The sequence below is a fragment of the Musa acuminata genome, chromosome BXJ3-7 (assembly GCF_036884655.1).
Source record: "Musa acuminata AAA Group cultivar baxijiao chromosome BXJ3-7, Cavendish_Baxijiao_AAA, whole genome shotgun sequence".
Taxonomy (NCBI): domain Eukaryota; kingdom Viridiplantae; phylum Streptophyta; class Magnoliopsida; order Zingiberales; family Musaceae; genus Musa; species Musa acuminata.
The window spans coordinates 27698130-27770218 of NC_088355.1; the positions used below are offsets into that span (position 1 = coordinate 27698130).

At 40.0% G+C, this 72089-nt stretch overlaps 1 protein-coding gene and 2 long non-coding RNA genes across 4 annotated transcripts; 2 read left to right on the forward strand and 1 right to left on the reverse strand.

Annotated features, from left to right (window-relative positions):
• Positions 1-18525: 18525 nt before the first annotated feature.
• On the forward strand, positions 18526-23997 carry LOC135643197 (uncharacterized). Its single transcript, XR_010498170.1, has 3 exons — positions 18526-18829; positions 20095-20188; positions 23531-23997. It is a non-coding gene; the product is annotated as an uncharacterized LOC135643197 (long non-coding RNA).
• An 8493-nt stretch (positions 23998-32490) lies between these two features.
• On the reverse strand, positions 32491-35620 carry LOC135642383 (auxin efflux carrier component 3a-like). 2 transcript variants are annotated; one of them, XM_065158506.1, is made up of 6 exons: positions 33953-35620; positions 33576-33876; positions 33407-33492; positions 33181-33338; positions 32918-32994; positions 32491-32837 (listed from the first exon to the last, which is right to left on the reverse strand). In XM_065158506.1, exons 1-6 carry the CDS (start codon positions 35163-35165, stop codon positions 32771-32773), a joined length of 1902 nt encoding a protein of 633 aa, XP_065014578.1. In that variant the 5' UTR covers positions 35166-35620; the 3' UTR covers positions 32491-32770. The 2 variants fall into 2 exon arrangements, with proteins under 2 accessions (XP_065014578.1, XP_065014577.1); XM_065158505.1 differs by having other exon boundaries at positions 33576-33879; positions 33953-35618.
• LOC135642384 (uncharacterized) lies at positions 35598-37446 on the forward strand. Its single transcript, XR_010497958.1, has 2 exons — positions 35598-35731; positions 35851-37446. It is a non-coding gene; the product is annotated as an uncharacterized LOC135642384 (long non-coding RNA).
• The last annotated feature ends 34643 nt before the right edge of the window (positions 37447-72089 follow it).

Below are 72089 nucleotides of genomic sequence, written 5' to 3' on the forward strand. Positions count from 1 at the left end.
ACCTACTAGATAAGTATATATATTTACATGCAATGTAAATATATATTAAATATATATATACACGTCATGTCATATTAGGAGACTAAATCAAAATCTCCTCCTATAAAAATATTAAGTCAGTAAGCATGAGGCAATTAGATTGACCCATATAACCTTCCATCATTATAGGAAGAAATCGAATCTCAATGTAGGTCGAGTTGGTCGAGTCCCTTGAGGCTCACCTATATCGTGATTCGAGATCTTGCCTATGATATAGAAATATCATTGGTGACCTGAGGGCATTATATACTTGGTCGAGTCCCTCGAGGGCATATTATCGAATCAGACTCATCTTATAATGATGGTGATGACTTAACTAGATATCATGATTGGTTGAGTCCCTTAAGACCATGATGGTTCGGAAGCCAAACAGAACGGAAATCATAAGGAGTTATGATTAGCAAGAGTTGCCTACCATTTAGACTTAGTTTATTTGGTCGAGTCCCTCGAGGCTACACTAAGACACGTGTTGAGGGTGTCACGTGACTCGCTAGAAAAATAGTGGGAGCATGTCAAGATAGAAGTCTATATCTTGATTGTTTATATTTCTGCAAAATCTACATGTTATTCATTTATGCTACATCTCCTACTTGTCAGAAATATGTTGTCATCAGATCCTCTACGTGGCATACTTGATGCCAACCACTTCACTAGTTTGAACTATATGGATTTGCTCTATAACCTAAGAATAAATCTCATAGAGGAAAAAATCACATATGTCTTGGATATGGTCATACCAGAACTTGAGGCAAGAGCACATCAGGAAGAGTTTGACCGATATCAGTCCCAACCAGATTCCTTTTCCTAGTTCATTATGAATTTTAACATAAACAAACTTGAGGTGACTCTCCTTGAGCTCCTCAATATATTGAGAGAGGTAGAGAGTACCATCAAGAAAGAGAAACTAGTTCTCTATGTTGATGAGACCAAAAGGAAAAGGAAGGTTCAGAAGTCTCTTGGGAAGGGCAAGGGTAATGGCAAATGAGGTAAGGCAACTGTTGCCAAGATTAACCAAGCAAAGGATAAAGGCTAGTGCTTCCACTATGGGCAAAGACAGGCATTGAAAGAGGAATTGCAAGAAGCACCTTAAATAAAAGGCAAAATGGATGTTTGGAGAAGCTTCATGTACTATCATGAATGTGAGAATGTCCGAGAGGTAGCGAGATGAGATGAACAATGCATACCTTATAGGGTCTTTGATGACCTATGAAATGACATACAATGTACATGAACAACTCGAGAACAACCTTCCAATGAACATGAAGTATTTTGCACTTATAACAAAAAATGACCACTTGAGCAAAAGCTCAAGTGATGATGAACTTGAACTTCTCATAATAAAGCTTAAAAAGTTTTTAAAACAAAAATCAAAAAATAAAAATAAACTTAAAAAGAATGTAACTATTTGCTATGAACGCAAGAAGAAGGAAGCACTTTGGGATGAATCAAGTTCATCCGATGATGAGAAGCAAACCGATACAGATGAAATGAAGAACTTCACCTTAATGGCTCTCGACGATAAGGTAAATGACTCACCCAAAACCCCCTTAATTTATTTTGAAATTACTTGATGCATTTCATATATTATTTTTAAATTAGTATATAAAATATAATAAATAAATAATTTTGAAAATGATAATGAAAATTGTATGTTTTATGATAAAGGAACAAAATGATAGATTTAAATCAAATGATTAATCCAATGTATATTTTTAAGAAAAAATAATGTGTATCTAAATTGATGATTTTCGATTTTGATTGAAAATGCTTTATGAAATCATGTTTGATGATATCATGCTTATTGAGTTTATAGTTTGAAATTATGCATGTTATACCTTGAAAACTTGAAACCATGTTTTGATGTCATGCCCAAAGTAGTGACGTATAATAATCATGCTTAATAAGTTTATATTTTGAAATTATGTATGATGATTTTTGTGATTCATAGCTTATTGATCTTTGTCGCAATGAAAGTTGCTTTTTCGGTTTTAAACAAGATGGATGGTTTTCATATGAAAAACTTGAGCATATTTATATGAAATCAATCACATAAAATGAAACACATAAAAAAGAAAATGTATTGTCACTGGAATTAAATTGATAAATCAAATCTCTTGTTTAAAGAAGCTATATGTTTAATGTGTCATATTTCTTGGACATGATGATGAAATTTGTTTTTCAGTCTTAAACCATGATGCATGTTTTTACTTGGCATAAAAAGGACAAAGGCATGATTTTATGAAACAAACAACTTAAAATGTAACATCTCTATCTTATTGACTTTTCGATAAAAGATTTATGAATCTATGTATATTATTCTTTTATGAATCTCTTAAAAATGATTTTGATTTGATGATTTGAATGTGAATGAGATTTATCTTGATTTTTTGAGATTTATCACTTGAAATTTCTTATGCATGAATCAAAATATTATATCATTTGATCTCCTAAGATTTTGTTTTCATTATTTAAAAGGAAATTTGTTAAAATAAATCATGTCTTTTGGTATTCACATGATTATATCTTTCATGCCATGATTTATTTATGATACTCCCTTGTATTCATTTAGTGTATATCTCATCACCCAATTAATTTTTCTTGATATTCTTCATGTGATGAAATGAATGTGATGATTTGAAATTATGCATGAAATACTCATGATATTATGTTAATGCATACAAATGAGAAGTTATGATCATGCATGGTAGGATGCATTGTAATTTGACACTTTGATACCATCATGATTTGAAATACTTATGATTTAGAATGATGCATGCAATACTATAATTTTTTTTATGAAATGATGTGAAAGTCAACAATTATCTGAAATGAAACCATATTGCAATTCAGAATGATACTTTATCTTTGTCATGATTTAGAAATTGATATAAACGGAAAAGAATTACAAAATTGTATTCTTCCCTTCTTTTTGAAAATGACAAAGGGGGAGAAAAGTTGCTAGTTTGCGCAAAGTCAAGAAAATACAAAAGCATGTTAGCTTATTCATCTCAAAAGAGAAGCAAAGATTGCTAACTTGCATTTTTCAAGAAGCAAAAGTTACTTTCTTGAACATCTCAAAATTGCTAGCTTGCATGTTCTAAAATAGTATAAAATTCACTAGCTTACATGATAGAACTTGCTATCTTGAACATCACCAAGAATTGCTATCTTGCAATCTTAAGAGAAGCAAAAGTGCTATCTTGCTAATCTCAAGAAGCAAAACTTGCAACTTGCACGTTGTAAAAGAAAGCAAAAATTGCTAGCTTGCACACTTCAACAAGAGGAAAAAAATGCTATCTTGCATTCTTTTTCTAAAACTTGCTAGCTTAAACATTGCAAAGAAAAGCAAGCATGCTAAACTCTGCATATCTCAAAAACTTGCTAGCTTGCATAATGATAAAACTTGAGATTATGTTTATAATGCAATGATTTGAAACTTGTTCAATGTACTTCTCTTTTGTGTTGATGACAAAGGGGGAGAAGTTATGATAATGATCATGCATGGAATGATGTATTGAATGATTTGATTATTTATATTTTTATGATGATGTGTTGTAAATATTCTTGATTAAATTTGATTTCACTTGAATTTAATTTGAATTCAAGAGTTCTATCAATATGGTATATTGATAGGGGGAGTTAAGATTAACTTCATTATCAATTGGTTGTCATAATCAAAAAGAGGAAGATTGTTGAATCTCAAATTTTGATGATAAAACTAATTGATTATGTTTATAATTTGATATGTGTTTTGAGTGATGTAGGAAGCTTCGATTAGGGAAAGACAATTAAAGCAAGAAGAATCATGTTGGGTCGGAGTGAAACATATTAGAAGATTGGACATAGAGTCGGAGGATCGGTCGATGTATCGATAGAAGGCTTCGGGCCATGGGTTCGGGCATCGAGCTAAGTAGAACAGAAATTGCACTAAGGAAATCAGAGTTGCAGAGGTCAACTGGCTGATTGGGCAATAGGCCGCAAGAGATGTTGATGCGCCGAAGAATCGAATGAAGCATAGATAAACCAATGACATGTCGGACAACACTTGATTCAAGCTTTGAAATAATTATCTAGATCGAAGTAGGTTTTAATTGTGCAGGATTAACTATGATAGCGATCAAGGCATAAAGCAAAATGAAGTCCTGGAGTCAAGAACGAGATTTCGTTGGGAGTTCGAGAGTTCATCGGAAGTTCAGATGTTCGTCAAAAGTTCTACCAGAATTGATCGAGAAGTCCAGGAGCTTGCCAAAGAAGCTCATCAGAACTCGCCAAGAAGATCGTCATAAAGTCCAAGAGCTTGCCGGGAGTCTGTTGGAATATTGTCGAGAGATCATCGGAAGTTCACAAGAAGAATGCTGGAAGCTCGTTGGAAGAAACCTAGACTTACAGACTTATGTAGCTTAGTAAATGTCTTAAAATTCGTAGTTAACACATAATTAGATTGGAATTGGGCCAACTCAATTAGGGGTCAATTGGACTCAAATTTGGGTAGTGTTGGACTAAGTGAAAGGCCCAAATGGTGACTAAACAGGTGAAACTATCATGGCACAATCTCCGAGATTGTGTTAGGCGATGGTACTACCAGTCTGGACAGTGGTACCTACCTAGACACAATCTCCAAGAGACTATCAAGTGGTGGTACCTCCTAGTGTCAGTGTTAGTGTCAGAGTGGCAGGCGGTGGTACCGCCAGTACCCCAAAGACTCAAGATGATACATTTTTAGGCTCTAAGTTTGAATTAACTTGAGGCCTATAAATATTCCTCTTATCCTTAGTTAACATACACAAGAATTGAGAGTGAAAAAGAAAGAAAATATTGTTGTAATCTTGTGTGAACTCCTCTCAAACTCTAAGTGTTAGTGAATATTTAAAAGAGGAGGTTGTAGGGGTTGTAAAGGTTCTCTCCTAAACCTGTCAAAAGGAGAAGCGAGTTGTAAGAGTAGTTGATCTTCGCCCATTGAAGGTATTGGGAAATCTTGGGGGTGACATCACATGCGTAGTGGAAGAATAGAAAAATAAAATCTCTAATTTTTCAAAAAGATGTTCATCGTCGTGTGAAGATTGGTGTGTAAAAATTCGTGAAACATAAAACTATGTATATAATAGATTATGTTGCTTAGGGAGATCATATATCCCTGAATCCCTACAGATCTCTAAGAGAGGGTGAAGGAGGTCAAGTACCCTCCTCTCTAGTGGTGATCCAAATAGTAGGGCTACGACGATGCTCCTCAAAACTCTAGGCATGCTTTGAGGTGGAGAGGGAGAGGAGAATATGATGTTAGGATCGAGAGCACTAAGAGGGGGGGGGGGGGAATTAGTGCAGCGGAAATCTTACAATGATTAAAAACCAAAAGCTGCGTTCGTTCAAAAACTGTTATGATGCAAAAGCAAATTCTCAGTTTGTATCTAAGTGCAGTTTGCGTCTAAGCGCAGATTGCGTCTAAGCGTAGTTTTGCGTCTAAGCGCAGTTTACGTCTAAACTCAGATTTACGTCTAAACGCAGATTTACGTCCAAACGCAGATTTACGTCTAAACTCAGATTTACGTCTAAACGATGTTTTACGTCTAAACGCAGATTTACGTCTAAACACAGATTTACGTCTAAACGCAGATTTGCGTCTAAACGCAGATTTACATCTAAACGCAGTTTTACGTCTAAACGCATATTTACGTCTAAACTCAAAAACTTGTTTGTATACTTGCAGAAGGCAGTATGCAGTTGGAATCAAGATGTAAATGTGAACTGAGATCTGATGATTGAGCGAAGAAAGCCGATTTACGTCTGAATGCAGTTTTACGTCTAAATGCTGAAAATCGTTCGTAAAATCGTAGAGGACAGATTGCAGTTATCAATAGGATTAAAGTGTAAGTGTAAACTGCAAAGAAGCTCGTTCGTAAAAGCACGAAAAACAGTTCTGCAGAATCAAACGTAAACGTAAACTGTAATGTATGAAAATACGAATTTACGTCTGAATGCAGATTCGGAAGAACAACACTTGGAACTTGTTCGTGAAAGCGCAGAGAGCAGTAGTAATGAGGGAGGTTTGCAGTAATGATAAAGTGCTCGAAAATAAACGCAAACCAGAGATTTAGAGTGGTTCGGTCAGCCTTGACCTACTCCACTTTTGGCTTCCTCCACCGATGAGGTTGCCGACGTCAACTAGGTGCCTTCCTTCAATGGGCGAAGGCCAAACTTCCCTTTTACAATTTCTCTCCTTTTGACAGGCTCAGGAGACAACCTTTACAGACCTTTCTCTCCTCACTTTACAACTGAAAACTTGAAGAATAGAAGGAGGAGACTTAAAGGCTTTACAACACTTTTGAGCTTCTTAGAATCACAGAAAAGATCAAGATTTCGATGTAGGTCTGTATCTTTTCAGTGCTGAATGGGTGGGGTATTTATAGGCCCCAACCCAATTCAAAATTCGAGCTCAAAACGATCAAATCGATCAAATCCCAGAATTCTGGGATCAGGCGGTTGCACCTCTTGACTGGAGAGGTGGCACCGCCTGGCAGAGCTCGAAGACTGAGCTCAGGAGATTGCTTCTCTCTGCCAGAGCTCGAAGACTGAGCTCGATGGTTGCATCACCTAGCAGAGCTCGAAGACTGAGCTTGGTGATTGCATCACCTGGCAGAGCTCGAAACTGAGCTCGGTGGTTGCATCACCTGGCAGAGCTCCAAGCTGAGCTCAGGCTGATGCACCTCTCTGCCAGAGCTCGAAGACTGAGCTCGGTGAATGCATCACCTGGCAGAGCTCGAGACTGAGCTCAGGCTGATGCACCTCTCTGCCAGAGCTCGAAGACTGAGCTCGGTGGTTGCATCGCCTGGCAAAGCTCGAAACTTGAGCTCTGGCGGTGCTACCTCTTGGCAGAGGAGGTTGCACCGCCCAGTCTAGCTCGAAGACTGAGCTCTGGGCGGTTGCACCTCTCGGCTGGGGCGGTTGCACCTCCCAGCCTCGCAGCCCTGGCGGTTGCACCTCCTGGCTGGGGCGGTTGCACCTCCCAACCCAACAGCCCAGGCGGTTGCACCTCCTGGCTGGGGCGGTTGCACCTCCTGGTGCAATCAGGGTCCGAATGGTTCACTCCATTCGGCCCACTTTGAATCTTTTCAGGGGCCCAATTGCCCCAAGATTAAGCTAATGGGATCACCTCCCATTTTCATGCTTAATCATCATGCTAACTACGATTAACTCTAAGACAACTTCTGCAGCTTTGCTCCGATGCGTCAATCGCTTCTTCCGGCGAGTTTCCGGCCAACTTCCGTCGATCAACCGATAACCCTCGGTGATCCTTCTGCGGACATCCCGCATACTCCTGGACTTGCGACGATCCACTTGGCGAGTTCCGACGAGCTTCGCTTGGCAAGCTTCTGGACTTCTCGGATCTGTTCACGCTGAACCTCCGACGACCGTCCGAACTTCCGTCGAACTCTCGAACTCCCAACGTGATCCTGATCTTGACTCCGGCGCAACACCTGCTGCTTTTCTTACTCTTATCGTAGTTAATCCTGCACACTTATCTCAACACATAGATTAGATAACAAATGACAATTGACTTCATCATCAAAACCCGAGATTCAACATATGAGAGGCAAGCAAAGGCTCTAGCCTATGAACCACTAAATCCCTCCTATTTATAGAGGTCTCCTATCAACTTAACTTTAATGGATCCTCCCCTATTGGGTATTGGATCTTCATCCAACTACCCAAACCCTTTATATTAGTGGATCTTTATCCAACTCATGAGCTCTTATTAGATCTCGTCCATGGGATCCAATAATTCAGGGGCTTATTGGATATCCAATAAGATAGGAGCTCCGACGAATATCTCATATTTGAACCTCTACTCATTGCAATGCCTACCATATATGTGTGACCCTCTAGGCCCAATATCGAGCTAGCCGTGAGTCATACCTATCAGAACTCTTTCTAACTCAATGAATTATTATCTTTATAATAATTCACTCGACTCATCGATTGTGGACGTACTAGGCTACTACGCCGTAGTCCCCAAATGATATAGGAAAATCTAATCTATTGGACCTATCTGTCTTTAGTTACCATGTACCTATAATCCCTCATCTATCTAATATTCCAGAGACTATATACCGGGCATGGTGCTGTCAGACACATATGGTTTCTACTCGAGTCTTGTTCTATTCAGATTCTCTCGAAGAACTCTTTCTCTCTCAATCTGAATGACCTTGGCCAGAGAGAAGCATGTCTTATCGCTATCGTAGTTAATCCTACCATTTATCTCAACATATAGATTAAATCAAACAATTTACCAATTGATTTCATCATCAAAATTCAAGATTCAACATGAGGAGTTAGTCATAGGTGCCCAGCAAGCCAATCACGTGAGTGATGGCACATGTGACTTGATACAGAATCTTTTTGCTTATTATATTTTGGCGTATATCACTTTATAACTATTGCATAAATGCATACATATATTGTGATGTCCTTGGTTTGTGCAATGGGAATCGGATCGTGATGAGATCACGATAATGAGATCGATTCACCTTTAAACACATATCCTAAATAATCCCAGTCATAGGTTACTCAAGAGGGACATCGTGATAACCGGATAGACCGATGTGCTGTATACCCGTCCATATGATGGATGCAGCTGGTCTCATAGCTGCTCGTGTAGGGACACTAGGGATACAGTACAGGTGCTCATTGGAGAATGAGTTCACTGATTGATCCGCTTACGGAATGCTGGATGGTTGATGATGCCTTATTGTCAGATAGCGATTCCGTAGTCTTAGTGGGGTATCTGGTCCTTAGACTTGAGACACCAAGGATGTCCTGTATGAGTGCTCCACTCTTTGATACCAGACTTATAGGTTTGGCTGTCCCAGATCTAGTACAGTTGGTCATTGGGAGTGGTAGTCGACCTTACGAGGGCTATTAAGTGTCGATAGAGGATCATCCACTCTCGGCGTCATGAGAGGAATATCCCATGTGTTCTTGCTCAGACAAATCGCTGGCCAGGGTCATTCGGGTTGAGAGAGAAAGAGTTCTCCAGGAGAATCCGATTAGAGCGAGACTTGAGTAGAAACCGTATGGGTCTGACAGCTCCATGCTCGATATACGGTCTCTGGGATATTAGATGGATGAGGGACTATAGGTACATGGTAACTGAGGACAGACAGGTCCAATGGATTGGATTCCCCTGTATCGTCTGGGGACTACGGCGTAATGGCCTAGTACGTCCGTAGTCGATGAGTCGAGTGAATTATTACAGAGATAATAATTCACTGAGTTAGAAGGAGTTCTGATAGGTATGACTCACGGCCAGCTCGATATTGGGCCTAGAGAGTCACACACATATGGTAGGCATTGCGATGAGTAGAGGTTCGGATATGAGATATCCGACGGAGCCCTTGTCTTATTGGATGCAGATCCAATACCCACTAGGGAAGGACCCATTAGGGTTTGACACGGGATCTCTATAAATAGGAGGGATTCACAGCCTCATAGGCTAGAGTCTTTGCTTGCCTTTCCTATTCTCCTCTCCCTCTCCACCTTAGAGTAGGCCTGGAGTTTTGAGGAGCGTCATCGCAACCCTGCTGTGTGGATCACCGCTAGAGAGGAGGACGCTTGACCTCCTTCACCCTCTCCTAAGGATCTGCAAGGAAATAGGGATATACGATCTCCCTAGGTAACACAATCTCTATACGCAGTTTTGTGTTTTGCGGAATTTTGCGCACCAATCTTCGCACGACGACGAACATCTTTTTGGGAATCAGGGATTTTTGTTTTCTTATTCTTCCGCTGCGTATATGCTGTCGCCCCCCATGATTTCCCAACAGTGGTATCAGAGCCAGGTTGTTCGTGCGAATGATTGGTTTTGAACTGCGTGTGTTGTGTTTAGGAAGAATTTTGACGTCAAAATCGTTGACGTAAAAGCGAGAAAGGGTAGCAATAGTTGTTGCCCTCGACCTGCGTGCGTGAAGCGCAGCCGAAGGCGGGCAGCACAGGGGCTGCGTCTGCAGTAGCCGGCCGGCGGCCTGCTTGCAGCAACCTTGCTGCCGGCGGGGCTGGCAGCCCACGGGCAGAGGCGCCGTAGGGCAGCGGCGCCTGCCGCCTGTAGGCGAGGGTAGTGCCCTCGCCCCGCCGCACAGGCCGCCGCCAGCAGGGTGGCAGCGGCGGCGGCAACAGCAAAGGATAGTAGGGCATTAGGGTTTTCTGGGAAAAAGATAGTTTTACCCCTCGGAATTTAAGAAATTCTAGTTTATGTCTTTTGTCCAAATTATGAAAATACCCCTATAAATTCAGAAATTCCCTACATGTCCCTAATGTCAGAAAATATTAATTAATTAAAAGGTTTAGTTGATTATTATTTTTATTATTATCTAGTAGTCCTACATGATGATGATTATTTATACTTGTGATGTATGATGTGTGGACGGATGATCATGGACCGTGTGATGTGTGTACTTGTGATTATTATTATTGAGGTCTGCGAGCCTCCATTATATTTCTCGTTTATTGTCGGGCCTGCGTGCCTATGATTAAGTTGTAATCATGAGGAGGCGCAGCGGGAGCGTAGATGCGATAGCGGGACCCACGAGACGGACGATTGTGATGCATGGAGATGCATCAAGATATCGACGGAATCGACGAGGACGAGATGGACGATCACAGGGCATGGAGATGCACCGTTGCATACATAGATCTTGATGTGAGTGATTAGGCCTATTGGCTCGGGCCTAATCATATTAGGTTGTGGTCCATGATCATCTAGTGTGATTGCTTATACACATACTAGATAAGTATATATATTTGCATGCGATATAGATATATATTAAATATGTATATGTGTGACACGTCATATTAGGAGACCAAATCTTAGAAACATCTTTCGATAATATTAAGTCGGTAAACGTGAGGCAATTAGATTGACCCACGTGGCCTTCCATCGTTATAAGTAGGAACCAATTCCCGGTGTAGGTTGAGTTGGTCGAGTCCCTCGAGACTCACCTATATCGCGATTCGCTATCTTGCTTACGACATAGAGATGTCATCGGTGACCTGAGGGCATGATATACTTGGTCGAGTCCCTCGAGGGTATATCATCAAATCAGACTCATCTTGTAACGAAGGTGTTGACTTAACCGAGCATCATGGTTGGTCGAGTCCCTCGAGGCCATGGTGATTTGGAGGTCGAACAGGACGGGAATCACAAGGAGTTGTGATCGGCAAGAGTTGCCTACCTTTTAGGCTTAGTGTGATTGGTCGAGTCCCTCGAGGTTACACTAAGACGCTGATTGGATCCTGATCCCCACTAGAAGTCTACCGGAGACTTCCGTTTCACGTGCTGAGGGTGTCGCGTGACTCGTTAGTAAAATAGTAGGAGCATATTAAGATAGAAGTTCATATCATGATAGTTTATTTCTTGCAAAATCTGCATGTTATTCATTTCTGCTGCATCTTTATTTTCAGAAAATGTCGCTTTTAAATCCCTTACGTGGCATACTTGATGTCAACCGCCTCACTGGTCCAAATTATACGGATTGGCTCTGTAATTTGAGAATTGTTCTCACAGTGGAGAAAATCGTGTATGTCCTTGATATAGTGATGCCTACGCCCGAAGAAGGGGCAAGCGAGGATGAGATCACTCGCTACGTGAAGTACATTAATGACTTCAATCTTGCTCTGTGCTATATGTTGGGCTCTATGACTCCTGAGTTACAGAGACAACATGAAAAGATGGATGCCAGATCCATTCTCCTACATGTCCGTAAATTGTTTGAGGAATAGGAAAGGACTCAGTGATATGAGATATCCAAGAGCCTCTTCCGCGTTAGGATGACTGAGGGGACACCGGTTCAGAACCATGTCCTAAAGATGGTTGAGTGGATAGAGAAACTCACAGGTCTAGGAATGGTCCTAAAGGATAACTTGTGTGTGGACATTGTACTTCAGTCCCTATCATATTCCTTTTCATAGTTCATAATGGATTTTAATATGAACAAGCTTGAGGTGACTCTCCCAGAGCTCCTCAATATGTTGAGGGAGGCAGAGAGTACTATTAAGAAAGAGAAGCCAGTTCTCTATACTGGTGAGACCAGAAAGAAAAGGAAAGCAGAAAGGTCCCTTAAGAAGGGAAAGGGCAAGGGCAGACCAGGTAAAGCAAAGGTTGCTAAGAAAGACCCAGCAAAGGACAAAGGCCAGTGCTTCTACTGTGGTAAAGATGGGCACTAGAAGAGGAACTACAAAGAGTACCTTGCAGAAAGGGCGAAACAAGAAGCTTGGTGAAGCTTCAAGTACATTCATGATCAATCTCCAATTGTTAATTTTTTGTGATAGTGCATTGGTATTGGATACCAATATTGCTTATCACATCTACAATTTATTGTAAATTCTAGCAAAGCTAAGGGGAGATTGATGAGAGGAATATTGCATAAAGGTTTGTTTATGCAAGACACTACTCCACATATCATGAATGTAAGTGTCGAAGAGGAAACGAGATGAGGTGAATAGTGCATACCTATGGCATTGTAGGCTAGGTCACATCCATGAAAGAAGGATTCAAAAGTTGCTAAATGATGGATATCTAGATCCATTCGACTATGTGTCATATGCAACTTGTGAACCTTTCATTCGTGGAAAATTGACCAACTCTCCATTTAGTGGAACTGGAGAGAGAGCCACTGAGTTGTTGGAACTCATACATAGTGATGTATGTAGACCCATGTCAACTCATGTCATTGGAGGTTACTCCTACTTCATTACATTTACTGATGATTTCTCAAGGTATGGATATGTGTACTTAATAAAGTACAAGTCCGATGCCTTTGAGAAATTCAGAGAGTATAGGAATGAGGTGGAGAACCAAACTGGAAAGAGTATCAAAACTTTTCGATCAGATCGAGGAGGTGAGTACTTAAGTACAGAGTTTACTCAGTTCCTCAAGGACCATGGGATACTATCCCAATGGACACCTCCTTATACACCCCAGCTCAATGGTGTCTTTGGAAGGAGAAATTGTACGTTATTAGATATGGTACGGTCCATGATGAGTTTCGCTGACCTACCCATCTCATTCTGGGGATATGCCCTAGAAACCGCAGCTTACCTTCTAAACAGAGTTCCAACTAAGTCGGTAGTGTCTACACCATATGAGATATGGAAAGGGAAGAAGCATGATCTTAAGGTTGTTAAGATTTGGGGCTGCCCTACCCATGTTAAAAGACACAACCCCGATAAGTTAGAATCAAGGACAGAGCGATGCAAATTTGTGGGATACCCCAAGGAAACTTATGGGTATTATTTCTATCATCTCGAGGACCAAAAGGTCTTTGTAGCTAAGAAAGCAGTGTTCCTTGAGAAGGAACACATTCTTGGCGGAGACAGTGGGAGAATGATAGAGTTGAGTGAGGTTGGAGAACCAAGCTCAAGCACCACTCTACAGCCCAAGTTTGTTCAGGTACCTAATACACAAGTTTCAACTTTACATAGGTCTGATAGAGTATCCCATCCTCCTGAAGGATATGTGGGACATATTAGAGGAGAGGATGTTGAGGATATTGATCCTCAAACCTACGAGGAGGCTATTATGAGTATAGACTCCGGGAAGTGGCAAGAAGCCATGAATTCTGAGATGGATTCTATGTACTCTAATAAGGTTTGGAACCTAGTTGATGCGCCCGAAGGTATTGTACCCATCGGTTGCAAGTGGATCTTTAAGAAAAGGATTGGAGTAGATGGAAAGGTAGAGAGACCTATAAAGCAAGGCTAGTGGCTAAGGGGTATCGTCAAAGGCAAGGTGTTGACTACGACGAAACCTTCTCACCCGTAGCAATGATAAAATCCATCAGAATTCTATTGGCTATTGAAACACACTATGATTATGAGATTTGGCATATGGATGTGAAAACTGCATTCCTCAATGGGAACCTCGAGGAGGAGGTGTATATGATGCAACCTGAGGGATTCGTGTCCAAGAACTGCCCAAATAAGGTGTGTAGGTTGCTTAGATCCATTTATGGACTAAAGCAAGCTTCCCGAAGTTGGAACATAAGATTTGATGAGGCAATCAGATCTTATGACTTCGTTAAGAACGAAGATGAGCCTTGTGTGTACAGGAAGGTAAGTGGGAGTGCTATCACCTTTTTGGTGTTATATGTGGATGACATCCTCATCATTGGGAATGACGTAGGAATGCTATCCACAGTAAAGACTTTGTTATCTAGACACTTCTCCATGAAGGACTTAGGGGAAGCATCCTATATCTTGGGGATTAGAATCTATAGAGATAGATCCAAAAGGATGCTTGGCTTGTCCCAGTCCAGGTACATAGAAACCATTGTCAAAAGGTTTGGCATGGAAAATTCCAAGAGAGGTCTCATACCGATGAGACATGGGATATCGCTTTCTACGAGTATGTCCCCAAAGACTCCAAAAGAAAGGGCAAACATGAATATGATATCTTATGCCTCAGCAATATGGTCTATCATGTATGCCATGCTATGTACTAGGCCTGATATAGCACATGCTCTGAGTGTCACGAGCAGGTATCAAGCGGATCCAGGCTTGGAGCACTAGAAAGCAGTAAAGTGTATCCTTATGTACTTGAGAAGGACTAAGGATCTTTTACTAGTATATGGAGGTAATAGCCTTAAGGTTGAAGGCTACACTGACTAAAGTTTTCAGTCTGATGTCGATGATAGCAAGTCGAATTCAAGGTATATGTACACCTTAAATGGAGGAGCAGTGTGCTGGAAGAGTTCCAAGCAAGATACCACTGCTGACTCGACCACAGAGGCGGAGTACATTACTGCATCAGATGCAGCAAAGGAGGGAGTCTGGGTGAAGAAGTTCATCACAGATTTGGGAGTCGTTCCGGGTAGCGAGGAGCCGATCTCCTTATATTGCGACAACAACGGGGCGATTACTCAAATAAGGGAACCCGAGTCTCATCAGAAGTGTTCTGAGGTGGTTCCAACTTATCAGAGAGATCGTAACCCGAGGATATGTAGCAGTGGAAAGAGTTCCATCCGAAGATAACAATGCAGATCCACTGACAAAGTCGTTGTCTCATTTTGTCTTTGAGCGTCATAGGGGTCTGATGGGGATCAGACACATAGGTGATTGGCTTTAGGTCAAGTGGGAGATTGTTAGTCATAGGTGCCCAGCAAGCCAATCACGTGAGTGATGGCACATGTGACTTGATACAGAATCTTTTTGCTTATTATATTTTGGCGTATATCACTTTATAACTATTGCATAAATGCATACATATATTGTGATGTCCTTGGATTTGTGCAATGGGAATTGGATCGTGATAAGATCACGATAATGAGATCGATTCACCTTTAAACACATATCCTAAATAATCCCGGTCATAGGTTACTCAAGAGTGACATCGTGATAACCGGATAGACTGGTGTGCTGTATACCCATCCATATGATGGATGCAGCTGGTCTCATAGCTGCTCGTGTAGGGACACTAGAGATACAGTACAGGTGCTCATTGGAGAATAAGTTCACTGATTGATCCGCTTACGGAATGCTGGATGGTTGATGATGCCTTATTGTCAGACAGCGATTCCGTAGTCCTAGTGGTGTATCTGGTCCTTAGACTTGAGACACCAAGGATGTCCTGTATGAGTGCTCCACTCTTTGATACCAGACTTATAGGTTTGGCTATCCCAGATCTAGTACAACTGGTCATTGGGAGTGGTAGTCGACCTTACGAGGGCTATTGAGTGTCGATAGAGGATCATCCACTCTCGGCGTCATGAGAGGAATATCCCATGTGTTCTTGCTCAGACAAATCCCTGGCCAGGGTCATTTGGGTTGAGAGAGAAAGAGTTCTCCGGGAGAATCCGATTAGAGCGATACTTGAGTAGAAACCGTATGGGTTTGACAACACCATGCTCGATATACGGTCTCTGGGATATTAGATGGATGAGGGACTATAGGTACATGGTAACTGAGGACAGACATGTCCAATGGATTGGATTCCCCTGTATCGTCTGGGGACTACGGCGTAGTGGCCTAGTACGTCCGTAGTCGTTGAGTCGAGTGAATTATTACAGAGATAATAATTCACTGAGTTATAAGGAGTTCTGACAGGTATGACTCACGGCCAGCTCGATATTGGGCCTAGAGAGTCACACACATATGGTAGGCATTGCGATGAGTAGAGGTTCGGATATGAGATATCCGATGGAGCCCTTGTCTTATTGGATGCAGATCCAATACCCACTAGGGAAGGACCCATTAGGGTTTAACATGGGATCTCTATAAATAGGAGGGATTCACAGCCTCATAGGCTAGAGTCTTTGCTTGCCTTTCCTATTCTCCTCTCCCTCTCCACCTCAGAGTAGGCCTGGAGTTTTAAGGAGCGTCGTCACAACCCTACTGTGTGGATCACCGCTAGAGAGGAGGACGCTTGACCTCCTTCACCCTCTCCTAAGGATCTACAAGGAAATAGGGATATACGATCTCCCTAGGTAACACAATCTCTATACGCAGTTTTGTGTTTTGCGGATTTTTGCGCACCAATCTTCGCACGACGACGAACATCTTTTTGGGAATCGGGGATTTTTGTTTTCTTGTTCTTCCGCTACGCATATGATGTCGCCCCCCATAATTTCCCAACATGAGGGACTATAGGTACACGGTAACTGAGGACATATATGTCCAATGGATTGGATTCCCCTATATCGTTTGGGGACTGCGCCGTAGTGGCCTAGTACGTCCGTAGTCGATGAGTCAAGTGAATTATTATGGAGATAATAATTCACTGAGCCAGAAAGAGTTCTGATAGGCATGACTCATGGCCAGCTCAATATTGGACCTAAAGGGTCACACATATGGTAGGTAATACGATAAGTAGAGGTTCGGATATGAGATATCTGTTAGAACTCCTATTTTATTGGATATCCAATAAGCCCCTGAATTATTGGATCCTATAGATGAGATCCAATAAGAGTCCATGAGAGATTATTGGATAGAGATCCACTAATCTAAGAGGTTTGGATAGTTGAATGGAGATCCAATACCCAATAGGGGAGGATCTATTAGGGTTAAGTTGATATGGGACTTTTATAAATAGGATAAATTCAATGGTTCATAGGCTAGAGTCTTTTGCTTCCTCTCCTATTCTCCTCCCCCTCTCCACCACAAAATAGGCATGTAGTTTTGAGGAGCATCATCATAGCCCTATTGTGTGGATCACCACTAGAGAAGAGGGCGCTTGACTGCCTTCACCCTCTCCAGAGATCTAAAGGGATTCAGGGATATATGATTTTCCTATATAACATAATCTTTCATATATGCAGTTTTAAGTTTCACGGTTTTTGTGTACCAATCTTCGCACGACAACGAACACATCTTTGGGAAATTGGGGATTTTGTTTTGAATGTTCTTCCACTACGCATATGATGTCACCCTCAAGAATTTTCCAATAGCATCATCATGATGTCTACTGTGTGGATCATCGCTAGATAAAAGTATGCGAGTTCTCCTTCATCCACTCCAAATGATATAATCGTTATGGCTTATATTGATAGTTTGACTTAGTAGTATTATTGTATCCGCTAGATTTATTAGTATGTTTTCTAAAATTATGCAGGTATGAAATTATTGTTTAAATTTATAAACTAATCAAGTAAATTATTTTAAAAATAAAATTTTATTTTATTATTATAAATAATTATTTTATATCTATTTTGGTTTATGAGTTAAGTGAGAGAATGTTAATCATATATGGCTCGTAATCTAATTAGTTAAATGTATTAAAGATTACGATTGGATTCTAATTAAGGATTTGATTATTAATATTTATATAAATCCAAATCTTGGATATTAATCTTAATGGAAGACAATATTCGAGAGTTGAATTTGTATAAATATTAATAATTAAATATTTAATTATAATCTAACTATAATCTTTAATACATCTCGCTAATTAGGTTATGAGCCACGTATGATTAACAGTTTTTACTATCTGATTTCATGCCATGGCTCCATGAATAAGTCCACTGTAGCAAGCCATATTTCCGGTGAGATCCAGGCCAAACAAAATCCAAAGCATATTAAAATAAGAGATGTTCGGATTATTTTATCTCCACTCATTTGCATTGATCTTTTTGGTGTCGTGATTATTATTATTGTTTTCAAAGTAAAAGAAAACGGAAGTGCATCCCAACACAGTAATTACAGTTTGTATACTATATGACATTGCATTAGAAAGCTTTTCTTAACCTACATGGGAAACCTCAGTAATTAAATCGCTTATTTGAAAGAAGACAAAGTTATAAATCAAATGTGTAATTTTATCCAAAATGGATTAGATTAATTTGGGGTCATATTATAGCGGCCTTCGAACGACTATGTTGAGATTATCTTAGAGATTTAGGTGATGTCAATTTAAATAATTAATGGTCCAGGCTCTGTAAACTTGTTGATCATCAACTTTAATTTATACAAAAAATTATTCTCGTGATGATGATAGAGAGAAGCAACAACTTTCCTTCCTTTTTTCGGTCTCCCTCAAAAATTGTTCCACCAAAACCTCCAGATCTAAGCAAGTCTCTAGGCTTCATCAAAGTGTAGCCTTTTATTTTACCACTGCTCCTTGCCAAACATCTTAGGTGTCTCTCCTCTCATCATCATCATCATCATCATCACCACCCTTAACAGACTTTGGGATATCTCCTACGTAAGTCTCTATCGGAGAAGATGAAAAAAATGTGTGTCAACTTTGTGAAGTTTGAAGAGGAAAAACTTCAACTATGGCAACGTCTCTAGGCTTCTTCTTGCCTAATCGGTAAGTTTCTCCATCCTCCACTTTCTATCCTTCAAATCTTCTATCCCTAAATCGTGGACTTTTGAAATCCCTCCGCAAGTTTAAGACCTTGAATCCGGTTTCTTCTTGTTTCAATTAAATAAGGAATCAGATGCAATCCAAGCCCTTGCAGAAGGTCCTTGGCATTTTCATGATGATATTTTACAACTAATTCCTTGGCATCCTAATTTTTAATCTATTTCTACAAAGAGTCACACTGCACCTATTTGGATTCATCATTTTAGTCTTCCTATGGAGTACTGGAACGAGGAATCCCTCTTCCACATTGCATCTTTGCTGGGTCATCATCCTATTAGAATTGAGCCTAAATCCCTTCGTTTCGAAAATGATAGATTCGCATGCATATGCAGAAATTAATATTACCAAACCCCTTATATAGGTAGGGTGTTTGGATTAAGGAATCTCATATAGGTATTTTGCAAGCTATTTCTTATGAAAACCTACCTTTCCACTATCTTACTTCTCTCATCGGTTCCACCTCCTACTATTCTATCAAGTTCTAAGGATGGAGCGGCCATGAAAACTCTATTGGATTATTAGATCCAGATTTCATATAGAATCCAACAAAGCATTCGGATCCAAACTCTATCTTTGCATTTGCCCATCAAGTTATGAATGTGGATGGAATAGATGTGCCTTCTACTTCTACCGAGGAACTGATGCAAATTGAAGGTGATAGATACTCCATAACCATTTCTATTTACTACCCCTGTTTTAAAATCTTCCTCGTTACCACCTTTCCAACATGGTTTCTTCCATTTCTCTTTGACCTACATCTCAACCTCTTGACAGTCATTCGGAAGCCCAAGAAATGGCTGCTCGTATCATGCTGAAAATTGTTACAATGGGCAGACTTAGATAAATCTAGACCCCCCCCCCCCCCCCCGACTCCAAGGACTAAGGGCTTAGATCTCTTCAAAGATTTTATTGACCAATGTCACAAAAGACTTCAGTTGCCAAATGAAACTCACTCGAGACACATATATAAAGCAGTCTGAAAACAACAAGTGGTATTATTAAGGGTAAGAAAAAACTTAAAACTTCAATCTCTATTTCAAAAGATGTAATTTTAAATGCTATCGCTTGTCCTCTGGACAGTTTTCCTCCCCACACTTCTTATTTGTATGTGTGTATTATTTCTTGAAATTGTAAAAACATACACAGAAAACCTATAAAAGATTTTCTTATGTATGGAAATATAGACTTACCTTAATTTATTTTTCCAGAAACTCATGCGTCAGAAGAACAATCACACAGCCTACTTCTGGAGCTTTAAGAAAAATTTTACTTGCTTGGTGCACCTCTCTTACAAATGTTCAGGTGATATATATCCATACTCAATTAATTAATTCAATTGTATAATTTCATAATGGTAAACTACAGTTTCTAACTAAAATTTATGCAAGTACTTCTATGATCTCTCATAACAATCTTTGGAACACTCTTTCAAATTTGAATTTTACTGAATTTCCTTAGTGTATTCTTGGTTATTTTAATTGCATTCTAAATAGTCATGATAAAATTAGTGGCTGACCTTTTAATGCTAATCCTTTTGTAAGAACTTTTAGGGATTCTGTTAAACATTATAATTTAAATGATATCGGTTTTTATGGTCCTAAATATACTTGGTCCAATAACCATAAAGGAATTGCTTGCATTTCTATTAGACTAGACCATGTCTTTTGTAATTCCAATTGGTTACAACTTTATGACCAATCAACTATATATCATCTTCCTAAAAGCTCTTCTGATCATGCTCCTATTCAATTTCCTATCAAAAATATGAATTATCTCAATGCTCATTTATTTTGTTTCCAAAACTTTTGGACAGAATACCTTGAGACTAGAGATTTAGTTCATATCTTTTGAAATCGGATAGACAAGGCCCTTTCAATCATTTTCAAATTTTATATAGAATACAGGTACTCTTATCTCATCAGAACAAGCACTCTTTAAGTAGATTTGAGCTTAAAGTTGATCAATTAAGGATAAAATCCTAATTTGATCATCTTTTACCTATTGATTTTGATAATTCTCTTTATAATCATCATATGGCTCTTATAAAGTAAATTAATCTTAAATGATAGGCTAAAGCCAAATGTGTTTAGATTAATGAAGGAGATAGAAATATCAACTATTTACATAATCTTTTGGCCTTGAAATTTTTATTGAAGAAATTTGAACTTCTAACCAATAACTTATTGATGATAACACTAGTATCATTAATATTTTTTGCCAACACTATTCTGAACTTTGGAATACTCAACATTCTCATATTAATCCTTCTGTTCCTTCCCTTCCGAGTGTGACTCCTCTTTGAAAGCTCCTCTTTAGTTACACCTTTCACCTTAGAAGAAATCCATTTTGTAATTTTCTTCATAGGTTTGGTAAAAGCCTAGGACCTGTTGATTTCACTTGTGAATTGGATAGAACTTTTGGGAAACCATAACTCCCTCTTTGCATCATGTATTTAATTGGTTTAATGAGTATGCTCGTATTTCTTTAACTTGGACAAAAACTTTTCTAACATTTATTCCAAAAACTAGGAATCCCACTATTGTTAATCATTATAGACCAATTGCACTATCTAATGTAAATTACAGGATTCTAGCTAAAGCCTTATCCAACAGTATCAAGCCTTATCTTTATAAATTTATTGGTCCAAATCAATCTGCTTTTATCCCAAAACATAGTGTCCATGATAATATTAATATAGCTCAAGATGACGCTCATTTATTTTTTTCTTCCAAAAATAAAAATCCTTTAGTTCTTATTAAAATAGACCTTGAAAAAGTTTTTGATAGATTGTCTTACACTACATTTTTTTCAAAATTCATATATTCAATTCAAGCCTACATTTCTTCTCTTATTTTTTGCATGCCTTATAAATGAAAATATTTCTAATGTATTTAAAGGTAACTACAGAGTTCGACAAGCAAATCCCTAATCTCCTAATTTTTATATCTTAGTACACAGCTCTTTTCTGAAGCTATCAACTCTAATAAAATCACCCTTTTAAATTTTACCCCAATTATAAAATTAGTCATATTATGTATGCAGATGGTATTCTATTTTGTTTTAGGGCCAATAAGAAATATTGTGCTACAATTAATTCTATATTTCAAACATATGAGCTAATCACTAATCAAAGAATAAACTTCTCAAATATGAAATATTCTTCCATAAATCAACTAATAGACAAATTAGATCATCTATTTCTGTTGATTTAGGATTTAAGTATGGCTAATTCCATTTTAAATATCTTAGTGCCTACATTACTCTAAGAGACCTTCCATTCATAATTATCATGATATTTTCAATAAATTCAGATCCAAACTGGTATACTGGAAAAGCACCTTTCTTTCCCAGGGTAGCTGTATGGTCCTAATCAAATCTATTTTAAACTCAATTTTGATTAATATTATCAGTGTTAATTGGATTTTTGATTCAATTATATATCAATTAGAGAGTCTTATTAAGAATTTTCTTTGGAAAAATACTTCTGAATCTAGAGGTCTTCATCTTATTAACTGGACTATAGTTATTGATTTAAAAAATTATGGTGGTTTGACTATTCAAGACTTACCTACTTTTAAATACTCTCTATAGGCATTTCGCATTTCTAGCCTACTTAATCATGATACAATCTTTAGTCTGATTTAGTTATAGCAAAATATGGGTCAATTAATCCATGGTTTCCTCCAAATTTAAAAAATACTAGCTGGAATTGGCATTTATTTATTCAAGCTTTAATTACTCTTTGTTTAGGTTTTTTAAAACAAATTGGTAATGATTTTCAAACTAATATTTATAATAATCCATGGCTCTTTGATTTACCTTTATATCTTAAGCATATATAATATTCCATGGCTCTTTGATGTACCTTTAATCTTTAGTCTATATATTCTGCTTTACACATGAATAAATCTGTTTCTTCTCTTATCCGATCAGGCAGGTAGCTCATCTTGATATATTTGGCCCAGAATTGGTTACACTTATTGCATCTTTAGAAATTAATCATCTTGATGACTTACGGATTTGAGAGGCAAACTTAGACGGTAAGGCCACAGCAAAGGGTGCTTATACATTCCTAAAACAAAGCAACTGTAACCCAGACACCAACTGGCATGGTTGGAAGATTTTATGGAAGCTTCCCATTGCCCTTAAGATACAAATATTTTGCTGAAAACAAATTGTTTACCCACCACTGATAGATTACACAGGATGAATATTCAACCATAGCTAAATTGTCCACTTTGTAACTCCACTCCAGAATCCATTAACCATATTTTTTTGAATGTCCTCTCTTTGAAAACCTTTGACTGCTGGACTAATCAACTACCTATTTCTTTCCAATTTAAGGATTCCTGGAACTTGGGAGATTTGCTAAAAGAAGGATCTAATTTGGGCTTGGGAATGTTAACTCAAACTGTCATTGCAAACCATTTTTAGTTCATTTGGAAAGTGCATAATTCTGCTCTTTCTACAGGATTTTCACCTATTGTGACATCGATTTGGTCCCAAGCTATTGCCTTCACTAGTTACTATTCTAAATCTATCATTTCTGAAGAAAATAGGATGAGTAATACTCTTTAGATTCAATGGCATAAATCACATTTTGGTTGGAGTAAGATCAATATCGATGGTTCCTATTTATTACAGGATGGTGGCTTTGGATATGTGATTTGTGGACCAGATGAAAATTATTTACTAGCCAGCCAACAATACATTCAAGGAACGACTCCTCTCCGATGTGAAGCTTTAGCAATTAAAGCCGGAATTCAATCTGCAATAGCTTATGAATTATCTATGTCTCGTTTGAGATGGATTCTTGTATACTCTACAAGGCCATTACCAAAAGTGCAACTACACCATGGAAAATTCATTTTTCTAAAACACAGATTGAATTCTTAATCATTTTCCTTCATACACTTTCTTACATTGCTACAGAGAGTGTAATCAGGCGGGCAACTGAGTGACTTGTAAAACTAAACTGGATAAATCTACTTATATTTGGATAGAATCCTTTCCTTCTGATTTATCTAAAATCTTATATGCAGGCCTCTCCAGGTCTTTGTAAAATTAATTCATACAATAATAAGTAAGTCTCTTATAAAGTTTCAATCTAATCACTATTTTCTTCTCTGTTTTTTCATTTTCTTTTGTTTTTTTTTTTGTCTTTCCTTTTGTTATTAACTGTATGGCTGACGGACTTGTAGTCGTTAGAGCAATAATACTAAAATGTTTTTAATTAAATTAAAAATAATCTAAAAAACTAAGATATTCTTCTACGAGTACGATCACAAATAATTGGAAGGCATTTCAACACTAACCGTGAATGAAAAATAAAATAGAACCAAGTGAATGAAGTGAAAATTAGGAAAACTTATTTTTTCTTTCTTTTCTCTATTCCTTTTATTTATCAATTGTTTAGGATTTTTTCATACAAATATTGGTTGGGAAAGAGATTTATTTATAGTCAAACCCAACCAATGAAAATAATACCATGTGACAATGTTGCAAGGACATTTGAATAAGTTGGAAAAAGAGATACTTAATTGAGATACTTAATTGATTAGTCTAACCGGCAAAGAATATGTTTTGCGTTCCATCTCATTTTCACCATTTATATTTTCTGCAAAAAAATAAAAATATGAGAGTAAAAGATGAGAGGGGGAAAAAAAAATGCTTCAACTGATGCGGGAGTGAAGTGATTATTATCATCCTCATTTCTCCCCTTTCTTCGACGATAAGACTTTAGGGTCTTATCAATTGGTATCAAAGCCTATGATAAGATTTTAGGATCTTATCATTTGGTATCATAGCGACGATAAGACTTTAGGGTCTTATCAAAGAATTAACGAAAGGAGGATGGTGCCGACCACAAGCTTAGAGCCGAAGTTGAGAACAAGTATTGAGTATTTGTTTCCCAACTATTTGGATACTACAAACCATCTTAGATGAAATGACCAGATAGAAAACTCATTCTAAATGAACATGGTTGAGATCTTAAGATGCCCTAGTGATCAGTATATTACTGTATAATTAGATAGTTGATAGGTTTTATATTTGAGTCCACATAAGAGCGTCCTGTATCTTATTCAATGTAATAAATAAAAATTAATAAAAAAATATATAAATGATGAGTACAATACCCATGAACTCTGACTGGAAACTTGACTCAATTAGATGAAGTGAATGGTTGTATCCAAGTAAATGTATTGGACAATTGATGGGTGGTAGTCTTTTTTTCCTTCGACTTAGTGGAGATCTTATGATTCAGTTCAAGAACTATCTGGCGGGCCAAAAACCAATAGGCATGTTACAATGACAACCTTTAGGATCAGAAAGAAAGAAAGAAAGAAAGAGATCGCGTGTTACAACGAATCAGATCAGCCTCTTTTGATGAGGTGATATTTGTGGTGGCATTTGTTGTAAGATAATTGTCAAGAGTTGCGATGCTTCCATAAGCTTTCTTTGCATGGCTTTCGCAAAAGTGAATTCAATAGATTTTTTCACATAGATAGGGTCTATTGTTTTCGTTCAAATATCAACATCATAAGAAGTGAGATGCTTTCTTTGCAACTTTTTATTTAAAGATATAAGAAGTTCAATGAATGTATATTATTTCAACAATAAGCAGAAATGTTCTAACCAGAACTCACAAAAATGATAGGTCAATATTTTTCTTCTTTTATTTTTATCCCCTAACTAATCCGATCTAATTTAACGTCATCAATATCATCCCAAAATCAAATGAAAAAAAAAAAAGAGAATTACGATTTAAGTCATTGAAAAAGCTCTCATGTGAATCTTGAGTTTATAAATTATAAAAGATACATATAATCGATTATAAATAATTAAGATCTATGAGTTTATTGTTATTATTATTGAATTGATATGACCTAATTTATTTTTCAAGAGTTATTGTATATGAGAATAGAGTCAACAAAGGGTTAGAGTTAAATTGGATATTAACTTTGTGACATATGACTTGATACTTACAAAAATTATTTAAAAAATTATTATGTATTTTAAAATGATTAAAAATGAAATTAAAGTTCTTTATATTTTGTTATATATTCTGCTTTTGTGGTTGATAGAGCAAAATAATTCTGTAACTTAGATTGTCAAGAGATTGCTCCTCTTGCAAGTGTCATCAAGAATCCGGAAGTAGACTTCTTGGAATCAGTATCACCTACCATATCTGTATTTGTGTACCCTTCTAGCATAAGTTCATCACTGCTAAAACATAAACACAACCTAGAAGTACCTCTTAGATATCTTAATATATATTTCACTGCTGTCTAATATTTCTTACCAGGATTAGAGAGAAATCGGCTAACAACTCTAACTGCATGAGTTATATCTGGCCTAGTACAAACCATAGCATATATCAAACTACCTATTACAGATGAGTAAGACACTTTGGATATTTCTTCTTTTCTTTCTGACTTATAGGATATTGTTTCGAACTAATCTTAAAATAACCTGCAAGTGGAGAACAAACTGCTTTGGCTTTACTCATGTTGAATCTTTCAAGAACATTTTCAATATAAGTCTCCTGAGATAGCCAAATCTTTATTTTCTTCCTATTACGAAGAATCTTCATGCCAAGTATTTGTTTCACTGATCCAAAGTCTTTCATGGTAAAAGACTTACTTAGCTCTCTTTTAAGCTTTTCAATTTTACTAGCATCATGATCAACAATTAGCATATCATCAACATATAGTAGGAGAATAATAAAACCATCATCTGAAAATTTTTTTATAAACATACAATGATCAGATGTGGTTCTATTATACCCTTGGCTCATTATAAAGGAATCAAACTTCTTGTACCACTGTTTAGGTGCTTGTTTGAGTCTATATAAGTTTTTCTTAAGCTTGCACACCAGATTTTTTTTTCCCTTGACTTTGAAATCTTCTGATTGTTCTATGTAAATTTCTTCTTCTAAATCACCATAAAGAAATGTTATTTTCACATCAAGTTGCTCAACTTCTAAATTTAAGCAGGCAGCCAAACCAAGAATAACTCAGATAGAGGATATTTTCACCATAGGAGAAAATATTTCTTCATAGACATTACCCTTCTTTTGACTGAATCCTTTCACAACTAGTTGTGTCTTATCTTTGTTGTGAGTTATTATTTTCGGTCTTTAATTTGTAAACTCATTTATTCTTGAGAGATTTCTTCTTTTTAGGTAACTTTACCAAGTCATATGTGTAGTTCTCAAGCAAGGATCTCATCTCTTCTTGCATGGCTTTAACTCACTCATTGTTATGCTCATGTAAAATAGCTTCTTGGTAAGTTTCTGGTTCTCCACTGTTAGTAAGCATAACATACTCATGTGTAGGATATATGGTAGAAAGTTGTCGCTCTCTTGTGAATCTTCTCATTGAAATCTTAACTGATGGTGGAGGTGCTTGTTCAATTGGTTTAACATTATCAACTGTAGGAGTATTATCACTGGCATTCTTATCACAATCTTCTTGTTCATCTCTCCCATGATCATCATGAACTATAGGTGAAGGAACTGAACCTAAACTCCAAAAAATATAAACAGAGGTTTTTGGCTTCTCAACATTATCACCATCATCAAACAATTAGTTTTCAAGAAACACAACATCTCTGCTTCTAATAATCTTCTTGTTCACTAGATCTCATAATTTATACCCAAACTCTTCATAACTATATCCCAAGAAGATATGTTTTTGCCTTATTATCAAACTTGAACTTCTCATCTTTGGGAATGTGAACAAATGCTTTACACCGAAAGACTCTCAAGTGATTATAAGATATATCTTTTCATTTCCATACTTTCTTTGGAACATCACCTTTCAGAGGAACTGATGGAGAAAGATTTATCAGGTCAACTGTAGTTCTTATAGCCGCCCCCCAAAATGACTTTGGTAACTTGGCATGGGAAAGCATACACCTAATCCTTTCTTTAATAGTTCTGTCCATCCTTTCTGCCACACTGTTCTGCTTAGGAGTTTTAGAAATTATTTTCTCAAGCTTGATACCATAAAACCTATAATAATTCTCAAAACGACCCCTGTACTCGCCATCATTATCTTCTCGAATACATTTTAGCTTTTTGGTAGTTTCTCTTTCAACGCTAACATGAAACTCTTTAAAAACATCGAGTACTTTGGTCTTTAGATTTCAAAGCAAAAGCTCAAACTTTTCTAGAATTATCATCAATAAAAGTAACAAAATAAAGAGCACCTCCGCGAGTTCTAGTTTGTATGGTACAAACATCAGTATAAACTAAATCAATAATGTATAATCTTTTAGATGATGGATTTGTATGAAATGCAACTCTATATTTTCAAATAAGCAATGATCACAAGATTTAAGAGATGTACCTTGCAACTCTAGTAAGAACTACATTCTAGCAAGAGTTTGAAGTCCCTTCTCGCTAATATAACCAAGCCTCTTGTGTCAAAGATCTATACACTCACCCTTCTGAATTACATTAATCTCTTCTTTGTGTACTTTAGCTTCTATGACATAAAAAGAGTTATGCTTCTTTCCTCTTATCACAATTAGAGAATCTTTAGTGAGTTTTCATTTACTTTCACCAAAATAATATGTAAATTTCTCATAATTAAGTCTGTCTATAGATATCAAGTTAAGACGAATATCTAAAATATGTCTAACATCTTTAAGTATCAATTTGCTCCAAATACTGGTCTCCAAGCAAATATCTCCAATACCCATAATCTTAGATATACCACTATTTTCCATTCTGACATTACTAAAATCACCAGCAGTGTAAGATCTGAAGAAATCACCATGAGAAGTAACATGAAATGAAGCATCAGAGTCAATTACTCAGTTACTATCCTAAGCTGCAAGACTAACACAACCGTCATCACAAACAATAATGATATCACCTTCAGTAGCAACTGTATTGGTCTCTTTCTCATTTTTCTTTATTTCATTTTGTTCTCACTTCCAAAACCTACACTCTTTCTTTATTTGACCTGGCGTGGAAACATTTGATATCTCTTCTAGACTTAGATCTTCCTCTAACCATGTGGATTTTTACTATGACTTCTTCTACGTCTTTCTTGTTTTTCAATAATAAATACACCAAAAAAAGATTCACCTTGTTCTTTTCTTCTGGCAACTTCGTTTAGCAAACTATCTTTAACCATATCTATAGTTATAGTCCTCTCTAGCATAAAGTTATAAATTGTCACCACATACGTTTCTCAACTATCTAGTAAAGAGCTAAGAAGTAATAATCCTTGCATCTCATCATCTATATTCATTTTTATAGTAACCAACTTGTTCTAGAGAAATTATATTTCCCATTATCTTTTTCGTAAAGAAGTTTTCTAACCTTTATCAAATAACATCAGCTTTGGTTTCATCAGAAATATGCTCATGCAAATTTATATTCATCCATCTTCTAATATAGGCAATAGTTTTTCTATGTTAAACTTCTCATTCCTCGTTAGAAAGAGGTTTATCTTTAACTTTGATGGGCTTATACAAATCTTTGCAATAGAACAAATCTTCCATCATATGCCTCCAAGTGGAATAATTTGATGAGTTTAATTTAATCATACTATCTGACTCCTTTCAATCACAGAAGAAAAAAAACTAGCACCAAACAATATGTTACTTTGATACCACTTGTTGAAAAAAACCTTTTAAAGCGAAATAATTCTTTTCCCTCTTTGTGTATCATAATGAGTTCCTCATCGTAATATCAATTTGATATCAAAAGCACGAATGAACCAGAACAACATAAACAACATAATAGTGAATCAATCACAAAGTGAAACATCGAATTTTAACTAAAAAATTCAATATGAGAAAAATCATGGAACCGTAGTCTACCTTAAACTTTCGCTATCAATAGTAATAATAACAGGTTTACAATAAGTCTTCTTTAAAATAACAAGAGAATCATAATAACATCAAGATCATATATCTTGACTATATCATGGATAAATAAAGAAAAGTTTAGATCTCACAAAATGAGTATAGTAGGAAAATACCTTAGAAAGGATAAACTTCATATTAGCACTATTAGGATTATAGAACTTACGGTAAGAATTATTCACATATAATTTGGATTAAAATTAATAACGTTTAACCACTTATCGTCGAGTAGAAAAACTCAGAATCCTATTTTTCTCTCTTTGTGTTTGTCGTCACCATTGGCTGCACGCACCAAAACCCTTCGTTGATTCTCACTGCATGCACCATACACATCTCTTCCTTTTTTTTATTTTAATTATTGATTTGGGCTCAAAAAGCCCAATTGTCCTATCGAAGCCCAGAACCCAACACATTGATTAACCCTCAACCCGTCTCTCCTATTTTCCGGATCCTATTTGGAGGAATTTGATAGCCGAATGGGACGTCATCTCTATCGAACCCAAGCAATGCTAAGACTTTTCCAACATCACCTAGCTTGGGATTGGATTATCAGAATCACAAATCTATAAAACGAGTTTGACCATTTATTTCTAAAGAGATATCAATGTGGATAAATGAGAGGAGGGCAGCATCCCCCATACTAATATAAAGAGAGAAATATAACAAGAATATAAAACATAAAAATATGTTTGGATGTTTAAAGTTCACAACATCCAAGTTTTAATAACATTCAGTTTGAATAAAATTATACTTGCAGTATTAGTTAAAAATGTGAAGTGCATAACCTCTGATCTACACATACATATAAACATACATAAACAATCTCAAGCAAAGTAAAGAATGACACCTGCGACTGCCACAGTTCACTCGGTTCCACAGCCTTGGTAATTGTGTATGTTCCCCTCCTATCCTACAACAGTCACTTATATCGAAGCAACAAGGAGACACCAAGCCATGCTTCCCGGCTGTCAGTCTCGTGAAGCCTACCACCCAACGCTTCAAACATACTCCTAACGAGCTTTTAATTGACAAGATCACCATGGAGATGGTGGAAGACACTGCTACTCCACCACAAACATGTCCATAGATGTGGATAGGCCATTGGGATGTCAACTGGAGAAGGTCGAGAACAAGAATGAGAGAGTCGAGAAACGAGGTTGAATGCTGCATACCGGTTTGTGCCATAGGGCAATGTTGCGACGGCATGTGCTGCTCCAGGACTCAACACCGCGTTGATGACCGTGCATGGGGTGCGATGGCTGTTGAGAAAGTCATGTCAATGTCTAGGATATAGATGGAGTAACAAAAAATGAGAAAATTTTAAATTCTAATAATTTAAATAAAATAATAAAAATATTTATTAATAAAAATTCTAACACTTTCAATTTAATTTTATATCAGAAATTAAAAAAAAATGAATGAATAGATGAGTCTACTATTACTAATTTAAATTTAATTATTTTAAATTAGTAATTGAAAATTAATAAAATTAATATATTAATTATTTTGTCAGACTAGATAGAACATTATATACATAGAGTAAACTCTTGAAAAAAAAAATTATTTTTTTTGCTTTTGTCCGGATGTGTCCCGTTCCAACTTTTATATTTTTCAGAAGTTGCCCTCATTTACTATAATTCTTAAAATGGACCCTGACAAGATAACTAGAGCTATATCTACTGGCCAATATGAATCAAATTAAATGATGAACACGTCCAATTATTTAAATACAGCATGTTTTAATAGGCTTATTCAAAATCATTATAAATTTATTAAAAAAGAAACTAATATAGAAGTCTCCTTATTTTGGTGTTTTCGTTTATATATATATATATAAGATTCATTTACCTTAAAAAAAAATAATAGGTTTATAAAATTTTGATAGATGTGCCGAAAATATGATAACTAAAAATATAAATCTTCTACACTAAAGATGTAACTGATTTACATATCGATCGAACGAACCGATACTATTCTAATTATCCTGATAGATGGATATTTCAAGTATTGTGGTAATATATATATATATATATATATATATATACATATATAGTACCGTTTACCTCTATATTATTTTATTATCTGACGACACATCTCGAAACCTTCATCTTTGCACAACGGGCAAGGACTTGCAAGGGTGTAGTAGATAGAGCACGATCCACGGCAACCTCTACTTTGCATATCATTTAACTGCTAATCTACTCGCCTGCAGAGACCACAAGAGGACAGTCCCATACCGTCCACGATCACAAGCGTTCCCCGTCTTCACCGTCCCTTTCTCCACACACTGTTCAGTTTTGATTGGACTACATAGGAATGGGAGTACGAGTAGTCTCCACAGACGGCGTAGTAGTGCATCCATTGCACAGGGCCCTGTTCCTGCAAGAAGCTGACACACCATGCCCATGGCTGTGCTTTTAGGCACACGATATGCCTTCATCGCTGATGTAGTGCCACCCCATTCCACGCTAGGACGGGACGCGTCATGATCCGCTGGGCCAACAGACGCTTCCAAGGTGAGATTGCAGAAGCTCCCAAAGCTTGAAATTTATAATGGCCCCATGTAGCTTCCAGCAATGGATATTGTGATTACTGCTTTTGCAGCAGGGGGTATATGTTCTGCGTAAAAGATGATTTCGAGTTACCCGCCAAACAGACCCTCTTCGCATCTGGAAGCAGACGAAGTCGGTAGTGATAGCACAGAAGCAGAGCTATAGAGCGAAAAGCAAAAAAGGGGAGAACATTTCTCATTTCTTTTGTCTTCCTTAAGAAAAAGGGGGCTCCAATACATGTGCTTTGAAGCCTTGCACCGTTTCCTTCATGTGGAATACAGCAATCGACCAATCTACCTACGAATACTCTCAGGTGGCGCCTCCTCCAACAATGGCTTCCCATCATTTGATAAGCTGCGATGTGTCGATGCCACCTGAATCCGCCATGGGCAGGCAGGGCCTTGCGCGCATCATCCCCGATATGTGAGTCGCGGAGAGAAGCAGCATATCATAGACCGAGGAGGATGTAGTAAACCAGAGTGATGGGAAGCGCAATCAGCATCCCAAATATAACCCTGCAAGTTCCGAAAATAATATGTTCATGTCACACTTCAAAGTGATTTTTCTTCTTCTTTAGTGCTTGTTTGCTGCTTACGCTGTGCTAAGGATGGCGGGGTGGACGCCGTACTCCTTGGCGAACACGAAGGGCACAATGCCTTGCGGAAGCGCCGCCTGATACAACAAAAACATCGCATGTGAGTCTCCCTAACAGCTATTGTGGTCCAATATTAATATCGATGATGATCTGACACGTGCAGCGTCAGAGATCAGACGGCAGCCGCGAAATGACGGACACCGCCATTCCCATCCCCCGTCAAATCAGACGGTAGGAACCGAAACGGGACACCAGCGCATGACCTGAACGATCGCCACGTGGAGGAGCGTCCCGCGTAGCCCGACGGCTACGGACGCCGCAGCCATCACCGCCGGCCCGGCCAGGAACCGGACGGCCATCGCGAACGTCGCCACCTTGTTCCCGCACGCGATTACTCGCGGCTGCAGCGCCATGAACAGCCCTGCCAATCCCACAGCATCAAATCGTGTGCTACATGTCATCTCTCGGATTACAGCGCAAGCAGCTTACCTAAGCTAAACATGGCCATTCCGAGGCCGGCGTCGGAGAGGATTGAGATGGACTGCTCTACTATCTTCGGCATGGTCACGTGCCACCTGCACGCCATTGAAATTGAGGTCAATGACATTGTTACTAGCTGAATGATCAGATGTTAGATGGTGGTGGTGGTCATTGGGACCGGAAGGCGACGAGGGACCAGACGAGGCCGATGAGGCTGGAGTAGGTGTTGGGGTTGCGGATCAGCTTGCGCCACACCATGATGAGGATGAGACGGGTCATGACGCTGGCCGGAGGCATCTGGTGGTGGGCCGCGCCGCCCGCCCTCTTCCCGTCGGGCGTCCCTCCGCCCTTCGGGTCCAGCTCCGCCGTCGAGCTGGACCCCAGCTTCTGCAGCACCCGCGTTGCCCTCACGCCTGTCTGCTGCTCCGATTCCCTCGTTCCGCCCCCGAAGCTGAACTCCTCCGCCCGGCACGCGTCACCTGCTGGTGTACCCCACCCACGTATAAATATTACGGTAAAGGGAGTAATAGGAAGAATAAAGTATTGGTACTGCACCTTTAGTGGTGGGGCCATTGCGGGCGAGTTCGGTGGGCACGAGCATCCGTATCTCCTTGGCCCCGTGATCGGCGCGGCCACCGGGCTCCAATGATGCGAGATCCTGGCCGCCGAAGGCGTGAATCCCGCTCACCTCCGACACCGGCGACGCGCTCGAGCTCCACACGAACATGTGCAGCTCCTTCGCGTCCGCCGTCGCCGTTGCAGCACCGGGTCGATTGTGGTGGTGTCGATGGTAGTTGAGTTGTGGGTAGGGCTTCTTTTCAGCGGTGGAGATCTCCGGCGGGTGGTGGTGGAGGTAGCGGTGATGTTGGTCGTCGTCGAAGTTGGAGGGGCGCGGGGTGGCGCCTCGAGAGGATTGGAGGGAGTAGATATCGGCGGCGCCGAAGCTCGAGGGGCGGAATGCCGGGGCCGGTGCGCCCCCGCCGACCATGGCGAAGAACTCGGCGTGGTTGAAATTGGAACCCCTCGGGGTGGGGTTCCTGGAGGAGCTGAGCGAGTAGATCTCTGCGCCGGTGAGGTTGGAGGGTCGGGGGGTCATCATTGCTGACCTCCTCGACGACGTGGACTTGCGTACGGTGACGTGTATCTTCCCGTCGCTGCCGACCTCGGCGGCCGCCTCTGCGGCGCCGGCGTCGAGCGAGACGACGTCGGGGTCGATGCGGCAGGAGACGATGGAGGCCGCGGTGTCGGGGAACTGGTCGGCGATGAGGAGGCGAGCGGCTCGGAACTCGAAGAGGAAGAGCAAGAGGGTGTACCAGATGATGCACTGGAGGACGACGATCTGGACCATGAGGGAGCCGGAGTAGGGACCGTACATGGCGATGAGGAGCGGGATGCCCATCACCAGGGTGTTGGGGAGCGTGGAGAGGGAGAAGACGGTGATGGACCAGTCGAGGGGGGCAGCGCCGCCGGGGAGCGGGTGGCCGTGGGGGAGGAGATTAGACCAAGCGGCGAGGGCCGCCAGGACGAGCAGCTTCTGCAGGGTGTCGGCTGCGATAAAGCGGAGGTTCATGGTGAAGGGGTCGTTGGTGGAGATGAAGTGGAAGGACAGGAGCGGCACCGCGAAGATTGCGACGAAGCGGTTGATGCCGGAGCACTGGTCCGGCGTGAAGATCCCCCACCACCGCACGGATCCATAAGCCAGGATCATCGCCACGTACAACGGCACCACCGCCGCCAGCACCGTATACAGGTCGTGCCACGAGATCATCTTTCTACCCACCACTCCCTTCTCACTTCACCCTCTCTCCTTCACACACTACTACTTCGCCCCTGCCACGGTACGATTCAGTGCAGGATAGCTGTCCAGTGACGTTGAGAGTGTTGGTGATGGACGAACACTAGGCTGCATAAGAAAGCTGTTTACAGATTAATGTGTTTGGTGGTGGTTGCAGGCTTGCAGCTATATAACTTTGTAGTTGACTTTGATTGGTAGCGAAAGCTGGAGAGAATCCATCCTTCCCTCTCTTCCCAATAAGTGAGGAAGGGGAAAGAAGGGGAAGTGCGATGATTCAAGAGTCTATCTGTGCACCTGCTCCAATGGTTTGGAATTTATATATACCCCTCAAAGGAAGCCAGGAAGATGACAAGCAGAGGACTGCTCAGCTTGCTGAGTTGGGTCTGCAGAAAGCAAGGATGGATAAGGGTGTAGCATCTGTTTTGATATGGCAAGCATCTGATGAATTCGTAGTAAGGAAGTAAAGGCTTGATGCTGGTCACCAAGTACCTGCTTCCATTGTGGACTAGTACTACTTCACATCTTGGACAAAGTCACAGGTAAGGGAGTTGTATCAACAGGACTTCATACATGCATCAAGTTCATGTTTAAGCCTGGACTAGATTTATGTTATTCTCTTGCTATTTTAAATGGTTATTGATGCAAATTCATGGATTAGGATGTTTTCAGCAGAAAGCATCTACCTGAACTCGAGCCCTGTTCATGTGACCCAGGCTGAAGGAACGAGATAGGAGGATGAAACCTGGCATGTGAGGTGCTCCCATTGCTAGTTATGTAAGCTTTCGGTGCCACTGCTAAGAATCAAAGGTGAGTTCTAATGAGTTTTCGATCATTTGAAGTTGTTTGATACATGTAAACTTTTTCTTCCACTCAAATATGTCGGGCAACCAAACCCAGATGACTCTTTGGATTATGCTTTTGTGTTTATCTTTATAGCCAATTCAAAAATTATGCAAATGTCGGATGAACAGAGAAAAGCTGAATCTTGACTAGATCATTCGACATGACAATTCTCATAAAAAGACTGCTTTGTGACCTTAGGAAAGTGATCTGCTTGCTATGTCACCCACACATAGAATAGGATGATTGCTCACATTTCTTGTTGTGAAGACATCTCTGGCTTTTGAGCCAACAACTGAAACCTTCAGTGGACTCTGACCTTCCTGCTGCTTGGAAATAAGAAAATGTCACTGGGAGTGTTTACAGATTAACAGTTTCCAATAAACCCCAGGAAGGCACCATTGGGTATTCACATCCGATGAATGGTCTCACGAGGAGAAATTTCAGGTTTTATGTGGAATATATGAGTGCTCATGATCAATAGTTTAGATTTCTCGATTGATTTTTCCCTCATGTGAAAATCCATTGTTAGCAGACTAGCTAGATGCCTGATTCTGCCATTGTGGTAGGAGACTTAGGTGGTCCTTTAATAATGTTGGGTGAGTGATGAAACTTATAGGGTCATGGCCTTGTTTCACAGAGAGACAAGATATAATATTTTGTCGAGGGTATAAAATAACTTCAGAAGTCTCAAAAATAAGTATTTCTAAGAAGTTTGATTTATTGGACTATTAAAGTTTTATCTAACTAGGAATATCTGCTTGATAGTATTAGCTACTTAGACAAGTCATATATTGAGAAAAAAAAAGATTAATTATATATTACCTCTGTACTTGGACCCTCTTAGTATTACGATTCTTATACTTTGAAAATTTAGATTGGGATTTGTATAGTTATAAAAGTGAAACAATTGACTCCATTTTTTTTGGCAACATCGGTTGTCTTGACGAAAGGCACAGCATGTGACATCATGTGCTGGATTGGAGCAAATCTAATGAGCAAAAAATTAATTTCAATATTCATTCCGTTTTCATTTGTTTTGCTCAAATTAAAACTTCTTAGTTGACTCTAATTTTGATAGAAAACTTTTAATTATGATTCATCGAGAGAGGGAGAGCTCTATTTATTTTCAGCAATCGCTGAGGAAGAGGTCTATTCATTAAGGTTCGAGAGGATTAGAGTTTGTGATTGATGCAAGTTTCAATCTCCATTTTGAATGTTGTTTTTTCAAGACAGTAGCAGACTTATCAGTGTTTGTTATTGGTGTTTTGAGCAGTATTGGGAACCTCCATTTTGAATGCAATTTTTTGAATGCAGCAACAGACTTGTCAAGGCTTTGCATACTTGTACTGTTTTTTTCATTTAAAGCTTTCCTACTTGGAATTGTTGTCCAAATGAATGCAGCAGTTTCATATGAATTGTTGTTCTGGTGAGGAGAATTGTTATTCACTTAAAAGGTTTCAGATGATGTTGTTGCTACAGTCTCATATCAGTGTATTCTTTGCTGTCGCTTTGTTGTTGAGATGAATAATGCTGCTGTAGTCTCATATCAGTGTACACATCCAATGAATTCTGTTGCTGCTTTGTTGTTCAATGCTGCATGCTAATGTTGCCTAGCGCAAAGCCAATTACTCTGGCCATGCAGTGGCCAAATCCCCAATGCAAATTACTCAGCCATCTGAAGCAAATTACTGAACTGGAATGGATCGGACATGCACTGGAGTGAGATGGAGGGGAAGAGACCAATATGGGGGAAGAAATCATTTTACCATTCATGGAATGAGTAATTCGAAGTTGTGTTGTCTTTCATTAATACAGCCAACAATGTTAGGAAAAATAAGAACAACTTTCATAATTATGAGAATTTTAATATAAAATTTTAAAATACAAAGAGGGTCTAAATACAGAGGATAATTTATAATTAGTCCTAAAAAAAATAAAAAGTAATATAGATAATAATGACAAGGAGAAGAGTATTCTTTGAGAACTGGTCTTGCATGAATAAAAATATATGAGATCAATGGAAAAAAAACGTGCTAGCTTTTCTCAAGAGATGTGGGTTAATTAGATGAATACTTTATTAGTTTGCTAATTCTTCATCATCCTGGCACTCTAACTTTAGGACGATAACACAATTCAGGCGCATGGTTGAACTACTCAGTGAGGAGCTCCCTGTAGAGTAATTTTTTCAACAAGCAGCAGCAAGTACACATTTTTCCAATGTTAGTTCTGCTAGATTATGCTTACAAATTTTGTTGCACACACACATGCATATGGTTATAGTTTATTATTCAGTGGACAAAAAATAGCATAATGAAAAACAAGCCAGCAGATTAGATTTTTTTTCTTCATAGTTGCCTTGTATCATATGCTGTTCACTTGCAAATATGACAACAGTGATGGACCACATAATCAATCAAGGTAAATATACCACTTGCTAAACCTCAAAATGAGTAACCATGTGCTTGTAGGCATGGTCACTAGAGAAATTTTGGTGGTGATTGGGACTGCACAACTGAAGAGCAACATGTAGTCACCTCACATTAGTCCCAACTCATAGGGACATCACATGAAAAGAAACAGTCACTCTTCTCAATTAACAATGAGAATCTTGTGAAGCACAGGTCCTGTTGAGAAGTCAGGACACAAGAAAAAAAAAAAAAGATGTGTTTGATCATGCGAGAGAGAGTCCCCGAACGTCCAAATCAGCATTTTCACTGTACTTAGCTTTTGATGAGCTGATACATATAGCACTTTTTGAAGTGGCTAAAAGTGAAAGGGTTGACTGAAAGTCTCGAAGACACGACCCATGTGCCGTGGCCGCTTTCACAACGCATTTCCACAGACACGCACATACGAGCCAGCCAAATGAACAGAAGAAAACACAAGCAGAGAGACAAAAAAAAAAAAGATAAACATCAATAGGAGAGAGAAAGAGCTACAACTTTGTCACGATAACCTCTATTTTCAAGTATCTTCACTGACACAACCATTGAGAAAGAGGGAGAGCTTCAACTTGCTCACAATGAACTCTTTTGAATATGCAACATAATCCTTTTTGTTTTTAAGTTGTTGAGAGGAAATTTAAACATGAAATATTTTAACAGTGACACAGACAAGAGAGAGAGAGAGAGAACTTCTGCTTGATAAACTTTCTTTGAATATCTGGTATCTCTTTGTATAAAATCTTTCAATCTTTCATACTTGCAGCATCTTATTTATTTATTTTTTAAAGTAAAATTGAGCATGGAGTGTTCGAACAGTGATATCCTTGCAAATGCATCAGTCGGAATGAGAGTACGCCTGCACATGATGAGAACTGTTTCGCATGGTAAGCAACAGCTCGCTCCTCTTCTGTTAACTTCATCATGAGATGCACACACAAGAGTGGTGTCACCATCACGGTGGGTAGTTCACATATCTGAATCAAAAAAAAAAAAAGAAAAAACACTCAAACTTGGTTCATTCATCTGATTGTTCCTCACTTTTTTCTCTCTCACTTGTTCAGCGATCCATCTTAACATTCATCCTATAACATTAGTTCATTCATCTGATTGTTCCACTATAACTTTAGTTCCCTTCAACATGATCCTCGCCGGCTGTCATCATCCATACTTAATTTCAAGGTCTGGTGCTGTTCGTCTAAAAGCAGAGCTGTTGATCTTAAGAGGTAGTAATACAAGTCAGCAGAGACCACAAGTCACCATAGAGCACTTTTGCGTCGGCCACTTGGTATCTTTTTCTTCTACCTTGCAAGTGGAGTTGGGCAGAAAGAGATCCTATGGTTCACAACCTAACGTTAATCGAGTCCATTCAATTTTGGTGACGATAAGATAAATTTCTGTAGCTGGTGCACTATTTCACATGATCCACCTTTGCTCTTCTTTGGCTTGGGCCGTATTATTATATCAATCTCAATCTCAATCTCAATCTCAATCTCAATCTCAATCTCAAAAGATATTTAATGCCGTGTTTGTTCAGCAAATTGTAGGGGGTTTCAATTAGCACAATGTCTTTTTATCGTAGCAATCACACATGAAGCAGCACTATTAACTTGGCATGTGTATGTCTTTGAACAAATATTTAGTGTTTCTACTGTACCGTATCATCACTGATGATGATGTCAATAGTTGAAGACTCTCCAATTACATAATTCCAAGTAATACATAGAAAAAAAAACTCCCTTTTCATTATTTTTTTTGAAAGAAAAGTTTTTTTTAGCCGCTAACAACCAAAATAAATAATTAAAAGCCTACAAGTTCCCAAGATCTTGTGATCATGTACTGGGTTACTACTATCTTATACCTTGAAACAATAACTTTAACATCTATTTTTTTAATATTGATGTGTATATATTATATTTTGATCTTTTCAATAAACATATCGATCAACTGACTTTATATATGTACGAAAAAAAAAATATGCACACTTACTAGCTCGACAAGTCGGATCAATGAAAATTTTTTTTAATGAAAAGATCATAGGATCCTTTTTCTAAATATGATGATTTTCTTAACAATGGATGTACTATATTTATTTTAATAATATAAGTCTTTTTTGAAAAAAAGTGTTCGATTATCATACTACTGGCCACGAACCTTAATTGTCATTGCCACCCTACAAAATATTAGTGTTATGAATTGTTAATATACGTGGAAAATATTCTATCATGTCTTCGAAAGTCTGATTCCAAAAACTCGAGAAACAGTAGCAACACTTTGTTGCCACCATAAACTTGTTCTTGAAGGATTCTGTTTGATAGTTTAGAAATATGAAAAAACAAAAGGATTTGGAATGACGCAACGAGGGTGTAGAATTTTCCATGAACTATAACGAATGCTCTTATGTTATTGTCGTTTATTGTAGTTCTTGTAGTTTTCCGAGCAAAATACAAGTTCAGAACTATTATGTATCGTAGAAACCAATTATACAGACAACTGGGCAATGGGTTGATTGGGAGATACAAATGCTTGTTCAGGGTAAAATATAAATGAAGATTTTCCAACTACAACAGGCCAACCATTTGTCCATACCTCACAGCACCAGATTGTCCTGCATTCTTGAAGGCTCCCAGCGTGGTAGGACCATGATGTCTGGAAACAGGACAGGAGCCCTAAGAATAGTCTGCTTGTATTCCCTGCATTTTGCCATGACAAGTCCAGATCAGTAGAGAATGCCACCAATCTCATGGCATGATAAGACTAGAGCAACCTGGTTTGGTATCTATCACACAAGACATGATGCCCCCACCGGACACTGCCACCAGATTTGCTTCCATGGGTGTCAGACAAGCATGCGGGCAATACCTCCATGTCCCATTCCACCACCAGATTTGCTGCCTGATTGAAGTTGCTTGAGATCTTAGCTGTGGGTGTCTGTAGCATGCACGCACCAATGAGATGCTGCTCCACTGCGTTTGCTCTGACACTGCTGCAATGCAATGAAATCATCCATGTCAAACGTGAGTTATGGTGCACACTGCTCAACTTGGGGGCACCAGTATTTCTCACCTCGGAGCCTCTTGTCTGTCCTTTCTTCGACACAATGTAAGTCAGAACATCTATATCTGCAATACGACTTGAAACTGCAGGGGACTGAAACATGTTTCACTGTGTAGACAAATTCGAATGTAGCAAAGGACTCGACGTCAATTTTTGGAGTACTACATTTTACTGCATGGGAATTAGTTCTGGAAAAGGAATTAAGTTTAGGGTGCAAGAAGCATGAACTAAATTCTTGGGGTTAAACTGAACCACCAAACATTTCAAAAATGGACACATGGTGGTGGAGAACATATATCTTTATTTCAAAAGAATTTATTCTAAGTAAAGAAATAAATAAAAAATCATTAATTAGTTGATCTACAAAATTCTAAGAATTATGTGAAAAATATATTCTTTTTGGGTGCTGGTCTTGGGACTCTATTTTTATATTAAATACACTCTTGTACTAAGTGTCTTATTTTTTTGATATTCTAATAAAGTATCTTAAGGTTTAAATATTTTAAAAGTCATATTTTATGTTTCTAAAAATATATGTTTTCTAGGAGATTATTCTCGAGAATTATTACCTAATTGTATATTAAGACTCTTAAACCACTATAGATAATAATATTTATAAATAAATAAACACTTTATATTGAAATGAAAAAGAAAAACATCTTCTCTCTTCTAGTCTTTTTCTCTCTATCTCTTTTTCTCATCTCTAATATCTAACCTCATTCCTCTTGTTCTTTCGCTCTCTTTCCATTTCTCTACGTTCTTCCATGTCACACTAAGTGTTAAACAGGGCAAAAATATTTCAGTTTTTACCGACTTCCTCGTCGAGAACCATTCCCGTGGAAAACATTGTAGACTAACCAGCGCAAATAATTAAGTTCCTTATTCCAAAATTTCTTAGTAACCATTTTTAAATAGTACTACTAACTTAAGATCAAACTAAATAAAAGAAGAAGAAATCAAAATAAAAAAATAAAATTTATTGAAAATTTTAAAATAAAAAATATTTACAGATTTAGATACTCTTAAATTTGACTTGAATACTTGAGGCTTGAATTGATCTATATAGATACCACATATTTATAAATATAGAATACAAGAGTCGTTAATCTCTACAACTCTATAAAATTTGTAAGAAATTCTGGGAGCGACATTACATGCGCAGAACATAAAACAAAAACTCTAAATTTCTTTAAATGGTATTCATCATTGTGTGAAGATTGGTACGCAAAATTTATAAAACTAAAACCCACACATGAGATAGTTGTGTTATCTAGAGAGAATATATATCCCTGAATCCTTATAGATCTGTAAGAGAGGATGAATGAGATCAAACATTCTCCTCTCTAGTGGTGATCCACATAGGGCTACGACAACGCTCCTTGAATCGATGTCAAAATCTATACACCTGCTATCTGAGGAGGAGAAGGGTTGAGGCGAATAGGAGGTAGCAACCAAGAAGCCTCTAGCCTATGGGTGTTTGGTTCTCTCCTATTTATAGAGGTCCCCTATCAACTTAACCCTAATGGATCCTGTCCTATTGGGTATTGGATCTTCATCCCACTTACTCATTTCTCAAACTATTCTAACACTTAGAAGAAGGAGAGGAGTTCACGCAAGATTACGGTAGCGTTTCTCCCTTTTTCACTCTCAATTCTTGTGTAGTTTAACTAGGGATGAGAGGGATATTTATAGGTCTCAAGTTGATTCAAACTTAGAGCCTAAAAAGTCTCATCCCCGATTATTGGGGTCCTAGCGGTACCACCACCTATGCTGGGTGGTACCACTGTCTGACACCCCGGTACCATCGCTCAGATTGGCGGTACCACCGCTTGACACAGTCTTGGAGATTGTGCCACGATGTTGCCACCTATTGGGTCACTATTTGGGCCTTTCATTAGGCCTAACACAGTCCATACATGGGCCCAATTGGCCCCTAATTGGGTTGGCCCAATTCCAATCCCAATTATGTGCTAACTATGAATTCTAAGGCATACACTAAGCTAAATAAGTTCGATAAGTCAAGGTTTCTTTCGGTAAGCTTTCGGTAAACTTTCGACGATCTCTAGGCGATGTTCCAACGGACTCCCGGCAAGCTCCTAGACTTCACGACGATCTTCTTGGCGAGTTCCGACGAGCTTTTTTGGCAAGCTCCTGGACTTCTCGATTAGTTCCGATAGAACTTCCAATGAACATGCGGACTTCCGATGAACTCTCAAAATCCTAACGAAATCGCGTTCTTGACTCGGGGACTTCATTTTGCTTTATGCCTTGCTATCATAGTTAATCCTGCACACATAAAACCCACTTCGATCTAGATAATTATTAGAAAGCTAATCAAAGTTGTTCGGCATATCATTGGTTTATCGACGCTTCGTTCGATTCTTCGACGCATAGTCCTCTCTTGCGGCCTATTGCCCAATCTGCCAGTTGACCTCCACAACTCCGATTTCCTTGGCGTAATTTTTGCTCTTCTTAGCCCGATGCCCGAATCCATGGACCGAAGCCTTCCGTTGATATGTCGACCGATCCTTTGGCACGACATCTAATATTTTAACATGTTTTTCTTCGGCTCAACATGATTCATCCTACTTTAATTATCTCTCCCTGATCAAAGCTTCCTACATCACTCAAAACACATATCAAATCATAAATACTATCACTTGATTTCATCATCAAAATATGAGATTCAATAAGAACCTTTGCAGATTCTAAGCTTGGGGTTGATCTCTTTAGGGGATCGGCCTCCTTGGAATTCTATATGGGTTCCTTCCTCCAAATTGCTGCTCAAAGGCTGTAGAAAATATTCATCTTTTGCTTTCTAAAAGAGGATGAATACATGGCTATTTATAGGGCTTCTAAACCCTAACTCATAATAGGACTCCTATTCAAGACTCCTATTCCTAAATAACTCATAATACTTCTCTAAGAAATAACCTCATAATCCTAGCCGACTTCTTCACCTCTTTAATAGGGGTCGGCTAGGTAGGTTAACATGAATGCCCCTTTCAATTAGGACTCTCCTAGCTAGAGTCCTAACATGGTACCGCTAGAGCCTAGTCTCCAAGGCTTTGTTAGACAGTAGTACTGCCAGACCGAGCGGAGGTACCACCTAGTGTCTAAGCGTACTAGCGATGGTATTGCCAGATTGGGTGATGGTACCACCCAGTGTTAGTGTTGCATGCGGTAGTACCATCTAATGTCAGTGCTATAGGTGGTAGTACCACCCAGCACAAGTGGTGGTACCACTAAGACCCGAGAGATCTTAGATGAGACCTTTTTTGGCTCTATTTTTTAAGCCATTTTGGGTCTATAAATATCCCAGATATTTCTTCTTGGCAAAGCACAAAATTGAGTTGAAAAGGGGGCAAAGAATCCTTGTGAAAAAGTTGTAAATCTCTTTTAGTATAGAGTCATCTCTTTCTAGTATTTAGAAGTTCTTCTAAAGGGAGAAGTGAGGTCTAAGTTGTGCTTTAGTCCCTACCAGATTCCTTTTCACATTTCATAATAAATTTTAATATGAACAAGTTTGAGGTGACTCTCCCAAAGCTCCTCAATATGTTGAGAGAGGTAGAGCGCACTATCAAGAAAGAGAAGCTAGTTCTCTACATTAGTGAGACCAGAAAAAAAAGGAAAGCAGAAAAGTCCCCTAAGAAGGGCAAGTGCAAGGGCAGACTAGGTAAAGCAAAGGTTGCTAAGAAAGACCCGGCAAGGGAGAAAGGCCAATGCTTCCACTACAGAAAAGATAGGCATTGGAAGAAGAACTGCAAAGAGTACCTTACAAAGAGGGCGAAATAGAAGCTTGGAGAAGCTTCAAGTATATTCATGATCATTCTCCATTTGTCAGACTCTTATGATAACACATGGGTATTAGATACCGATAGTGCTTATCATATTTGTAATTCATTATAGGATCTGGCAAGACCTAAGAGATTGGCGAAAGACGTGATGGACCTCAAGATGGGCAATGGAGCAAAAGTTACTATAGTAGCTATTGGTGAGGTCACCTTACACTGCTTGGTGGAGCTATTATTGTATTAGATGTATACTATTTTGTTCCTTCTAGTATTAAAAATATTATTTCCATTTCATGTTTGACAATTAGTGGATATAAATTAGTTTTTGAGAACAATGATTGTTCAATAATATTAAATGATGAGATCATCATAAGAGGAACATTGCATAATGGTTTGTTTATACTAGACACTGCTTAACATATCATGAATGTAAGTGTGTCCAAGAGAAAACGAGATGAGGTGAACAGTGCATACCCGTGACATTATAAGCTAGGTCACATCCATGAGGGAAGGATTCAAAAGTTGCTAAAGGATGGATATCTAGATCCATTCGACTATGAGTCATATGCAACTTGCAAGCCTTGCTTTCATGGAAAACTGGCCAAATATCCATTTAGTGTGGAATAGGAGCGAGAGTCACTAAGCTGTTGGAACTCATAGATAGTGATGTATGTGGACCCATGTCAACTCATGCCATAAGTGGTTACTCATACTTTATTATTTTTACTAATGATTTCTCAAGGCAAGGACATGTGTACTTGATGAAATACAAGTTTAAGGCCTTTAAGAAATTCAGAGAGTATAAGAATGAAGTGGAGAACCAAATTGAAAAGATTATCAAGACTCTTTGATCAGATCGAGGAGGTGAGTACTTAAGTATATAGTTCACCCAGTTCCTTAATGACCACGAGATTTTATCCTAATGGATACCTCCTTATATACCTCAGCTCAATGTTGTATAAGAAAGGATGAATCGTACACTGTTAGACATAGTGTGGTCCATGATGAGCTTCGTCGACCTACCCATCTCATTCTGGGAATATGCCCTAAAGACCGTAGCTTACCTTCTGAATATAGTTCCAACTAAGTCAGTAATATCTATACCATATGAGATATGAAAAGAGAAGAAGCCCAATCTTAAGGTTGTTAAGATTTGGGGCTGCCCTCCCCACGTTAAAAGACACAACCCCGATAAGTTAGAATCGAGGACGGAGCAGTGCAAGTTCGTGGGATACTCCTAGGAAACTTGTGGGTATTATTTCTATCATCCCGAGGACCAAAAGGTCTTTGTAGCCAAGAGAGTGGTGTTCCTTGAGAAGGAACACATTCATGGCAGAGATAGTGGGATTGTGATAGAGTTGAGCAAGGTTGGAGAACCTAGCTCAAGCACCACTCCATAGCCCGAGTCTATTCAGGTACCTAACACACAAGTTCCAACTTTACGTAGGTTCGGTAGAGTATCCCATCCTCTTGAGAGATATATGGGACATATTAGAGGAGAGGATGTTAAGGATATTGATCCTCAGACCTATGAGGAAGCTATTACGAGTATAGACTCTAGGAAGTGGCAAGAAGCCATGAATTCTGAGATGGATTCTATGTACTCCAACAAGGTTTGGAACATAGTTAATGTACCCGTGGGTATTGTACCTGTTGGGAAAATCTTTGGGGGGCGACATCACATGCACAGCGGAAGAACAAGAAAACAAAATCCCCGATTCCCAAAGAGATGTTTATCGTCGTGCGAAGATTGGTGCCCAAAATTCGCGAAACTGAAAAAACTGCGTATAGAATAGATTGTGTTACCTAGGGAGATCGTATATCCCTATTTCCTTGTAGATTCTTAGGAGAGGGTGAAGGAGGTCAAGCATCCTCCTCTTTAGTGATGATCCACCCAGCAGGGCTGCGACGACGCTCCTCAAAACTCCAGGCCAGCTTTGAGGTGGAGAGGGGAAGGAGAATAAGAGAGGCAAGTAAAGGCTCTAGCCTATGAGGCTCTGAATCCCTCTTATTTATAGAGGTCCCCTGTCAAACCCTAATGGATCCTCGCCTAGTGGGTATTGGATCTGCATCCAATAACCCAAGCGATTTAGATTAGTGGATCTCTATCCAATAATCTCTCATAGGCTCTTATTGGATCTCGTCCATGGGATCCAATAATTCAGGGACTTATTGGATATCCAATAAGACAAGGGCTCCGTCGGATATCTCATATTCGAACCTCTACTCATCGCAATGCCTACCATATGTGTATGACCCTCTAGGCCCAATATCGAGCTGACCGTGAGTCATACCTATCAGAACTCCTTCTAACTCAGTGAATTATTATCTCTGTAATAATTCACTTGACTCATCGACTACGGACGTACTAGGCCACTATGCCGTAGTCCCTAGACGATACAGGGGAATGCAATCCATTGGACCTGTCTGTCCTCAGTTACCGTGTACCTATAGTCCCTCATCCATCTAATATCCTAGAGACCATATATCGAGCATGGTGCTGTCAGACCCATATGGTTTCTACTCGAGTCTCGCTCTAATCGGATTCTCCCAAAGATCTCTTTCTCTCTCAACCCGAATGACCCTGGCCAGGGATTTGTCTGAGCAAAAACGCAAGGGATATTCCTCTCATGACGCCGAGAGTGAATGATCCTCTATCAATACTCAATAGCCCTCGTAAGGTCGACTACCACTCCCAATGACCAGTTGTACTAGATTTGGGACAGCCAAACCTATAAGTATGGTATCAAAGAGTGGACCACTCATACAGGATATCCTTGGTGTCTAAAGTCTAAGGACCAGATATACCACTAGGACTACGAAATCGATGTTTGACAATAAGGCATCATCAACCATCCAGCATTCCGTAAGCGAATCAATCAGTGAACTCGTTCTCCAATGAGCACCTGTACTGTATCCCTAGTGTCCCTATACGAGTAGCTATGAGACCCGCTGCATCCATCGTATGGACGGGTATACAGCACACTAGTCTGTCCGGTTATCACGATGTCCCTCCTGAGTAACCTATAATCGAGATTATTTAGGATATGCGTTTAAAAGTGAATTGATCTCATTTTCGTGATCTCATCACGATTTAATTCCCATTGCACAAATCCAAGGACATCACAATATATATATATATATATATATATATATATATATATATATATATATATATATATATATATATATATATATGCAATAATTATAAATTGATATATGCCAAAATATAATAAGCAAAAAAGGATTATGTATCAAGTCACATATGCCATCACTCACGTGATTGGCTTGCTAGGCATCTATGACTAGCAATCTCCCATTTGACCTAAAGCCAATCACCTATGTGTATGATCCCCATCAGACTCTTGTGACGCTCAAAAACAATATGAGACAACGACTTTGTTAGTGGATCTGCAATGTTATCTTCGGATGGAACTCTTTCGATTGCTACATCTCCTTGGGTTACGATCTCTCTGATAAGGTGGAACCTCCTCAGAACATGCTTAGATTTTTGATGAGACATTGGTTCCTTCGCTTGAGCAGTCGCCCCGTTGTTATCGCAATATAAGGAGATCGGCTCCTCGCTACCCGGCATGACTCCCAAATCTGTGATGAACTTATTCAAGCAGACTCCCTCTTTTGCTGCATCTGATCCAGCAATGTCCTCCGCCTCTATGGTCGAGTCAATAACAGTATCTTGCTTGGAACTCTTCCAGCACATTGCTCCTCCATTCAAGGTGTACACGTACCCCGAATTCGACTTGCTATAATCGAAATCAGACTAAAAACTTGAGTCTGTGTAGCCTTCAACCTTAAGGCTACTACCTCCATATACTAGTAAAAGATCCTTAGTCTTCTCAAGTACTTAAAGATACACTTTACTGCTTTCCAATGCTCCAAGCCTGGATCCGCTTGATACCTTCTCGTGACACTCAGAGCATGCGCTATATCAAGCCTAGTATATAGCATGGCATACATGATAGACTCTATTGCGGAGGCATAAGGTATCATATCCATGTTCGCCCTTTCTTCTGGAGTCTTTGGGGACATACTTGTGGAAAGCGATATCCCATGTCTCATCGGTATGAGACCTCTCTTGGAATTTTCCATGCCAAACCTTTTGACAATGGTTTCTATATACCTGGATTGGGATAAGCTAAGCATCCTCTTGGATCTATCTCTATATATTCTAATCCCCAAGATATAGGATCCTTCCCCTAAGTCCTTCATGGAAAAGTGTCTAGATAACCAAGCCTTTACTATAGATAGCATTCCTATGTCATTCCCAATGATCAGGATGTCATCCACATATAACACCAAAAAGGTGATAGCGCTCCCACTTACCTTCTTGTACACATAAGGCTCATCTTCGTTCTTAACGAAGTCATAAGATCTGATTGCCTCATCAAATCTTATGTTCCAACTTCGGGAAGCTTGCTTTAGTCCATAAATGAATCTAAGCAACCTACACACCTTATCTAGGCAGTTCTTGGACACAAATCCCTCAGGTTGCATCATATACACCTCCTCCTCGAGGTTCCCATTAAGGAATGCAGTTTTCACATCCATCTGCCAGATCTCATAATCATAGTGTGCTGCAATAGCCAATAGAATTCTGATGGATTTTAGCATTGATACGGGTGAGAAGGTTTCGTCATAGTTAATACCTTGCTTTTGACGATACCCCTTAGCCACTAGCCTTGCTTTATAGGTCTTTACCTTTCCATCTACTCCGATCTTTTTCTTAAAGATCCACTTGCAACCGATGGGTACAATACCTTCGGGAGCATCAACTAGGTTCCAAACCTTGTTGGAGTACATAGAATCCATCTTAGAATTCATGACTTCTTACCACTTCCCGGAGTCTATACTCATAATAGCCTCCTCGTAGGTCTGGGGATCAATATCCTCAACATCCTCTCCTCTAATATGTCCCACATATCTCTCAGGAGGATGGGATACTCTATCAGACCTACGTAAAGTTGAAACTTGTGTATTAGGTACCTGAATAGACTCGGGCTGTAGAGTGGTGCTTGAGCTTAGTTCTCCAATCTCGCTCAACTCTATCATTCTCCCACTATCTTCGCCAAGAATGTGTTGCTTCTCAAGGAACACTGCTCTCTTAGCTACAAAGACCTTTTGGTCCTCGAGATGATAGAAATAATATCTACAAGTTTCCTTGGGGTATCCCACAAATTTGCATCACTCTGTCCTTGATTCTAAGTTATCGGGGTTGTGTCTTTTAAAGTGGGCAGGGTAGCCCCAAATCTTAACAACCTTAAGATCATGCTTCTTCCCTTTCCATATCTCATATGGTGTAGACACTACCAACTTAGTTGGAACTCTGTTCAGAAGGTAAGCTACGGTTTCTCGGGCATATCCCCAGAATGAGATGGGTAGGTCAGCGAAACTCATCATGGACCGTACCATGTCTAATAGCGTACAATTTCTCCTTTCAAAGACACCATTGAGTTGAGGTGTATAAGGAGGTGTCCATTGGGATAATATCCTATGGTCCTTGAGGAACTGAGTAAACTCTATACTTAAGTACTCACATCCTCGATCTTATCAAAGAGTTTTGATACTCTTTCCAGTCTGGTTCTCCACCTCATTCTTATACTCTTTGAATTTCTCAAAGGCCTCGGACTTGTACTTCATTAAGTATACATATTTATACCTTGAGAAATCATCAGTAAAGGTAATGAAGTAAGAGTAACCACCAATGGCATGAGTTGACATGGGTCCACATACATCACTATGTATGAGTTCTAACAGCTTAGTGGCTCTCTCTCCAGTTCCACTAAATGGAGAGTTGGTCAGTTTTCCACGAAGGCAAGGCTCGCAAGTTGCATATGACACATAGTCGAATGGATCTAGATATCCATCATTTAGCAACTTTTGAATCCTTCTTTCATGGATGTGACCTAGCCTATAATGCCACAAGTATGCACTATTCATCTCATCTCGTTGCCTCTTGGACACATTTACATTCATGATATGTGGAGTAGTGTCTAACATAAATAAACCATTATGCAATGTTCCTTTCGTGATGATCTTATCATCTAATAATATTGAATAACCATTATTCTAAAAAACTAATTTATATTCACTAACTGTCAAATATGAAATGGAGATAATGTTTTTGATAATAGAAGGAACAAAATAACATGCATCTAATGCAATAAAAGCTCCACCAAGCAAATGTAGGGTGGCCTCGCCAACAACTATTACAATAACTTTTGCTCCATTACCCATCTTGAGGTCCATCTCGCTTCTCTCTAGTCTCCTAGACCTTGCCAGAACCTGCAACGAATTGCATATATGATAATCACTACTGGTATCCAATACCCATGTGTTATCATAAGAGTTTGACAAATGGAAACTGATCATTAATGTACCTAAAGCTTCATCAAGCTTTTGTTTCACCCTTTCTGCAAGGTACTCTTTGCAGTTCCTCTTCCAGTGCCCATCTTTACCACAGTGGAAGCACTGGCCTTTGTCCTTTGCTGGGTCTTTCTTAGCAACCTTTGCTTTACTTGGTCTGCCCTTGCCCTTTCCCTTCTTAAGGGACCTTTCTGCTTTCCTTTTCTTTCTGGTCTCACCAGTGTAGAGAACTGGCTTCTCTTTCTTAATTATACTCTCTACCTCCCTTAACATATTGAGGAGTTTTGGGAGAGTCACCTCAAGCTTGTTCATATTAAAATTTATTATAAACTATGAAAAGGAATATGGTAGGGACTGAAGCACAATATCCACACACAAGTTATCCTCTAGGACCATTCCTAGACCTGTGAGTTTCTCTATCCACTCAATCATCTTTAGGACATAGTTCTGAACCGGTGTTCCCTCAGTCATCCTAGCGCGGAAGAGGCTCTTGGATATCTCATATCGTTGAGTCCTTCCCTATTGCTCAAACAATTTACGGACATGTAGGAGAATGGATATGGCATCCATCTTTTCATGTTATCTCTGTAACTCAGGAGTCATAGAGCCCAACATATAGCACTAAGCAAGAGTGGAGTCATCAATGTACTTCACGTAGTGAGCGATCTCATCCTCGCTTGCCCCTTCTTCAAGCGTAGGCATCACTGTATCAAGGACGTACACGATTTTCTCTGCCGTGAGAACAATTCTCAAGTTACAAAGTCAATCCGTATAATTTGGACTAGTGAGGCGGTTGACATCAAGTATGCCATATAAGGGATTTTAAAGCGATATTTTCTAAAAATAAAGATACAGCAGAAATGAATAACATATAGATTTTGTAAGAAATAAAGTATCTAGATATTGACTTCTATCTTAATATGCTCTCACTATTTTACTAACGAGTCACACGACACCCTTAGCACGTGAAATGGAAGTCTCTGGCAGACTTCCAGTGGGGATCAAGATCCAATCAGCGTCTTAGTGTAACCTCGAGGGACTCGACCAATCATACTAAGCCTAAAAGGTAGGCAACTCTTGCTGCTCACAACTTCTTATGATTCCCGTCCTGTTCGGCCTCCGAATCACCATGGTCTCGAGGGACTCGACCAACCATGACACTCGGTTAAGTCAACACCTTCATTATAAGATGAGTCTGATTTGATGATATACGCTCGAGGGACTCGACCAAGCATACCATGTCCTCAAGTTACTGGTGACATCTCTATGTCGTAAGAAAGATAGTGAATCGCTATATAGGTGAGCCTCAAGGGACTCGACCAACTCAACATACACCGGGAATCAGTTCCTACTTATAACAATGGAAGGCCACGTGGGTCAATCTAATTGTCTCACGTTTACCGACTTAATATTATCGAGAGAGATGTTTCTATGATTTGATCTCCTAATATGACATGTCACACATATATATATTTAATATATATCTACATCACATGCATATATATATATATCTAATATGTGTATAAGCAATCACACCAAATGATCATGGACCACAACCTAATGTGATTAGGCTCGAGCCAGTAGGCCTAATCAATCACATCAAGATCTATGTGTGCAACGGTGCATCTCCATGCCCTGTGATCGTCCATCTCATCCTCATTGGTTTCGTCGACATCTCGATGCATCTTCATGCATCGCGATCGTCCGTCTCGTGGGTTCCGCTATCGCATCCATGCTCCCGCTATGCCTTCTCATTTGATTACAACTTAATCATAGGCACACAGGCTCGACAATAAATGAGAAATATAATATAGGCTCGCAGACCCTAATAATAATAATCATAAGTACACACATCACACGGTCCATGATCATTCATCCACACATCATACATCATATGTATAAATAATCATCATCATGTAGGATTACTAGATAATAATAAAAATAATAATCAACTAAACATTTTAATTAATTAGTATTTTATGAAATCAGAGATATATAGAGAATTTCTTAATTACTAGGGGTATTTTTATAATTTAGATAAAAGATATAAATTGGAATTTCTTAAATTCCGAGGGGCAAAACTATCTTTTGCCCAGAAAACCCTAATGCCCTCATCCTCCCCTTCTACTTTTGCTGTCGCCGCCTCCGTCACCCTGCCGGCGATGGGCTGTGCGACGGAGGGCGGGGTCGCTACCCTCGTTTGCAGGCGGCACACCCGCTGGCGGCGCTGCCCCTGCAGCTGGGCGCCCCTACGGCCGCCGTCGCCTCCGCGGGCGGTTCTGCCCACGAGGCAGTGCCTACAGGCGGTGCTGCCTCGTCGGGCGGTCGCTCCTACTAGGTTTTTGCCCGCGGGAGCAGCGGCCACAAGCGCCGTTGCCCTACGGCGCTTCACCACGCGAGAGCGGCGGCAGCAAGTGTCGCTGCCCTTGCGGCTACTACTGCAGGCTGCTTGCCTCCACACAGATGGCAGTGCTACCATCTGCGACGGCAGCGAGGGCAGCAATAGTTGCTGCCCTTTTCGCTTTTGCGTTAACGATTTTGACGTCAAAAGCTTCTCCAAAACACAACACACATAGTTTAAAACCAATCTATCGCACGAACAACCTGGCTCTGATACCACTGTTGGGAAAATCTTTGGGGGGCGACATCAGATGCGTAGCGAAAGAACAAGAAAACAAAATCCCCGATTCCCAAAGAGATGTTCGTCGTCATATGAAGTTTGGTGCGCAAAATCCGTGAAACTGAAAAAACTGCGTATAGAATAGATTGTGTTACCTAGGGAGATCGTATATCCCTATTTCCTTGTAGATCGTTAGGAGAGGGTGAAGGAGGTCAAGCATCCTCCTCTCTAGCAGTGATCCACATAGCAGGGTTGCGACGATGCTCCTCAAAACTCCAGGCCTGCTCTGAGGTGGAGAGGGGAAGGATAATAGGAGAGGCAAGCAAAGGCTCTAGCCTATGAGGCTCTAAATCCTTTCTATTTATAGAGGTCCCCTGTCAAACCCTAATGGATCCTCGCCTAGTGGGTATTGGATCTACATCGAATAACCCAAGCCTTTTAGATTAGTGGATCTCTATCCAATAATCTCTCATGGGCTCTTATTGGATCTCATCCATGGGATCCAATAATTCAGGGGTTTATTGGACATCCAATAAGAAAAGGACTTCGTCGGATATCTCATATCCGAATCTCTACTCATCGTAATGCCTACCATATGTGTGTGACCCTCTAGGCCCAATGTCGAGCTGGCTGTGAGTCATACCTGTCAGAACTCCTTCTAACTCAGTGAAATATTATCTCTGTAATAATTCACTTGACTCATCGACTACGGACATACTAGGCCACTACGTCGTAGTCCCCAGACGATACAGGGAAATCCAATCCATTGGACCTGTCTGTCCTCAGTTACCATGTACCTATAGTCCCTCATCCATCTAGTATCCCAGAGATCGTATATCGAGCATGGTGCTGTCAGACCCATACGGTTTCTACTCGAGTCTCGCCCTAATCGGATTCTCTCGGAGAACTCTTTATCTCTCAACCCGAATGACCCTGGCTGGGTCTTTGTCTGAGCAAGAACACATGAGATATTCCTCTCATGACGTCGAGAGTGGATGATCCTCTATCGACACTCAATAGCCCTCGTAAGGTCGACTACCACTCCTAATGACCAGCTGTACTAGATCTAGGACAGCCAAACCTATAGTTCTTGTCTCAAAGGGTGAAGCACTCATAAAGGACATCCTTGGTGTCTCAAGTCTAAGGACCAGATATACCACTAGGACTACAGAATTGTTGTCTAACAATAAGGCATCATGAACCATCCAGCATTCCGTAAGCAGATCAATCAGTGAACTCATTCTCCAATGAGCACCTGTACTGTATCCCTAGTGTCCCTACACGAGCAACTATGAGACCCGCTACATCCATCACAAGGACGGGTATACAGCACACAAGTCTATCTGGTTATCACGATGTCCCTCTCGAGTAACCTATGACCAAGATTATTTAGGATATGTGTTTAAAGGTGAATCGATCTCATTTTCGTGATCTCATCATGATCCGATTCCCATTGCACAAATCCAAAGACATCACAATATATATATATATATATATATATATATATATATATATATATATATATTCATATATGCAATAGTTATAAAGTGATATATGCCAAAATATAAGAAGCAAAAAAGGATTCTGTATCAAGTCACACTAGGTTCTAAGGAACCCGGAGTGCCCAGCCGTAGGTGTGGAATGCATCTCTTGAAGGATGGTCTTTATACAAGTAGAATTTGGCACAAGCACAATGCGTCCCTTATAGCGCAATTCTTTTGAGTCCCAATTGTAATGAGCCACGGAGTTTGGTGCTTCCTCTAATTTTTTTATGATCTTACTGGTCTCCAGATCTTCCTGCCATTCCCTCTTAATATCCTCAATGAAGTTGCTGGTCAGAAGTGAAACGACCAAAATTTCAGCTTGCTCAGGTAGCCGCGAAAGTGCATTTGAAACAACATTCTCTTTCCCCCTTTTGTAAGTTCTTTCATAATCATATCCAAGAAGCTTTGTTGCCCATTTTTGTTGCTCGGGAGAAGATATCCTCTGCTCCAAGAAATATTTTAGGTTTTTATGGTCGGTCTTGATTTGAAAGCATCGCATAATCAAGTACGGCCTCCATTTGGTCACTGCATGCACAATCGCGAGCATCTCCTTGTCGTAAATAGTCATCTTGAGATGGGAAGGAGATATTGTCTTACTAGTATAAGCGAGGGGGTGACCATCTTGCATTAGTATAGCACTAATTCTGACTCCGGCGGCATCAGCTTCAATAACAAAAGTCTTGCCAAAGTTAGGTAGCGCTAGTACGAGTGTTGTCATCATTGCGGCTTTAAATTCATCAAAGGCAGTGGTGGCTTTATAAGACCTTGGAAATCATATTTTTTTAGCAAGGAAGAAAGGGGTGTACTGATCTTTCCATAGTTTTTCACGAACTTGTGGTAGTAGCCTATTAAACCGAGAAAGTCGTGTCGCGATTTTATATTCCTCGAGGTCGGCTAGTTCTACATTACTTCAATTTTAGAGGAGTCTACCACCACACCTTCTGATAAGACCCTAAAGTCTTATCGTCGCTCTGATACCAAATGATAAGACTCTAAAGTCTTATTGTAGGCACTGATACCAAATGATAAGACCCTAAAGTCTTATCGTAGGCTCTGATGCCAAATGATAAGACCCTATTGTCTTATCGTGGAAGAAAGAAGAGAAAGGGGATCGGCCTCCTTGATCGCTTCGAGGGGATCGGCCCTCCTTGATTGCTTCGAGGGGATCGGGGATCGGGGATCGGCCCTCCTTGATCACTTCGAGGGGATCGACCTCCTAGGGTTTGTCAAAAGACAGAATAGTATTTTTCATAGATTACTAAAAAGAAGCAATTACATCCCTATTTATAGAGTTCCACCCAAAGTCCATCAGGACTTGAACTCTAATAATAAATAAATATTAAATAAACCTCTACTTGACTCTAACTGAACTAAACCGACTCAATAAACAACTGGACTAAACAAACTCAATAAACATTATTCAAAAGCTCAGAAAAAGGTTCATAACAGTTCTTCACTCTTTAAATCAGCCTTGCCCTCAAGGCTGAGCAGCATCAATCTCGGGGAGCTTGTCTTTTAGCACTTCAGTCATAGGCTATCTACAATGCATCACAACTCATTGATCAAGTAAGTGTGGTCTCCACTTTTTGACAGTGTAAGCAATAGGTCGATCTTTCAGTGTAGTAATCATTTCAAGAAATTCCTAGCCTTTGCTATCATAAGTTAAAATCCATCCATCAGCTTCGAATATATCACAGCCTTCAATATGGTGGGCTAATTGGGCTGCAACTTTCCTGTCTATAAAATTATTAGTACTATCTGTATCAATAAAAATAGTAACAGGCTGATGCTTCAAAGTTCCAGCAACTTCCATAGTTTGCGGGTTAGAGTAGTCAGCTAATGTATGCATTATATGTATGGTAGGTTCAACGTCTTCATTAGAATTTATACCTTCATGATCAGAGTCCAACTCTTCTACTTTCGGTTCCTCTCCAATTGGCTCAATCATCGTATGTTGCCCTTGTTTACATTGGAGCTCCATACTCTAACCCCTTGCTGATCTTTTCTTGCTAATTTTTTTCTCATGTAGATTTGCAAATGAGATTGCAGCTATCATAGTGCGGGGTTGACGAGCCTTAACTTTATACCGGATCTCTAGAATAAGCCCTTCAATAAATGTATCCAGAAGTTGTCGGTCTGACCAATCTCTAGCTTGATTTGATAATTTTTCAAACCTACTCTGATATTCCAACACTGTAGAAGTCTGACAAATTTTGGCGAGCTGTCCATCCACCTTCATGTACGAGTAGATTGTGTCATAATCTTGGAGCCCTTTTTTAGTATTTCTAGATCTGTGCAATGTAGAACTTGAGCTCCCACCTTGTTGAAATTTACTAAGGCTTCCTAGTAAGTCCTTTTTGAAATCATTAAGTACTTCTTGTAACCGGTTCTCAATTCTAATTTCCAATGCTTCCATTTGTGCTTTCACTAAGTTATCGATGGCTATTTCGTAAGACTGCAAATCTGTAATCTCAACTCCTATTTTTGGTGTTGGTCAAGGGCATCAATCACTGCCCTATTCGGTGCTGCTGTGGTGACGCAGTCGGTGGCAACACTATGGGAATGAAGGGTTGCTGCGAGGATGCGGGGATGTAGCTGTGGTCGCCGCGTGGGAGGCAGCAATGCTTGTTGCGGTCGCTGCGTAAAGGGATCGTTGTTGTTGAGGGCTTGGAGGCAATGATGGTGGTGCGGCTGGGGCAGCACCGCCAAGGGCTCACCGCTGCGATGGCTGCGATGGTGCGGATGGAAGGCAACGTTGCTATGTTTCTGTCACACTACGAAAGGAGGCACTGGTGAGAGGCAACGATGCTTGTTGTAGTCGCTGCGTGGAGGGATCGCTGCTGCTGAGGGCTGGGAGGCAGCGATGGTGGTGTGATTGGGGGCAGCGCCGGCAAGGACTCGCCGCTGCGATGGAGGAAGAGTTGCTGCCCTATGTTTTTGTCACTGTGTGAGATGAGAGCACCGAGGCTGAAAGGCGACGGTTGTGACTGCTGTGACCCAAGGAAGCAATCGCCGAGCAACCGGGTTGAGGCTGCGGTAATGGCAACCAACAACTGCAGCAGCAGCGGAGGCAGAACAAGAGGGAGGTGGCATTGAAGAGGCCGGGGTTGAGGCTACAGTGGTGGGAACCGACAGCAGCGGCAATGATGCAGAGCAAGGGGCCTGCAACAACGGTGCAGATCGAGGGGGTTGAGGTGAAGGCTGCGGTGGCTGGCAGCAGCAGTCGTTGCTGGCCGGAGCGCAGCAGTGGCAGTGGAGAAGGAGGCAGCGAGGGTCGTGGCAGGCTGGGCGGCGAGCGGCGTCGTCGCTGACTGGGCAGTAGTGGTGATAGTGGTGGCAACCGGTGTTCGCAGCAGCAAGGGGATCCGTGAGTGCGGCAATAAGGGGACCCGCGACTATGACAGTGGTAACTGCCCTGTTTCGGTCACCACGGATGCAGAGCAAGGAGGATCGGCTGCTGGGAGGCGTGCGGTGGTCGTCGCACGGTGGCCCGCAGCGGTGATGGGTCGGCTAGGTGGCGACGGCGTTGGAGGGTAAGAGGAGTGCTGGAGGAGGCGCGGTTGGAAACAAGGGCAGCAGTAGTGAGTTGCCCTGTTTTGGTCACCGTGAGTAGGGGGGCAACCGACGGCTACAGCTGATACCAAATGATAATACTCTAAAGTCTTATTGTAGGCTCTGATACCAAATGATAAGACCCTAAAGTCTTATCGTAGGCTCTGATACCAAATGATAAGACAATATGTCTTATTGTGGAAGAAAGAAGAGAAAGGGGATGATCACTTCGAGGGGATCGGCCTCCTTGATCGCTTCGAGGGGATTGGCCCTCCTTGATCGCTTCGAGGGGATCGACCTCCTAGGGTTTGTCAAAAGACATAATAGTATTTTTCATAGATTACTGAAAAGAAGTAGTTACATCCCTATTTATAGAGTTCCGCCAAAAGTCCATCAGGACTTGAACTATAATAATAAATAAATATTAAATAAACCTCTACTTGACTCTAACTGAACCAAACCGACTCAATAAACAACTAGACTAAACAGACTCAATAAACATTATTCAAAAGCTCATAAAAAGGTTCCTAACACCTTCCTTTGATATGATATGCCAAAGATATTATACCTTTTATCGAAGAAAGCTGCACTTTGATTTTTTGACAAAAAGAACATGTTCTCGCAAAATCATCAAAACAAGTCGTAAGTGCTGAAAATGAATTTCAAGAGAAGGGCTATAAATAATGATATCGTCGAAGAAAACTAGTACAAACTTTTAAAAATAATTCTGAAAAATATCATTCATAAGGCTCTGGAAGGTGGAGGGAGTATTGGTGAGACCAAAGAGCATTGCCAAAATTCGTAGTGGCCATTGTGTGTTCAAAAGCCAGTTTTTGGTATATCTTCTTCGCACACTCGTATCCGATGATACCTGGATCGAAAGTCCAGCTTTTTGAAGACTCGTGCTCTCTTTAATTCATCAAGTAATTCATCTACTACTAGAATAGGATATTTGTCATTGACGGTTATGCCGTTGAGAGCTTGGTAATCAACGCACATTTGCCATGTTCCGTCCTTTCGTACGAGGAGCACCGGTGAAGAGTAGGGGCTGCAACTTAGCCAAACAACTCATGTTTTGAGCATCTCTTTTACATTCCTTTCTATTTCATCCTTCTGAAGATGTGGATACTAATATGGCTGAGTATTTGCTGGAGGTTTGTTTGGAAGAATCGGTATACGATGATTATGCCGATGGGTAGGAGGTAGGTTGCGCGGTTCGTCAAATGTATCTACAAATTCAGCAAGCAAAGGAAATAGGTTTGGATCTTCAAATTTTGTTGATGCTCCCTTAGTTTGCTACTCAAGTTGTACCAAAAAGCCGCTGCATGCTTTGTGCAAAACCTTCACCATTCGTTGTGTGCAAATCGTCGTTATGTCGCTCCCACGTTTCCCGTGCAGTATCACCTGTTTCCCCTTACTGTAAAATTTCATAATTAGTTTCACAAAATTCCAAGAAACATCACCTAATATCATCAGCCATTTGATGCCAAGCATAGCCTCATAATCATCAAGAGGGAGGAGGAAGAAATCTGCAATTATCTCTTGATCCTATAGCAACAATTTCATCCGCAGACACCTATGATCACACTTCAAATTTCATCCATCAGCGACATTAATGTCAAACCTGTTGCAATTCTTGATAGGTAAGGCCATCCGGACAGCAATCTTTCTATTCATAAAATTATTAGTGCTGCCGGTATCAATAAGAATGGTGATAGGTTGTTGCTTCAGAAGTCCTCCTACTTTCATCGTTTATGGGTTCGCGTAACCCGCAAGGGCATGCATTGTAATACCGACCGGCTACTATTCTTCATCCGTGACCTCTTCCTCATTCTCTTGGACCTCCTTCTCTATGTCTTCAAGAGGTTCAATCAGTAGGAGGCGGCCTCTTTTGCAGTGATGATCGCGGTTCCATGGCTCATCGCAATGCCAATAAAGACCCTTTATTGATCGGTCACATAGTTGTTCTCTTGTCAAATTTTTTGGCAACAAAGGATGGATGGGGGTAGAAGGAGGTTTATATGTCATGGGCCTAGGAGAGGTTCTCATCCTCCTAGCATCTTGGTTGAGCCATTCTTTGCTAGTCATAGGTGCCCAGCAAGCCAATCACATGAGTGATGGCACGTGTGACTTGATACAGAATCTTTTTGCTTATTATATTTTGGCGTATATCACTTTATAACTATTGCATAAATGCATATATATATTGTGATGTCCTTGGATTTGTGCAATGGGAATCGGATCGTGATGAGATCACGATAATGAGATCGATTCACCTTTAAACACATATCCTAAATAATCTCGGTCATAGGTTACTCGAGAGGGACATCGTGATAACCGGATAGACTGGTGTGCTGTATACCCATCCATATGATGGATGCAGCTGGTCTCATAGCTGCTCGTGTAGGGACACTAGGGATATAGTACAGGTGCTCATTGGAGAATGAGTTCACTGATTGATCCGCTTACGGAATGCTGGATGGTTGATGATGCCTTATTGTCAGACAGCGATTCCGTAGTCCTAGTGGTGTATCTGGTGTTGAATCTCGGATTTTGATGATGAAGTCAATTGTCATTTGTTATCTAATCTATGTGTTGAGATAAGTGTGCAGGATTAGCTACGATGAGAGTAAGACAAGCAGCAGGTGTTGCGCCGGAGTCAAGATCATGATCACGTTGGGAGTTCGAGAGTTCGACGGAAGTTCGGACGGTCGTCGGAGGTTCAGCGAGAATAGATCCGAGAAGTCCAGAAGCTTGCCAAGCGAAGCTCGTCGGAACTCGCCAAGTGGATCGTCGCAAAGTCCAGGAGTATGCCAGATGTCCGCAGAAGGATCACCGAGGGTTTATCGGATGATCGACGGAAGTTCGTCGGAAACTCGCCGGAAGAAGCGATTGACGCATCGGAGCAAAGCTGCAGAAGTTGTCTTAGAGTTAATCGTAGTTAGCACGATGATTAAGCTTGAAAATGGGAGGTGATCCCATTAGCTTAATCTTGGGGCAATTGGGCCCCTGAAAAGATTCAAATTGGGCCGAATGGAGCGAACCATTCGGACCCTGATTGCACCAGGCGGTGCAACCGCCTAGGCCAGGAGGTGCAACCGCTAGGGCTGCGAGGCTGGGCGGTGCAACCGCCCCAGCAAGGAGGTGCAACCGCCAGGGCTGCGAGGCTGGGCGGTGCAACCGCCCTAGCCAAGAGGTGCAACCGCCCAGAGCTTAGTCTTCGAGCTAGACTGGGCGGTGCAACCTCCTCTGTCAAGAGGTAGCACCGCCAGAGCTCAAGTTTCGAGCTCTGCCAGGCGGTGCAACCACCGAGCTCAGTCTTCGAGCTCTGGCAGAGAGGTGCATCAGCCTGAGCTCAGTCTCGAGCTCTGCCAGGTGATGCAACCACCGAGCTCAGTCTTCGAGCTCTAGCAGAGAGGTGCATCAGCCTGAGCTCAGTTTCGAGCTCTGCCAGGTGATGCAACCACCGAGCTCAGACTTCGAGCTCTGCCAGGCGGTGCAACCACCGAGCTCAGTCTTCGAGCTCTACCAGGCGGTGCAACCATCGAGCTCAGTCTTCGAGCTCTGGCAGAGAGGTGCAATCGCCTGAGCTCAGTCGTCGAGCTCTGCCAGGCGGTGCCACCTCTCCAGTCAAGAGGTGCAACCGCCTGATCCCAGAATTCTGGGATTTGATCGATTTGATCGTTTTGAGCTCCAAATTTGAACTGGGTTGGGGCCTATAAATACCCCACCCATTCAGCACTGAAAAGATACAGATCCACACCGAATTCTTGATCTTTTCAGTGATTCTAAGAGCTCAAATTTGTGTAAAGTCCTAAAGTTCTCCTCCTTCTGTTCTTCAAGTCTTGAGTTGTAAAGAGAGGAGAGAAAGGATTTGTAAAGGTTGTCTCCTGAGCCTGTCAAAAGGAGAGAAACTGTAAAAGGGCAGTTAGCCTTCGCCCATTGAAGGAAGGCAGCTAGTTGACGTCGGTGACCTCGTCGGAGGAGGAAGCCAAAAGTGGAGTAGGTCAAGACTGACCGAACCACTCTAAATCTCTGGTTTGCTTTTACCTTGAGCACTTTATCATTACTGCAAACCTCCTACATTGCTACTGCCCTCTGCGCCTTTACGAACGAGTTTCTAAGCTCTGATCTTTCAGAATCTGCATTCAAACGTAAATCGTGTTTTCGTACGATCTTCACACTACGGTTTACGCTTACATTCGGATTCCATTTATAACTGCAAATTGCTTTCTACGTAAAACGCTTTTCAAGGTTCAAAACTGCTTTTAGACGCAAAACTACATTTAGACGTAAAATTACGTTTAGAGGTAAAACTGCGTTTAGACGCAAAACTGCGTTAGACGTAAAACTACGTTTAGACGCAAAACTGCGTTTAGACGTAAAACTGCGTTTAGACGTAAAACTTGTTAGGATCGAGAGCACTAAGAGGGGGGGGTGAATTAGTGCAGCGGAAATCTTATATTAATTTAAAAACCAAAAGCTGCGTTCGTTCAAAAACTATTATGATGCAAAAGCAAATTCTCAGTTTGTATCTAGGTGCAGTTTGCGTCTAAGCGCAGATTGCGTTTAAGCGCAGTTTTGCGTCTAAGCGCAGTTTTGCGTCTAAGCGCAGTTTTGCGTCTAAACTCAGATTTACGTCTAAATGCAGATTTACGTCTAAATGCAGATTTACGTCTAAACGCAGATTTACGTCTAAACGCAGTTTTACGTCTAAACGCAGTTTTACGTCTAAACGCAGATTTACGTCTAAACGTAGTTTTACGTCTAAACGCAGATTTACGTCTAAACTTTGAAACTCGTTTGTATACTCGCAGAAGGCAGTATGCAGTTGAAATCAAGACGTAAACGTGAACTGAAATCTGACGATTGAGCGAGGAAAGCCGATTTACGTCTGAATGCAGTTTTGCGTCTAAATGTTGAAACTCGTTCGTAAAATCATAGAGGACAGATTGCAGTTATTAATAGGATTAAAATGTAAGCGTAAACTGCAAAGAAGCTCGTTCGTAAAAGCACGGAAAACAGTTCTGCAGAATCAAACGTAAACGTAAACTGTAATGTATGAAAATACGAATTTACGTCTGAATGCAGATTTGGAAGAACAGCACTTAGAATTTGTTCGTGAAAGCGCAGAGAGCAGTAGTGATGAGGGAGGTTTGCAGTAATGATAAAGTGCTCGAAAATAAACGTAAACCAGAGATTTAGAGTGGTTCGGTCAGCCTTGACCTACTCCACTTTTGGCTTCCTCCACCGATGAGGTTGCCGACGTCAACTAGGTGCCTTCCTTCAATGGGCGAAGGCCAAACTTCCCTCTTACAATTTCTCTCCTTTTGACAGGCTTAGGAGACAACCTTTACAGACCTTTCTCTCCTCACTTTACAATTGAAAACTTGAAGAACAGAAGGAGGAGACTTAAAGGCTTTACAACACTTTTGAGCTCTTAGAATCACAGAAAAGATCAAGATTTCGGTATTGGTCTGTATCTTTTCAGTGCTGAATGGGTGGGGTATTTATAGGCCCCAACCCAATTCAAAATTCGAGCTCAAAACGATCAAATCGATCAAATCCCAGAATTCTGGGATCAGGCGGTTGCACCTCTCAACTGGAGAGGTGGCACCGCCTGGCAGAGCTCGAAGACTGAGCTCAGCCGATTGCTCTTCTCTGCCAGAGCTCGAAGACTGAGCTCGATGGTTGCATCACCTGGCAGAGCTCGAAGACTGAGCTTGGTGGTTGCATCACCTGGCAGAGCTCGAAATCTGAGCTCGGTGGTTGCATCACCTGGGAGAGCTCGAAACTGAGCTCAGGCTGATGCACCTCTCTGCCAGAGCTCGAAGACTGAGCTTGGTGAATGCATCACCTGGCAGAGCTCGAGACTTAGCTCAGGCTGATGCACCTCTCTGCCAGAGCTCGAAGACTGAGCTCGGTGGTGCATCGCCTGGCAGAGCTCGGAACTTGAGCTCTGGCGGTGCAACCTCTTGGCTGGGGCGGTTGCACCTCCCAACCCCACAGCCCAGGCGGTTGCACCTCCTGGCTGGGGCGGTTGCACCTCCCAACCCCACAGCCCAGGCGGTTGCACCTCCTGGCTGGGGCGGTTGCACCTCCTGGTGCAATCTGGGTCCGAATGGTTCACTCCATTCGGCCCACTTTGAATCTTTTCAGGGGCCCAATTGCCCCAAGATTAAGCTAATGGGATCACCTCCCATTTTCATGCTTAATCATCATGCTAACTACGATTAACTCTAAGACAACTTCTGCAGCTTTGCTCCGATGCGTCAATCGCTTCTTCCGGCGAGTTTCCGGCTAACTTCCGTCGATCAACCGATAACCCTCGGTGATCCTTCTGCGGACATCCGGCATACTCCTGGACTTTGCGACGATCCACTTGGCGAGTTCCGACGAGCTTCGCTTGGCAAGCTTCTGGACTTCTCGGATCTGTTCTCTCTGAACCTCCGACGACCGTCCGAACTTCCGTCGAACTCTCGAACTCCCAACGTGATCATGATCTTGACTCCGGCGCAACACCTGCTGCTTGTCTTACTCTTATCGTAGTTAATCCTGCACACTTATCTCAACACATAGATTAGATAACAAATGACAATTGACTTCATCATCAAAATCCGAGATTCAACAAAACTACGTTTAGACGCAAAACTGCGTTTAGACGCAAAACTGCGTTTAGACGTAAAACTGCGTTTAGACGTAAAACTGCGTTTTGACGTAAAACTGCGTTTGAACGTAAAACTGCGTTTAGACGTAAAACTGCATTTAGACGCAAAACTGCGCTTAGACACAAACTGCACTGTGATTCTGCTTTTATATCGAAATCATTTTTTATCGGACGAACGCAGCTTTAGCTTTTAAATTGCTGTAAGATTTCCGCTGCACTAATTCACCCCCCCCCCTCTTAGTGCTCTCGATCCTAACAATTGGTATCAGAGCAAGGTTAACTCTCTAAAGGATTAAAACCCAAGAGAGATGGCATACGCCGGAAACCAAGAGGGGCATTCTATTACACGTCCACCCATGTTCAGTGGAACGGACTACACCTACTGGAAGACCCGAATGAGGATCTTTCTTATTTCTATGGATTTTGAACTGTGGAACCTTGTTGAAAACGGATTTTCAAAGTCTTCTCTTCCAATGATCGATTGGAATGAGTTGGAAAAGAAGGCTTTCGCTCTTAATGCAAAGGCTATGAATGCCTTATTTTGCGCACTTGATAAAAACGAGTTTAATCGTGTTTCAACTTGCGAAACTGCATTTGATATTTGGCACACACTTGAAGTGACCCACGAGGGCACAAGTAGAGTGAAAGAGTCAAAAATCAATCTGTTGCTGCATTCTTTTGAACTTTTCCGAATGAAACCGAGTGAAACCATTGGCGACATGTTTACCCGTTTCACGGATGTCGTCAACGGTCTAAAAGGACTCGGAAAAAGTTTTTCGGATTTTGAACTCGTAAATAAAATACTAAGATCCCTTCCTAAAAGTTGGGATCCTAAAGTCACTGCTATTCAAGAGGCAAAAGATCTGCGCAACTTCCCTCTTGAAGAACTAATCGGGTCATTAATGACCTACGAAATGACTTGCAAAGCTTATGAAGAGCAAGAAGACATCCTTCCAAAGAACAGGAAGGATATGGCACTTAAAACTTCTGAATGCCACTTGATAGAAAACTCAAGTGATGAGGATTGTGATGATGACTTGGCACTTTTGACAAGAAAGTTTAAGAAATTCTTCAAAAGAAACAAGTTTAAAAATGATGTGAAAAATAAACTTGAACCCAAGAAGGACCAAGTGATCTGCTACGAATGTAAAAAGCCGGGACACTACAAGAATGATTGTCCCCAAGTCAAAAGAAGAACATCAAAGAAGAAAGCTCTTCAAGCAACATGGGATGACTCGAGCGCATCTGAAGAAGAGGAGTCCAACACCGAGCAAGTTGCTCATTACGCCTTAATGGCCATCGGAGAGGAGGTAACGGATTTATTAGATGCTGATTTATCTTTCGAGGAATTATTAAATGCCTTCCATGATTTATTTGATGAATGCAAAGTTATAAATAGAAAATACAAGTTGCTAAAAAAGGTACATGATAGTCTTACTTGTGATTTTAATAAGTTAAAAATCGAATATCATGATAGTTTAAATTCATGTATAAAATGTCATGATCTAGAAATCTGTCAAAAAGAAAACTTGCTACTTAAGGACACCTTGAAGAAATTCGAGGTTGGTAGCAAGTCATTAAACATGATCCTTACAAACAAGGGTCATGCTCCCAAAAGAAGTGGGATTGGATTTGTGAGGAGTTCTCACCAAAATCCAACTACCTTTGTAAAAGGCCCCATCTTACATGTTAGAAGCAAATGCAACTTTTGTTGCAAGTTTGGTCACAAGACACATTATTGTCCATTCAGGAAATGGAGTCCAAACAAATTGATATGGGTTCCTAAAGGAACCATGATAAATTCTATGCAACATGATAAAAAATGTAGATCTATTTGTGAGGAACCCAAAAGCAAATGGGTACCTAAACATCATCCTTTCTTGTAGAAAACTAAACCATCGCAAGCTAGGAGCAAGAGATGGTACCTTGACAGTGGATGCTCAAGGCATATGACCGGAGATTCATCCCAATTCTCTAAGCTCTCTAGCATAAATGAAGGATATGTCACCTTCGGAGACAACAACAAGGGTAAAATCATTGGCAAAGGAACCATAGGTAACAAATCCAACTTTTCTATTGAAGATGTTTTGCTAGTTGATGGTCTAAAACATAACCTCCTAAGCATTAGTCAACTATGTGATAAAGGATATATCATCAAATTTGAATCTAATGCTTGCGTCATTGAAAAACCTCACAAAAACATATCTATGATTGCATTAAAACAAAATAACGTATACACTATTGACATCGATGATTTATGTAATGAAACATGTTTTTCTGCTTTAAATGAGAATGCTTGGATATGACACAGAAGATTAGGTTATGCTAGCATGAAGCTAATCACTCAAATATCATCCAAAGAACTTGTAAGAGGAATTCCTCATATCAAGTTCATCAAAGATAATGTATGTGATGCCTGCCAATTAGGTAAACAAATTAAGAGTAGCTTCAAATCTAAAAATCAAGTAAGCACCTCTAGGCCCTTACAATTGATCCATATGGACTTGTTCGGACCCATCTCCACATCAAGCCTAGGAGGTAGCAAATACGCTTTCGTCATCATAGATGACTATAGCAGATACACATGGACTTACTTTTTAAAACAGAAAAGTGAATGCCTTAGATCTTTTACCAAGTTTTGCAAACTCGTTCAGAATGAGAAAGGTTCTATGATTTCGTCAATTAGAAGTGATCATGGTGGTGAATTTCAAAACCATGATTTCCAAGAATTTTTTGAACTCAATGGATACAACCATAATTTCTCTACTCCTAGAAACCCTCAACAAAATGGAGTTGTAGAAAGAAAAAATCGAAATTTACAAGAAATGGCAAGAACCATGTTAAATGAACATAACCTACCCAAATATTTTTGGGCCGAAGCCGTAAATACTGCATGCTATATCTTAAATAGAGTTCTAGTGAGACCTCTACTAACCAAAACTCCCTATGAGTTATGGAACAATAAAAAACCCAACGTTTCATATTTCAAAGTCTTTGGGTGTAAGTGTTTTATCTTGAATGAAAAAGACAACTTAGGAAAATTTGATGCTAAATCCGATGAAGGAATCTTTCTTGGTTATTCTACAGTTTCTAAAGCCTTTTGTATCTTTAATAAAAGAACTCTAATTATTGAAGAATCCATTCATGTTGTTTTCAATGAGACTTCTGAACTCACGAAAAATGATCTTGACGATGATGTTAATTTTGATTCTTTAAATTTAAACGAGACCCCGTCTCCAACTAGCAACTTGGATGCATCCACTTCTCAGATTTCCTTACCCAAGGATTGGAAGTATATAGATGCTCATCCTAAGGAGCTAATCTTAGGAGACACATCAAAGGGAGTTCAAACACGATCTTCTCTTAAAACCTTTTGTGCAAATACCGCCTTTCTCTCCCAAATTGAACCCAAATGCGTTGATGAAGCCATGAAAGATGATTCATGGATTATCGCAATGCAAGATGAATTAAATCAATTTGAAAGAAATGGAGTGTGGAAGCTTGTTCCTAGGCCAAATGACCATCTAGTTATTGGTACTAAATGGGTCTTCAGAAACAAGCAAAATGAAAATGGTATCGTGGTTAGAAACAAGGCTAGATTAGTGGCCAAAGGTTTCAACCAAGAAGAAGGTATCGATTACGAAGAAACCTTCGCTCCTGTGGCACGATTGGAAGCCATAAGGATGCTCCTTGCCTACGCTAGCAGTAATAATTTTAAGTTGTTTCAAATGGATGTTAAAAGCGCCTTTCTTAATGGCTTTATTTCCGAAGAAGTTTATGTTGAACAACCTCCTTGATTTGAAAATAATAGTCTCCCTAATCATGTGTTTAGATTAACTAAAGCTCTCTATGGTTTAAAACAAGCTCCTAGGGCTTGGTATGAGAGACTTAGTTCTTTTCTTATTGAAAATAATTTCATAAAAGGCAAGGTTGATACTACATTATTCATCAAGAACTTTGAAAACAATTTTCTCATTGTTCAAATTTATGTTGATGATATTATCTTTGGTTCTACAAATGAATCTCTTTGTGAATCCTTTGCGAAAACTATGAGTCATGAATTCGAAATGAGTCTAATGGGAGAGTTAACATTCTTCTTAGGCCTACAAATCAAACAACTAAGCAATGGCATCTTTATTAGTCAAACCAAATATGCTGTGAGTTTGCTGAAGAAGTTCAAAATGAATAATTCAAAAGCCATTGACACTCCTATGAGCACCTCCACTAAGTTAGAAATTGATGAGAATGGAGAAAGCTTCGATCAAAAAACCTATAGGGGTATGATAGGAAGTTTACTTTACCTCACTACCACCAGACCAGACATCATGTTCAGTGTAGGACTTTGTGCTAGATTTCAATCAGACCCTAAGATATCTCATCTCAAAGCAGTCAAAAGAATACTCAGATATCTTAATGGAACTACCAATCTAGGATTATGGTACCCAAAATCAGAAAATTTTGAATTAACAGCTTATGCTGATGCGGACTTCGCTGGCTGTAGACTAGACAGAAAAAGCACATCAGGATCATGTCAATTTTTAGGACATGCCCTTGTATCCTGGTCATCTAAGAAACAAAACTCGATTGCTCTATCAACAACCGAAGCTGAATACATTGCAGCAAGTGCATGCTGTGCACAAGTTGTATGGATGAAAAACACTTTAGAAGATTACAAAGTGAATCTTAAAGATATTCCCATTAAATGTGATAACACGAGTGCAATATGCTTAACTAAAAATCCTATACAACACTCAAGAACAAAACACATTGATATTAGACATCACTTTATACGAGATCATGTCACTAATCATGATGTAACCATAGAGTTTATTGATACCAAACATCAACTAGCTGATATCTTTACAAAACCCCTATGTGAAGAACAATTTGATTACATAAGAAGAGAATTAGGAATGTTGATGTGTCCGAATACTTAAACTAGTTAAAATTATTTTTTGGATGTTATTACTATTACATGCCTTGACAACGCTTGATCAAATAACATGTTGCAAATTATGTGACAAATATTTTTAACCAAATGCATGTAAGAAGTTCATTTTTCGGTTTGTATGCTAAAAATGGGATTTTCCTGTACACTCTTATGAAAACTTTTTGAAAAATGACTTTCCTCCTTCAAGCAACAAACAATAAAGAGATATTCAAAGAATTATATGTGTCATGACTTCCTTTATGTGCTTGATAATGCTATCATGCTTTTTGTTGATGACAAAGGGGGAGAAACATATGAATTGATAAACACTATGTCATAGCTGAACTGCCACAATCATGTCTATGTCATAGTTGCAAATACTTGAGTGATGCTATAAACAATGTTATAGTTATGCCATCCTTGCATCACCAAGAGATAAGTGAACATGTGCTATAGTTTGCATCATGTCTTGATTTGATATTCTATATTGTGAAGAAAATGCAAACTTGCTAGAAAATCTCAAATGTGTGCATCATGTAAAAATTCCTTCGTAGCTTTATATGATTACATGATGAATAGTTACAAACACTATCATACAAACTTGATGATGTATGTCATGCCTTGACATCATTCTTGAAGAGATACATCATGATGGGCATCATGATGGGAGCATTGATAAGTTTAACTGATCTAACTTATCAATACGTCACTTGAATTCTTTGGTCTTGAATTCAAGGTTGACTTATCTCAACTATGGCATATAGATAGGGGGAGTTAAGGACAACTCCTTTATCAATTGATTGTCATCATCAAAAAGGGGGAGATTGTTGAATCTCGGATTTTGATGATGAAGTCAATTGTCATTTGTTATCTAATCTATGTGTTGAGATAAGTGTGCAGGATTAGCTACGATGAGAGTAAGACAAGCAGCAGGTGTTGCGCCGGAGTCAAGATCATGATCACGTTGGGAGTTCGAGAGTTCGACGGAAGTTCGGACGGTCGTCGGAGGTTCAGCGAGAACAAATCCGAGAAGTCCAGAAGCTTGCCAAGCGAAGCTCGTCGGAA

Coding starts and splice junctions, on each gene's coding strand:
- LOC135642383 (XM_065158505.1), bottom strand. CDS start 35,165: ATGATCTCGTGGCACGACCTGTATACGGTGCTGGCGGCGGTGGTGCCG. Junction 33,880..33,952: donor CAATGGCCCCACCACTAAAG/GTGCAGTACCAA, acceptor GGGGTACACCAG/CAGGTGACGCGTGCCGGGCG. Junction 33,493..33,575: donor TGGTCCCTCGTCGCCTTCCG/GTCCCAATGACC, acceptor AATGGCGTGCAG/GTGGCACGTGACCATGCCGA.